Source organism: Centruroides vittatus, unplaced genomic scaffold, assembly GCF_030686945.1.
Source record: "Centruroides vittatus isolate TY-2023 unplaced genomic scaffold, ASM3068694v2 contig_794, whole genome shotgun sequence".
NCBI classification, from domain to species: domain Eukaryota; kingdom Metazoa; phylum Arthropoda; class Arachnida; order Scorpiones; family Buthidae; genus Centruroides; species Centruroides vittatus.
In genome coordinates this window covers 137,514-209,602 of record NW_027122512.1, presented here as the reverse complement: position 1 = coordinate 209,602, position 72,089 = coordinate 137,514, and the positions used below count along the sequence as shown (strand labels likewise).

General features: G+C 31.3%; 1 protein-coding gene and 2 long non-coding RNA genes across 3 annotated transcripts in view; all 3 read left to right on the top strand.

The window, feature by feature from the left end:
• Positions 1–401, top strand: part of LOC136981796 (uncharacterized) — an 801-nt gene extending 400 nt beyond the window's left edge. Inside the window, exons 2-3 of the long non-coding RNA XR_010881770.1 lie at positions 1–2; positions 256–401. The exon at positions 1–2 is cut by the window's left edge and continues 90 nt beyond it. This is a non-coding gene — a long non-coding RNA (uncharacterized lncRNA). The remainder of the gene's footprint in view (positions 3–255) is intronic.
• A 66-nt stretch (positions 402–467) lies between these two features.
• On the top strand, positions 468–3,953 carry LOC136981795 (bone morphogenetic protein 1-like). Its single transcript, XM_067278168.1, has 9 exons — positions 468–513; positions 579–791; positions 1,222–1,437; positions 1,930–2,046; positions 2,130–2,269; positions 2,345–2,543; positions 3,058–3,183; positions 3,247–3,410; positions 3,614–3,953. The coding sequence occupies exons 1-9, from the start codon at positions 492–494 to the stop codon at positions 3,785–3,787; spliced, it is 1,371 nt and encodes a 456-aa protein (XP_067134269.1). The 5' UTR covers positions 468–491; the 3' UTR covers positions 3,788–3,953.
• Positions 3,954–35,806: 31,853 nt separating this feature from the next.
• LOC136981808 (uncharacterized) lies at positions 35,807–37,143 on the top strand. Its single transcript, XR_010881773.1, has 3 exons — positions 35,807–35,877; positions 36,362–36,451; positions 37,040–37,143. It is a non-coding gene; the product is annotated as an uncharacterized lncRNA (long non-coding RNA).
• Positions 37,144–72,089: the final 34,946 nt, after the last annotated feature.

The following is a 72,089-nucleotide window of genomic DNA, read 5'->3' as shown; positions in this document are numbered from 1 at the left end:
TGGTGAGTTTTTAAGATTTTTAAGATTTCAGTGCAGATTTAAATAAATAAAATTGTTTATTGAATAAAAACAAACATAGAAGTTTAATTAAATAATTTTTCTGATATTCTGTGAGTAGTAAAACATGGGCGTGATTATGTAAAGAACGAGAGTAAAAGGGTGTTCAATCCGTCCGTTTTTCTGACCGAAAAGAATCTTAGTAACTGAGTTAATGTCATTTCATGTTATGTATATTTAATTTTCTATATCTTGCAGATAATTATATAAAACTTATCCTATACGCAATGGATATATGGGAATCGAATTCGTGTATAAAATTTGTGCCAGCTGAACCCATTCATAAATTTCGAGTAACATTTACAAACGTCGGCAACTGTGGGTAAGAAATTGTCAATTTTTAATTTTCAAACAATAAGACACAGATCAAGTTTTATGAAATCTCAATTTTTTTGTTGGTAGTGTCTCTGGATCGTGATAATTTTATCAAAGTTATGTATGAAAATATAGACAAAGGTAACTTTATTTATGGTACATAAAAGTTGGAGGAATGCTTTTGCTTATTTACATTTTCCTTGCAGAAAGAGCACCTCAGTATAGAAAAGTAAGTAGTGATGATGCGGATACTCTAGGATTTTCCTACGATTTCAACAGCATTATGCATTACACGTCACACACGAGTTCTGGAAAGGAAAGTATGCAAGCGTTAAATAAAAGTATATCATTAAAAAAACGCAACAAGAAACTAAGTAAAACAGATATCGCTGCTGCAAATAAACTGTATAAATGTCCAGGTAAATACACTACTTTAATGTTTATTCTCTTAAAAAGGTAAAAATTACCTGTTGATGTAGCTCAAATTCGGCTGATTGCACAGACTTTCCCACCTTATAGGTAAAGTGATGAAACGAAGTCAGAGACGAAGTTTAAAATACACGCTTTGATACAACGTAATATGCAATAACACAGAAGTAAAAACTTAATTGTACACAATGAATTTATCTATACTTAGAGTTTCCACTGATCGGGAACTACGGGTCCAGAATTTTCAGTACGAACAAAGCGTGTATTTTTGAATTCTTTTCTGACTCAGTTTCATCATTTAACCTAAAAGCTGTGATAAGTCTGTGCAATCAACCAAACTTGAGCTGTATCAGAAAGCATTACCACAGTCAACAAGCGATAATATTCAAAAAAATGACTAAAATTTAATTTTATTAACAGATTTTTACGTTAAACTGAAGAGGAAAATCGATAAAATAGACACGTCTGCTAATAGTCTGACATCACGTAAAGGCTCTTGTCAATGGTTTATAAAAAGAGATCCGAGTGAATTTATAGAATTTTATGTCGAGAAGGTTGACATACCCGAAAGCAATGGATGTTCCTCTGGCTATTTGCAATTTCAAGATGGATACACGTCCAAATCACCTGTAATAGGTAACTTTATATGTGTATATACGAGTGTTTAAGGCTTGATGCATTTAAATATTCAAAATAATAACGTTTTTCAAAAGATTAAAAATATTATGTCGAAATGCTCTATAACAAGACCTCTTTTTACACATCCTAATTAATATTAATATTAACGTGTATTAATTAATATACAAATCTTATTAAGACGAAGTATTTAAATGTAATTGTAGTATAATATAAATTATGATGTCGCCAACGTATAAAGATAATATTAGTCTTAATTATAATATTTAAAAAATTTAACAACATATGGAGGTAAAATGTTTTCACAGTTCTGCTATGTTCAATCAGCCGGCTCCTGACAATTAAACTTGGCAGAAATATGAAAATATTTTAGTTTTTTCGTGTGTTTTTATAGATGTAAAATACTATCAGTTATCTGTTACATCATGTTACTCAGCATTACTTACTGCACATTCAAAATTAAGTAACTTGTCTTATGCTATTTAATATTAGATCGTGTTTGTGGAAAAAGAAAAAACAGAACTTATTATAAAACGGGAAGAAACAATCTCTTGATTACGTACAAGTCTTCAAACTCCGGACCTGAAGAGTTCTCTCTAACGTACAGAGGTAGACGTATATCGTGATTTACTATTTCACTGCAAATGATTTAATGCAATTTTTAATAAATTCATAACTCATTTTACTTTTAGTTGTTTGCAACGGAACCCTTAAAGATTACGGCAGATTGCAAAATCCAAACTACGACAATCCTTATCCATACGATTCAATATGTCAATGGGTGCTGGAGGTTCCCATAGGCCAAGTCGTCTTAAGTTTTGAGACATTTTACGTGAGAAAAATATAACTTAGAAATCGATCTCCCGTGTACATTCAAGAGGATTTAACATGAAATTCTTCTTAACAGATTAATGACGATGAAGATTGCCAGTCTGACTACATCGAAGTTATCGATGGCGACATCGATTCCGGTAGAGTAATCTTGGATAAAGTGTGTGGTAATAAAGCGCCCGGTGTTATCGTATCAACCGACAACAAACTAACTGTCACTTACGTATCGAAAAACAGAAATAAGAAAAATAAATTTTCAGCCAATTTTGTAAAAGGTAAAAATAATTTAATCTTCTAGCGTTAATTTTATTGGGAAGATGAAATTAGAGATTTGTCATTTTTAATTAGATTTCACTAAATAAAAGCTAAATTTATTTTATATTATTTTTATGAAAAAATATTTGACAATTGTCTAAGTTTTGTGATATATTCCGGCTGTAAACAATATTCTAAGTTTTAGAGAAGTTATTAGTGTTAATCTATAATTTATGCAGCTACAACCACTAAAAAGAAATTAAGTCTGTTTGTTATAATTTGCACTAAACCTTCCTGCAGAAGATGAAAGTACAATAGACACATTGTTTACTACATATTTAAAATTTTATCTATTCATACGTGCCTTGTTTGCAATGGCGTATAAGACCTAAACCTTCAATAGATGTGATCAAATCTTAAGAGTGGAATGTTTGGAAGTTGCAAGGATGACCTGTTTGAAAATATATATTATACCTGCTAGAATATTTAGTATTTTATGGATTTTTTTTTAAAATTAAAACTGAAACTTTGCAGAAATCGACGAATGCCAGTTGCCAGATCGAGGAGGATGTAACGATATTTGTGTAAATACAATAGGAAGTTACCGCTGCGAATGTTTACCGAATCGCATTTGGGTTAACCGTACAAATCAGTGTGAAAGTATGCCAATTTTTATGCGCAAAAAATTTTTAAAAGTACTTTTAACGATACTTTACTTTTCAGATTTCATTCATTCTTGTGGAGGAACCGTACAGAAGGGCGAGAGGGTCGTGATTGAGAGTCCTTCGTATCCAAATCCTTATCCAAGTAACACAGACTGCACTTGGAATATTCTCGAGAATAACTTTCGTATGACCATCTTTAATGTCGATATTAATGGATCACAGGTATGAACTAATATAAAATATACTTTTATGATTTTGCTGTACCGATGAAACCATGGCCCAATACCTAAAAGGTTCATTGGGTTTTACTGTACGCAATGGATTTTTTTTTAATGCTAACAACATAGATTGCAATGGTTCTAATATGTGCATTATTTTACAATACGTACCCAAACATTTCATAATAAATGTCTTTAAATTAACAGGATAATTGCTTGGATCAAATAATTGTTCAAAAAGCAAATGGAAAAAGAGTAATTTGTGGTTCGTCAGGAATTCAAATCGCACAATTCAGGGGTGCATCTAATATGCAAATCCGATTTCTTTCGAAGGAAAACACCGAGAGAAAGGGATTTCAAATACTACTGGAACCACTCTAAGAGATTTGTTTTTCTAATATTGTTATATATATAGAAGCTTCAATCTTATATCCATTTTGTAATATTTTAATAATAATTATTTGCTATAATTCTTGTTTTATGTTATTTTAGTTTTAATTGTTAAGCTATAATTAAAATGATAGTTTTGTTTGCTTTATGCCAATTTTAAATAATTGTAAATTGAGATTTTTTAAATAAATGATTTCAGCATGAATATTTGTCTTGTTTTTAACTGTTAGATAAATTACATATTTTGTTTATTAACTAGAAAAGTAAGTAAACGTGATTTGAATTATAAAGTTTTGGCTATGCTTTATTTCTTTTGTTGGTAGATATTTTAACAGGTTACTCAATAGCAAGACGAATTAATTGCTGTGTAAAGTAGACTTTTTAATAATCTTGTATGACAATTTACTATACAGTTTGTTATTTTTTATCATTCACTACAACTAGCTCACGACATTCTTTAATTTTAATTAAAATCCCTCCTATAAATCAATGGAATACTAGCGTACTCACATCTTTTCGAAATTTATTATGTTTGTATAATGTAATGACTTAATTAACAATGCCTTCATTTTATTTAATAAGATACCAAACTTTTAGATGATGCTTTAACTGAAATACAGAGAAATGTTTGTATACTTAAGAATTGCAACAATAAAATTCGAAGGATGCAGTGCGTGAATCCAGAGAAAAAAAAAAAAAAAAAAAAAAATTAGTCTATAATAAATAGAAGACAAGCGTATAACTATTGATGGGTCTTAATTCGTCAACTTTTTAAAATATTATTAAAATAAAACGGATATAACAATGAGTAAAAGTTCTTCTAAAAGCGAGATTTTGTCACATTTATAACCATCAATAAACAGAGACCAAGATTAAAACAACACACTTTATTCTTCTATTTAATAATGCATTTCAAATTGATATTATCCAATCCCTTTTCAGGCTAGAAATTTTCAATTTAAAGAACAATTTTAAGAATATATATATATATTAATTTACACAAGAAACGAAAATTAAGTTTTAAATATAAATGTATCTGGAGTCCAAGGTTGTTGTGTCTCTCCACCCAACTTCACATTAGCGACACCTTTTATGGTTCTTAATGACATCATGCCATATTCCCATGTAATTATTTACGTTAATGCGATATTAAGAACAGATAATAAAAAGTATAATAACTGTGTGATATTTAAACCAGATTATTTATGAAGAACTTTCTCGTGTGTAATTTGAAAAAAACAGATACAGCAGAAAGCCGTTTATCCGAACGCCGGTTATCCGAACGATTTCCAGTCGGTCTGTGTCGTGCTGAATCGAACTTTTTTGATTCAGCACGACTTATAAGGTATAATTTTTATGTTTTTATATTTTTCAATATATTTATTTTGTTTGTACAAAATAAAGAAATAATTTCTAACGATACAATAGCCTCGATTATTATTATAAAAATTTTCGTTAGGCTTAAAATCGACGAAAATTCAACACGAAGCGACAGGCAACGGAGAAAAATTTCAACATCGGACAGGTTAATACATTTTTTCGTACATAATCAGTTATCCGAATAACCCCAGTCCCCAATTGATTCGGATAAACGACTCTCTACTGTACATCTTTACAGAACCGAGGAAAAATGCAATTAGTCCTTCGTTCCTTGTCTTACTTTCTCTTATTATAATCGGTACTTATCTAGAATCTGATTGCAGACTTTTCTGAAAAAAATGATTTATTATAAAACGTCAATTAACAATGAGAAGCAATCAGTTTTAAAAAGAGCAATTTCTTAGCAGCTTTAATTCTTTGTGGATTTCTACTAACCTGAGAGAAACCCAGACAGAAATTGTCAAATTTGAATTTTATGAGGAACAATATGAAAAACGCGACAACAATGAAATGTCAAATGATCCCGAAACACCAAAACAGCCCCGGGAATTTTGCAGGCGGTGATACGTGTCTCACCACCCGGTCGCCCTACTGTGAGCCGGGACGAACCCATAATGGGCTTCATAAGTGGTCTTGTTAATGCCCACAGGGCAGAAAGAGTAAAAAAAGAAAGACCTTTCTCTTCTGCTTTTATAACTTTTATTGAAATTATTTTAAAATTAGATCCCAACCAGCATTCGGTTTTTTCCTATAGTCGCTATTATTCAAACAATCTCAATTTCAATACACATAGACTAATTATAGGTTTTTTGATATGAAAATTTAAGTTTGTAAATTTTCGTGAATTTTGTGAAGAAAAACTGTTTTTTGACAGAAATAATGCTGATCCGTCAGGAATTAATAACTTTGATTTTTACAACTTATTGCTTCCTTTATGAATATTATCAGTTCCTTTAAACATAGCCATTGAAGAAACGTCACTTCCTGTATAATTATCGAAGTTACGTTCATTGAGATATATGACACTTTACTCCACGTAACGTAATGGCATCAATGAACACTCTTAATGTAACAAGATGATGTTAATGCATTTATTGGGCTGCAATTTGAAAAAAATTGTACATTTGTAAAAAATCCACTGTTGTTCCTTGTCAGACTGTCTTTCCTTAATTTCGTAAATGGAGTTAGACAGGTAAATTTCCAGACGAGATATGTAAGCACAAGTGGCTAGAAGCCCCGACTAACTATATATATGAACGTCCGATGCAAACCGGAAGTCACTTTATTTTAATTCAAAACTTTCTTCGTGGGAAGGAATTAATAAATGACCGGCACGACTCTATCTTTAACAAAAAAGTATGATATATTGGGGCAATCCACTGCTAATTTGAAGTTGTAGCGTATGTTTTAAATTAAATAAATAAAAAATATAAGTAAAAATTTCAGCCAGGCATTGTGACAATGTCACAGTAAATAATTGCTCGTATGCTATAAAATGTTTTCGAAATAACTACGGTATTCAGTTAATATAAAGAAATTAATTATACCAAGGGCAAAAAGCAAACTAATTATTAGAACAATGATGGTAGAGCAATGGTAACTATGAAAATAGTTATTGCTTACTATATTATATCCGTGATAGTAAAAAAAAAGTTATATAATGTCAATAAAACTGTGAATAAAACAAATACTATGCGTTTTTATATGTGATTAGCACAGACAAGTTATAATACAATAGATCTGTTACAGGCAGCGACGTCCGCAAATTGTAGAAAAAGGAAGGGGGCACAAGCTGTAAAAAGGGCATCATACGTCATTCGATAAAGCTTTAAATTATGATTTATCATCAAATTAACGCTTTCGCAATGCGGCACTGGTTGCAATTGGTGCTAACTTGGCCTTGAAAATAATATTCGTTTTTTGGATAAATACTACTCAAATTTACAGGATGAATAAACGTTACTTAACACCCTCATAAAATTGAGCTGTGTTACCAAGGGGAGATTTTAGCATAGAAATAATTGACATAAAACGTTTTTCCATATCATGTACTTATTTTTAGAAGCATAACACATTTTATACACTAGGAATAAGATATTTTATCATACCAAATAACATGTCTATTTGCAAGAACTTTCTCCATACTATTATATATATTTGACATGCAAATATTCACTCATCCTGTGTATTAAGTTTAAATTTAATTTATTGGACAATGAGCTTTTTTGAACTATTTAACATTAAAGATTTTAGTGTATGAAGAAACTAAAATGAAAAAATTACCTACAATTTCAACAAAGAATAATGTATAAAAATATGAGAAATGATTCGTCTAACTTCACTCAGACTATTAAATCATAAGACAAAAAAACACCTTGATGCTGAGAACGTTTAAATTTAAATAGGTTAGGTTAGGTTAGTACGTAGCTGTTCTATAGAAACTAATGAACTATTTAATATTTTCAAACTGTAATGAAATTAGCTTCTACTGTATATATAAATCATCGCTTCATTATTCGAAACTGCAGATTAAATAAAACTCTTATAGCCTGTAGCATTGTACACAGAGTAGAGTATAATAATCTGACAAAACTCTTCACGTAATGCGAAATCACTGTCATATGTCAAATTGTAGAGCCGCAGAACTAGATCATATACATCACAGTTTACTCGAAATCGGAAGTAAACTTACATTCATACACAATTTCATTGCAATATTTATAGTTCATAAACTTCAAATGCAGTGTTAATGTCATACCGAAAACTCAAAATCTCATTTTTTGTTTTATTTCAGTCTTGAACACATCAAACTTTGTACAACTGAGTTTATACGGTAATTAATTAGATAAAAACATTTAAAGTCAATATATATATTTAGCTACTTTGCATATTCATTTTTAAATACATGTCGTTTTGGTTGGTCATCTTCTACATTCATCTTTCAACCTTTCATAATGGTATGTCCATTCATGTTTATAAATGAATTGGTTACATTTTTTTACTATTACAGGGTGATTATAAAGACAGTTTATTTTCGAGAAAATGGGACAGTCATTTTTTTTACATGTCGTGTAAAGAATGCTGAGCCGAGAATGTAAAGAATCGGTATAATTTGTTCTTGTTGTATGGATTTACATACACAAGTACCATGAAATCTTTCTGATCCATAGCAATCATGAGAGGAAACGACTAGAAATTGAACAAACGTACCCACGTCAGTGTTTCTGGGTGTATCGTCTCAAGTTAGTAAGCTAAAAAAACAGCTATTTTGCAATGAATACATTTCTTCATTAATATAGTTATTCAGTTCTACGTTCAGCAATAAAACATTTGATCGTTACATTTTTAAAATGTCATACGTAATCCTTGCAAGAACGAATGGTCTAGCAAAACTAAACTAATTTACACTAAAAAAACCTCTTTTAAAGCAATTACTATAAAAACATTTTATTTTGCAAGCTAAAACATGCCATTAAAAGTCTTACAAAACCTAAAAATACAATGTTTAATTTTCGTCATAACTGATACAGGCATTTATTCAGGAAGCTTCCGGTATGCAACGTCAGAAAAACACTGCCTATACACTAAGCGAGTTTATACCTAAAGAATAAATAAAAAAGTTCTCTTAAACAGTTACTTATTTAATTGCAATTAGAAACTTACCAGGTCAGTAATAAGATTTTGTAGCAATTTATGCCATTAAAAGCTAAAAATAAATGTTTAAGTCGTTAAAAAATTTAAGATTAAGAGAATAAAAACAATAAGGTGGAAAAATTATTAAAGTCCTTACATTCAAAATGCAGCATTTCAATTTATTAGTTCTATCATTTTCGATTCTATTTCACTTAACATAGCCGCAATCATAGACAATTCATTCGTCTCGTCTTCATTAAACTGGATACTGATGTCTATCACAAAAATTCTCATATATAATCTAATAAAATGTTTAAAATTTCGAGAATCTTACCACTTTCAAATATTAATTTCAATTTTATGGCATTAAATGCTTCTCTATAATCGCAATACTGCCGCAGTTTCAGTGTCAGCCTTAAAATATCACTCATTAATTCCGTGATGTGGTCTTTGTCATATTTGAAAGGATTCCAGTAGAAACTCCTGAATTTGAGCACCATGTGCGCATCCAGGGATTGGTCGACTAACTGCATTACGATTCCTTTATGTTTACATCTTTCTTTTAAGCTATCCTAAAAAAGTAGAGAACAAATCAAGCAAAGTGGCAAAGAATGTATTAAGAAAGATCGTTGGTGCACAGCACAAAAAAAGAAAGTATATTAAAACACCTTCTCTGGTTAAGTTTCACAGAAAGAAAAGGTTAAAAAATTAAGACACAACTAGAAATTAATGTCCTTTCTCCTTAAATAACGATTTCAGTTTACCATTATAAAATAAGAATTTGAGAATAAGTACAGAAAGATATGGTTAAGCCAAACTTCATTACAGAACTTACTCTGTACTCTTCGCCTAATTCTTGAAATTCTTGAATTTCAGAAAACAAGATGCAAAAATCATTTTTTAGGAGGGGAAATTCGTAATATTTCGCTCGTTCCCATTTTACATCCTTATCATCATCAGCAGCTGTTCCCTGGGAAAAAATATTACGTAAAAAGAAAAAAAAGATTCGCTGCACGAGATGAAAAAAAAATCAATCATTTTAAAATATATTCTTAGACGATGTAGTTAATTAATAAAATGAAATCTAATTCTTTAGTGTATTAGGTTTGGTATAACATGGCAACAAAACACGAAAAGTTGTCTTTTTGGAAGATCAACCGAATGGGAAAAACGACCGTATTTATGTGTTATAAGTGATGAAAACGCGAAAAATTTCAACTGTCCAGTCAGGCTGAAACTTATTAATTACTCGTGAAGTAGGATGCCGTAGTTAAATTCTAGTCTGGAATAAAACAAACATTTTACCTCGAACTCTTCGTTTAATCTCAATTGAATCGTTTCATTATAATCCATCAAGTTTCCTGTAAAAATACAGCCGAAGGTATAATAATATAATAGAAGAAATATTTCACAAATTTTACATACCATAAACTTTTTTCACTTTCATTTTAGCCTTGTAGCAATTGCTCATTCGACAACAGTCACAATAAAAAATATCCTCTTCACAGTTACCTCTACTCGAGAAACAAATCGGATCTTCGAAGTTTCTTACAGATTCTTCGAAAAAAGCTTCACAGCCGGAACATATCTTTCCTTTAAATTCAGGTAACCATTCTGAACACACTACACATCTCTTTAAGATATCTTCATCCGAGTGCAACCTACCACTTTCTTCTTTGGCTGAATAAAGTGAAGTTTAAGTGTTTGCTTAATTTTAGACGTGAATAAATTAATTATACTTACAAACGTTAATTATTTCAAAGCTGCTGCCTGATTCTTCTTCCATAATTTTAAAACAAGGTCAAGACCTAAAAGCAAACAGCTGAAGAAAGAAATGAAATATATAACATTCGTGAAACAAACAATCTTCCATTAAAATATAGCATTATTCAATAGTTATAATTGAGAACTTACTAAATAATTTAAAACAGATGAAAACTCGAGTAGCTCTGCCACTTATAGAAGTACTCTTAAGGATCGTCGTGCCACTCGTATGCAAATTTTCGTCGACTTCAACATTTTGTAAACAACTTATTTATAAACATTTTATTTTATTAGTTTAAATATTTCTACATAACTTAATTTATAAAATATACGCGTTTCTATACTGAAATATTTCATAATCCAGCTCGACAAATACTTGAAACACGGGCATGTATAAAGATTTTAATAATATTTAATGCAATTAAATACGATCAAGTTTTAGAAAATTGTGGATATAAACTTGTGGATAAGCTGCCAATCCTGGCAACAAAGTTCACGCGTTGTCCGTCCATAACTACACTCGGCTCCCTACCAAAAACGATAATAACCGAATATGGCGTGCCAATGTGTGGCGAATCGCAAACTAAGACGAAATTCCATTTGCTCTACAATAAGCTGGACGAACACGACATAATTTTGATGGTTTTTGTACTGGCAAAAAGGTTTGTTGCCCGATAACGTTTCACGAGAAAATCAACACTCGGCAACGTTTTTTTCCAGCGACAAGTCACATAATAAAGCATTTGCAAACGAAATTCTGCCTCCTTCTGCCGTTACTGTTTCAGTGGCTCTCGGAAAAGAAAAAGATGAGAAGTAATATGACAGGGAACGTTATTGTGCTTTATGCTCGAATTTTGTTAGTGAATTAGATCATAAATGCAAGAATATGAAATACATTTTCCACCATTCTTCCATTTGTATAACATACTCTTTATCGGTTTTCTCTTGACCACCCCAACCTGACGAGCCATCTCCTGGAGGTATTCTAGCTCTCTTATCCCTTCTTGCATATTACTTCGATGAGTATACACTCGTTTTATGAGAGCTCTAAATGCTGCTAATCTATAGCTGACTGGATCGTGTGAGGCCCACATTGTAATGTTAGGTTCCTTCTTCCATACTATTTAAAATTATACTCAAGCCACCATAATGTTGTTATGATCATTAACGAAGTCAAAAATGCGAGAATACGGATTATAGTTAAAACAGTGAGTTACATTATATTAAGACTTAAAAGGAAAAAAAATTATAAAAATTTATATACATTTACGCCGATAATTCCGCGTTAAAACAGTTGACAATAATTTAATAAAATTTATATATATTAGATATCAAACATTAATATTGTTAATATCTCTACATAATTTTTCGTTACCATAATTAAAATTTAGACAACAATAAGTTATGTAAACGTAATATGAATTTTAATTTAGCAACATTCAGTATGACTTTCTTTTAGTTTTAAAAGCTGTATTTTATTAATTGATACCGTTTTGAAACAATGCAGATATGCTAAATATTTTCTACAACACTAATAATAGTTTAAGAGTTTAGAAATAGGTCGCCACACGTCATTAAAGTTAATCTTCTTCAATCTCATTGCGACATATTTGCTGAAAACTTCAGCCAGCGATAAAAGCGAGAAACGGTGCCATCGGCACATTTCTGAAATGGAATTCCGTTACCAGGAACGATGGGACAAGCCATGTTGAGACTATGCAACAGTGATCATAAGCAGAGTCCGTATACTAATTATACACATTTGTCTACTTATTAACAACTAAACCGTGCTGACAAAGCATTTTCATGGTCATTCTCGAATTCAGTCCGCGAGATAATTTCTTTCCGAAGTCGAGAAAAAGTTTTGGTTGAAATGTTTTTCTTTTTGTAGTGCATACCAGTGGCAAATATCTGCTATTTGTGATGAAATTTGTAAACAGTTCAACACCGGTTTAAATACAGTGTTTATGTCCGTATAAGCTGCCTCCTCCATTTATAGACGATTAAACAATAGCGTAACACAGTCTTTAAACTCAAGACACACTTCCTTAGTTCTCTTAAATATTTTTTTTTGCAAAAAATTTCACTTTGTAAAAATAATGTACAATTACAACAGAAGAACAAGAATTGTCTATTGTAAAATATGTGAGCTGATTTCTTGTCAGGAATGATTTTTATTATTTTAGTTTGAACCTTTTTGCAATAAAGTCGATCAGTTTTAAAATTCGAATACGTAAATTAAAAAATTTAAAAATTTAAGTGGCTTTTTATCCGCCATTTCCGATCAGACATTTTATTAAAATTGTGTATATTATTTTTATTTACGTAATATATTAATATTTATCATGTTAGTTTGAAATTTGCGTTTCAAAGTTGGTTTATGTGTATCCAGTCACATATCCGGACATACAATTGATAAGCATTTAATAAGTGAATATCGAATAAATAACATTCTTTTCATTTGCAAACATTGGAGTTTCGTGAAGTACATCTTGTCTAACAATAAAAACGACAGTTAAAGTATGTAAATTCTATTCGAAGTGGAAAATAAATTTACAAGAGACAGAAGGAAAGTCTATATCCATTGAAAGATTGAAACACACAACTCAGTGTAGAAAAAACAATTACTATGGTTTATACTTTATTTTACACCCTGTCTTTATTTAACAATTTTATTTATATTTCCAGAGTTTTCCTCGCAATTTTCTTAAAGAATGGTTTTAGGAAAACCGATACATTTTTAAACAACTCGAATAAAAATACATTTAGACCATTCTTCTACATAAGTGTACATTTCCTATTATTATCAATTTGTAGTGCGAGTGCAATTTTCTAAAAAACAATATAAACACATAAATAAAAGCAATTAGTAGTGAATGCAACAGGTTTTTTCTTATTGTAAATAACAATCAAAATAAACAATTTTTGATGACGAAAGCGGAGAACAATTGTGGGGGTCAGCACGCCAGTGGTCTAAGCCATTTCTAAAAGACTTTTCATGAATAGATAGCTTCAATACTGTAATGAAGCTGACGGGATTCAGATACTCGATGAATTTACTATTAACATTCTCTATATTTTCGTGACACAAAAGCCCATTACTACAAGCATCTTTGGCCATCTGTGTTGTTACGCGTGTTGGTTTCTTGGTACTGGTAATGGATCTGAGAATTGGATTAATGTTGCACTCTAGCAATAAAAAAATTCGTTTCAGAAATAATATTACTGGTTCCAGAAAGGTATAGAATGTCAGTCTAATGCATTTCGTAAAAGAATACTTGACATCAAAACGGACAGAATGGCACCACTATAATTGAGAATTGATGGTTAGACCACTGTTGCGCTAATTTACTCAACGGAACATAGCAATATTTTTACATTTTTGCAAATGTTGCTTTCTTTACATTCATTTTGACATTTCGGTAAATCTAATTATACAAATTTTCAAATAGTGTTCTATTGCAAATGGACGAAAGATATTCATCAGACATCAGATTTCTGAATTGCATCAGCGATGATAATGCACTCCATATCGAATTTAATAACTATAAAAAATATTTTAAAATTATAAAATAACAGTAAAATACAATTATTATATAAATTTCGGTTAACTTAAGCATTAATTTATTAAATTATCGAAATTTATTTAATATTTATATTGACTGTATAGTAAGAACTAATATAACTACTATTGCGTGTATAATCTAGCTATCGTAATCAATACACAGGAATGGAATAGACAAAATTGTTGGGGCAAGTTAACTCCTTTCTAACCAGGCTTTCCATAACTGGTCTCCATTTTTATCTACCTGACACCGTTGTTTTCGAGATTATAGACGGACAGTGAGACAGTGGAAATTTATAAGTCTACAATGTTCTCAAATTGAAGCCAAAATGTTTCGAGCAAAATTACCAAGTCAGTGTAAAAAATTGTGAAGAAACATTATTCAAACTGATGTAAATAAAAAGAACAGAACATACAGACAGAGAGAAAATAAGGGCATCTGCTCTTGTATCCAGCAACCAAATAAGTGTATAAAGTTTCTGAAAATAATTGAAATCTGATATGGTATAAAAATTTGATTTTATTTTATAGAATTACCTCAATGACGTAGGGTTTAGTGATGAGAATCGTTCCAAAGTAATGAAAACCGATGCATTCTCCATTGATCCATTTTATGAATGTGACCACCTGAAAGACAAGGTAAAAATGTGTTGAAAAATCTGGTTATTGTTACCTATGGTTTCAAGATGGCGGCTCGTCTCTGATTTCAGCAAATAGAAGAAGGTAAACAGTGGGGACGTACGTTCTAACCTAACCTAACCTATTCTAATAAATTACCATAATTATTACCAACAAAATTATTAGAATAGGTTAGGTTAGGTTAGATTAGACCGTCCGTCCCCACTGTTTCCTTGCTGGAATTAGACGAGCCGCCATCTTGAAACCATAGGTAACATTACCCAAAAATCTTATAATATATTTATAAATGCGTGTTAAAAAGGAAATTTTCTGTGTAGTTTTAGATATTGCATTTCTGGCGTACATTTTATCGAAAGGCTGGAGTAAATTGTGTTTAATCATTACAGATTACAACAATTAATATATTAAGAAAGACGAATAATTTATTTATTTCATTTAAACTGATTATGTTAAATCCTGTCTTAAAAAATCTGGAAACGAATATTCCATTGTTTATTTATTCTAATGATCAACGATTAAGACTAATTTTTATATTAACAAACATTTTAATTCATTAAATTCTTTCTATAAAGTTGTATAAAATATCATGATGAAAATTTGTACAGTAAAACATTTTAACACAACTTTACTTTTAACTTGTCCGTAACGTCCAATTCGCAAACACTTAAAATACGTAACTGTTCAATGCACGCTGTTGCCTAAAAATATTGAAAAAATTTATTTCATTTTCATATAATTATATAAAATATTTAAAAATTAATTTTCATAAATATATGTTGCTATTTTGCACATATTTCTGATAAATCGTTTAAATTATTGTTTTGTAGGAACAGACTGTCGTCACAGCTCTGATTTTTCGCTTCCTTATGACTGCATACATATCAATCTATGTTTAACCAGTTAACTGCTTACATTAAAATATTTTTCAGCGTATATAGTTTTCAAAATTGTATTTATCAAACGTACAAAAGCTAAATGCATTTGTGTACATCGTCCTTTATTTAACAAGAGGCATTTCCTCTGTTAGCAATACAATGGCTAACGTGTGTATTGAAATACAAGACTAAAAAGGATGTGTTTTGTTAGTACTTATCACAGAAAAATCGCACGTAAAGTGATCCGAATAAGCTGTGTATAAACAATGTCTTACGTATATTTTGTACAACAAACTATATTCTTTCATAAAACAATAATATTATACAAGATTATAACTAATAATTACTACTATTTCTAAAAAAGACATTAAAAATATTCACTCACCTTCATCGGAACATCAGCAACAGCAAGACCAAATACTACGAATAATATTGTGAAGATTAGTGCTCTTGATCCAAACATGAGTTTATCGATAAAAGAAGCAAAAATGACAAAATACAAACAGCAAGCAATCGAATTTGTGATGGAAAAACATGTAACTGTAAAGTAGTAAGAAAATTTATGATCTGCTTTTCTGGTGATATTGCATAATTCAACGAATTTCTCTTCTTCCATTCGTAAAGCAACTTTTGTACTTTCTGCAGTGCTTCTGCAATCTGACAAAGCTTGAGTAATGTTGGAAAATTTTAATTTTATGAAATACAATACGAGAAATCCTATTGGAATAGAATGTGATAAGACCCCGAAGCACCAAAACGTAAGGAACTGATAAAAAACTGAGCAAATTATCAATCGATTTTCGGGAATCGGAACAGAACGAATTCCAATATTCGACCCAAGTGATATTATTGCGCATCCACAAACAAATGTAAATAACACAAATTTTCGAACCGATTTCCTGACCTTCAACAACTTTTCTATCTCGCCTGTATAATTGTATTCGAATGTTTGAATTTTTACATATTTGTTAAAATGACTTTTAACTGAGCAAACGAGCACCGAAGAAAGAATACCCAAGAGGAAAAATTTACCGAAAATGATCGTACTATAGCTATCTTTTATTTTGTAAAGAAAACCCCCGCAATACTGGATACTTCTTTCTTCGTCAACCACAGAAATAAAAATTCCCCAAAAGTAAATCAAAACCCAAATTACGAGTAGAAAGGCATAATACAGCCGTTCACAATTGCTAACGCCATCTTTCACTTCCTGGCATGTTGGTAAAATACTTATGCCAAACCTCTTCAATATATACGTGAAGGGCTGTAGATAACAATTGATGCAAAATGCAGGTTGTTTGGAATTTCTTGATAAACTTCCTGAATTCATCTGGAAAATATAATATATTTAAACTGATAACTTATTATAAAATGTTTTATAGTGTGAACCCAAATTTAGTGTACCTTGTTACTTAAATTCATATTTAGACGAAATATTTCTTTATTTTTTACACTCGGTATGTTATCCTCGTTCTGGTTGAACCCATTTATCTTATTCATTTTCTTCAAACAAACATTGAAATGACGGAAATTGCTTCTTCCTTTACTTATCGTATAAAAATCTGAGAAAAATAAAACAGAATAACAGTATATTTTACCTTATTAATGACTGATGTGTATAACGAAACATGGGCAAAATAGTGCTCAATGTGAATAAACTGCCGATTGTTTTAATTACTATAGACAAAAACTTTCTTTTCGGTTAGAAGTGGGTGAAATGACAATGTACCGTGAAATAATAAAGAACTTGTTTTAAATGTAAAAATTTTCCTTTTTGAATGCAGGTTGCATGCTTGGATGAAATAGCATGATATAAAATTTCATCAGGAAGTGGTTGGTGTACTTTCACGATGAGGCCCACACTAAAGAAAAATGCATTTGGAAAATGTTTTAAAGGTTTAAATAAATTTATTTATTATGAATTTTTTAAAGTTGCAGTGTTTTGTCCACAAAGTTGGTAAAGATCGAATGTTTTAATTAAAAAAATTTTTTAATATTTTAAAAAGATTATTCTTTTTATACCCCTTTGAGAATGTGTACAATATTGTAACGTTATTTCGAACGAGCAAATTGAAAGCTTAATAACTTCAAAAATCTTAATAAAATTATCAAACAAAGATTTCGATCAAGATACCTGATTGACACGGAAACGTAATAAACAATAATTTTAATTGTTGCAAAAGAGCAGGTGTAAGAGACTAAATTTTCTCTCGCGTTTTTTCTATAGCCTTTTATACAGAGAAAATGTTATAAATTAAGTTTAGGACAAAGCTATTAACGTTTAAAATTTATATTAAGCACAAGGCTAGTTGTTTCAGACAGAAAATTTTTATAAGAAAAAAATGTTTTTCCCCCACACTTAATAAAAGATGAAAGGATGTGATAGTGTTTTCCACCAGATTTACTTCTTTCACAAGGTGACATATCTTCCAAATGTGTCACCCGGAACCTCCACCTAAATTCATCTATTGGCTACGACCTATAACATTTTCAAAAAAGGGAAGGAGGAAAAACGAAGTGGACCCCCCCAATAAAAGGGAAAGTCGGATGACGATCGTCGTCGTGACCACGAGTTCGTCCTCGCCTTGCTCCTCGAGCGGATTCTTCCATAACCCTCCTCGGCCTAGAGTGAACATCTATAGAAAATAACTTCTTGGAAAAGTGGACGCCTCTTAATCTTTTTGTATAATTAGTTAAATAAACGGATGATTGCTATTGTTTTAATGGGTGTTTGGTGCACTACCCTAACAGCGTTGTCTCTCGTGTCTTTCACTCATCTCCATCCGGATCCGGCCGCTCGCACAAGAACGAGATCGTCATCACGATCGTATGTCTACTCTGACATACTTGTGTCATCATGACGTGGTGTCCACCCTATAGTCACAGAAATATTAAATTTTTTTATCATGCCTATATTGCGAGTAATCTTTACAACAATACCAAAGATAATCGCGTTGTTAAAAATAAACGCAATGCTCCTTTTGGAATGAATTAGAATTGGTCCACAGATTAAAAGACGCATAAACAGTAACGCTAAAGCTGTATGAGAATTCTACATTGATATTTTATTGAATCGCTCTGATTACTTCAGACAATTGGAAGTTCAGTGCCCTGGCAATTTATTAGAATACACTGCTCGCAGTTTTAATATGCCGGTGTGTTAAAAGTCAGCATTTAGTAAAAGATGTGAAAAAGAAAATCACATGGTGAAAAAAGTCACCTAACACCGTTGTAACAAAATATACAATGTACCCAAAAAATGTACTATGAGAACATCATGTAACGTGCATAACTCTGTAACCGTTCGGGATTAGTCAATAAAATCTCTTAAGCAATCAATTTCATATGAAATTCTGACCCTAAATAATGTGTTTCACACGACCCTCTTTTCATTTACAGTATCGGAGTTGCATTCAAGATGGCGGCAGTGCGTGTGACACGCATCAATCAGTTTCCCGCCTTGGAGTAATGTGTTCCTGGCATGAGCGGAATAACTTTGGGTACATTCTTTATTCTGTAGCAAGGGTGTTAAGTGACTTTTTCCTCCTCACCCTATATATATGTATTGTTAAAATATCAGCGCGCAATGGAAAATCCATATATTGAATTTTATGGAACTCAGATAATTTAAAAGGTATTGATTTTACAGGTTTTTTTTCAAACTTTTACAAAAAATTGACTGTTAAAACTACGAATTAACGTCGGATCAGCGTTCTCACAGGATGGCACTGGTTGCAATCAAGGACAAGTTTTGGTTAACATATAACGAAGATGCATGACAGAATAGACGAGTAGCATTCATTAATTTTTTTTAAATTTGTAAAATAGTCTAGAAGTCACGAATTTTCTATTGTTTGTAGAAAATGGTATTTATAGTTTCTGTTGGGGATCAGAAAAAAGGCAATGCAGATGAAAAGGGTACACGTGTCCGAAGTACCCATAACATCTATGATACGCCATGAAAGTTCGTTTCAAAAGTCGATTTTTCGTAAAAATTTTGAACAATCTGAAAATATCAATATCTTTCTGTCTTACAGAAAATGCAATGCATTGATTTTACTTACTCTTAAGACTTCATTTATGTTCAAATTTGAATTTCAGTATGTTGTGGATTAAACAGAAAAATTTCTAGTAATTCTGAGAAGCGACTGATCACTAACCACGTTTACTTTCGTTACATAAATATAATTACTCCTGTCTGTCATTTATGATTTTAAAATCATAAAGTTTGGCATAGAATAATTAAGGTACATGCATTAACAATTATATTGCATTCACTTCAATTAGTTAATCAATCAATAATCTTTAAAAATTCTCGTGTTTAAGTGCGTGCAGTGCATCACAATACGCAGTACAATTATTTTAATTAGTGAATTCTTCAGTAATTATTCACTTTTCCTCTGTCGAATTTATTAGTACAGGTCTCATTTAATTTTATATGGTCACTTTATCGAATAAATTAAAACTACTGCTATGTATTTTCAGGTGTTTTGTATAAAATCAATAATCCATATTCTTTATTATTATTAGAGTTTATATTATGGTATACGAAAAGTCATTGGGAAATTTTATTGAAATGCCTAAATATTTGGAACTTGTCGTATACCAATGTTAATTAAGGCATATTGGTATATGAAAAATTGCAACCTGGCTTATGAAAATTATTGTGATATTTTCATAAACCAGGGTGAAATTTTTAATCATATTTTAATTTATTTAATTTTTTAAAAATATATTCTCTTGTTCTCTAATTAGCAGTTGCTTAGCTCTGTACATTATACTTTTCCTGATAACAACAGAGTCATACTGATTACCTATATAACTCGATTCTGGAGAAACTTTTTGAATTGGACTGAATGAATGAATAGGTCTATACCTGATTGAACTTCAGGTATAGACCTATTTTTAAATGGTTTGTCAATGTCTCCAATCCCTAAGCTCTCCACATCTTGAATGGTTAGACTTAGTAAAGATTTTACTTATTGTTAGCATTTAAAACTTTTTTATAAACCATTCTATACTCACAATTAAGTCTTTTTGCTATTTTAACATAATTAATAATATGAAAAGCTTTTTAATAAGAAAATCTCGTAATAGATGGCGCCACACACAATTTTCTTTATTATGATTAATAATATAAAATGATATTCTAAATAATAGGTTATAAGAGCTTAGAGAGTTTTGCAATTCGATGCTGGATTTTTAAATGTGTTATTAAAGGCGTTAGATGATATTGTATCAATTCACAAATATGTAAAATGTCGTAATGTCAAAATGTGATTAGCTTTTATTCTAATAATTCCTTATTACACATAGAAACATACTTTCAAGATGTATATTAACAAAATCAAAATACCAAAAGAAAAAATACCTGACATAATTAATAATTATTTCTTAAGCGATTATAGAAATAATTAAGGTAATTAATGGCTCTTTTGGTGAATCAACAGTCCAAATCATTAGAATTCTCTGATTATGTGCTTTTTCTATTATACACTGTCAGATGCATTTCGGGTTATGTTAATATTTCGTAATGCCTTTCAGTAACACTATATATTATAAAATACTTATAATTATAAAACCTCTAAATTATTTAAATATTACAATAAATGTATGACACTTTTGTGCTTAATACAAATCAGACATCTCAATTACATGTATACTAAATATGAACTAACAAGTTAAACACCAAGTATTGTCAACAACAGCGTATTATATTGTCTTTCTACTTCAATTGGGAATTAATTTCCAAAAATAGAATGCACAAACTCAAACATTGTTCCGAATTTCACTCGTAATCTGCGGTACCGTTACAACTTTACCCTTACTCTCAAATTTTTCATGGTTAACTGGAATCCAATTACTTAATTGTAAATTTTTAAAACCAATCTGTATATAAGGTATATGAGTCGGATAAAGGTTTTTATCCGTTTATCGTATCCTTATCAAATACGGCATTATATGCCACCCTAGAAAGAACAGTGTGGTGTTTCCACAACACACCTTAATGTCTACTCATTCATAACTTACGCCCCAGCAATTTCTCGTGTTTTGAAGTTTCATTATTGCAAATAATCAATTCAATAAATGTACATTTTACTTACTAAGACCATTCATTCTATCACTCTCACCAATCCCCCACCCCCACAAAAGTCCCAGCAACGCCACACACACGCTGCTTCTTTCATATTAAGTAACTTGTATTGATGTTTCGTGAAAACATAGATGTTTGCCATTTTAGACAATATTAAATATATGTATATTGCAGTCACTGTAAATTGTCTTTAAAATACGCATATACTATACAGTTATGTATGTGATATTCCTCGTACAGAGGAAGTAAGAAAGATAATAAGATTTTAGTATTTTTAACTTGTAATTATGATAATGTGGAGATTAGTACCTATTATTATGTAATATTAATGTAATTTTAAATTATAAAAATATATCTGGAATTATATAGTTATTGGTAAAAACAAGAATGTTTACATGAATACAGGGTGAGAAAGAAAGTCACTTAACACCCCTATTAACACCCCTGCTACACAATATAGAATGTACCCAAATTTAATTCGCTCATGTCAGAAACACACTAGATTGATGACACATTAGGGAGGAAACTGATGCACGGCCGCCATCTTAGTGGCAACCATATTGAATGAAACTTCGAAACTGTAAATGGGAAGAAGGTCATGTGACACATCATTTAGGGTGAGAATTTCACAAGGAATTAATTACCGAAAAATTTTATTGACCTACCTCGAACGGTTACGGAGTTATGCACGTTACATTACGTGCTCAATGTACTGTAATGTACATTTTTTGGGTACATCCTGTATTCTGTAGCAGGGGTATTAAGTGACTATCTTTACCACCACGTACATGAATATAAAGTTGACTATTTGAATTTCAAAAATTCCTATTATTATTTTGCAACTTTTCTGTTTATTACTGTTGTCACTTGTCCAATGAATTTACTGTTGTCTACTGCAAATTTTTTCTGGTGTGACTTAACAATTATGATTTCCACATACCAATAAGAGAAAACATTTTTTAACTTATATGAAGTGTTAAATACATAATTATTTATATTTTATTATTTAGATACTTTGAAAATTGTGTTTTAACCTTTAAATAACAGAACAATATTAAATAGTTCACTTTTCATTTATAATTAATAACGAATTGAAAGGCTATTTTTATGTATATATAGAAATACTGTGAGGATGAGCCATCAGATTATTCTATACGTTTATTTATTTTTATGTTCACAAACCGTTTCATTTATTTCATTATTTTCTGAAACGTTGTCGAATGATTTTTATTTCATAAAACTTTATGATGTATACTTGTTAGTGCTTTTTAAATTACCATTTCTAGAAATAATTCTGTATAATTATGACAGAAAGGTAAACTGCGCTTGCATGGTAACATGAATGTGATGAATCACACCCGCCGAAAAACTATTTAATCGGAAATTTCGATATTAATTAAACTGATGCTTAATGTCACCAGGAAAGTCGTGCTAAAATTCCGTTATTTTTTATACGCTTAATTTAACACAAAATCAATTGAACATTTGTGAAATTACGGGGAAATTCTGGCGAATCTTTATCGCCAAAAGTGTTTGAATTTATAAATATAACCATACATTATTTTTATTATTGCAAGCGAAGACTCAAACCAACAGGTCCACTTATTTAAAAACAATAATCTCATTGTCTAAGAGAAGTGTATCTTAGATCTCAGATAAACATTCTCGTTTTATCTGTCCGACTTCGTTGAATACAAGAGAAATTTTTACCATTTTCTGCGCTATAAATGCCTTAACGTGGTACAAGGAATCTGTAGTGGTTCGATGCATTTCCTGTGGAGTGCTATCGCAAAAGGCTTGAAAGCATCAAAAGTTAAACTTTTTTAGACATGTAGCCCGTTGCCCGGCTGTAACGGCGGTCAAACTTTTCCATTGATACGAATGTAAAAGTGGACGATTTGCTTACATTAGCAGATGCAATGGCAGCAATTCAAAGGTTTCTCCTATCGTCTGACGGAAAAATCAATGGTTAATTGAAGGAGTTTCATTTAGTCGTATTATATCTTGATTTATTACCGTAATAACCGATTGGATACAGTTTGGAACAATTTAAAAGGTAATAATTTTATGTGACTTGGAAATAATTTGATGCCAAATTGAGCCAAAAACTTTATTACAGAGACAATTCTTTACAATTACACTTATATTCAACCTGATGAAGGCCTATGGAATGGGTCGAAAACGTTTGGTTTAAATTAAACTTTTTCGGCAACGATAAAGGTGTTTATTGTTTAATATTTTGCTGAGCACGTTCTATATAATACACTTAAATCATTCAACAAACTATCTTCGTACAAATTCTAGAACTGAATCGCGACCAAAGCATTGCAGAGAAAGCCTTCTTGTATGACTTTAATTGAATGAAATTATTTCGCAACTGTCTGAGATTTTTGAGTTCTCAAAATTCTTTTTTATCATAAAACTTCACGATTCTGGAAGTGACGAACAATACTTTACGACATTTATTCAAATTTGTAATTTTCTATTAATAGTTCCACTTACGGTTTCGTTCAAAGCAATTTATATCTGGAAACTTTCGTTCTTCTCAAAGAATTTTAAAAAGATTTCTTCTGTTTTGTGTATCAAAACTTCGTTTTTTTCGTTCATCGGACTTTCGTTGAATTTAGACGACGTCACAAGCAATGGCCACAATTTGAGAAAATTCAAATTCGAGTAAAACTTCAATTTCGGTGAGTCGAACAATCAGGGATGACACGAATTGGGAGACAAATTTCAGCACAGACACAAGCCGGGAGAGTCCAAATTCGAGTACAGTCACGATTTAGGAGTCAAATTCGAGGGTAGACGTAATTCGAAAGTCAAAATTCGAGTAGTCCAATTTGGAAAAATGAAAATTTACTAAAAGACAATAATAAGGAGACACAGCCGGGACGAAGTCAAAATCGGAAAATCATAATCGAAAATAAAGATGACGCCATCGGGATGTCAAAATCAGGAGGATTCAAGTCATCAATGATTGTCACAAAGAACAATATCAAAGTGTTAAATGAAAAAAATAAATAAATAAAAAAGAAATAAAACGACAAGAACTATGTACAGAACGTAGAGATGACAATCTCTAAATTTCTTCCGAATTCTGTGAAAATAAAAAAACATAATCAAGATTTTCCTATAAAATATTCAATTATTTCATTCATTTTTATATCAATAACTTTATTTCCTTCTAAAATACACTTACATGCCAACAAGCAAAAATGATATTGCTTACGGCTATTAATTGCATACTGCCACGTGTCGTGCATGTATCAAATATGTCGTTGTTAATTCCATTATTTTAGCATGATTATCACGTAAGATTATCTTGTAATCTTACGTGACATTTGAATAGTATAAATGAATTTCTACATTCACTTATACTATTGCTTTCGCTGTGTCACGAGACCAGCAACTTACACTCGAGGATGTATTATTGTGAGTACTCAACAAGAATATAGAGGCTATGTATGCCCGATACCCTAAATGCGTGGGTTTTCTGTAATTACCATCTCAATCGAATCAAAATATAATGCATTTCCACGCTAACACCGTACATAAATATTTCCCGCTCTCCTCTCGTCCGGCGATTAATTGCGTATTGTACGTAAAATCATGGCCATAAATTGTGTTAATTTATAAACTGAGACCGTAAAATATCTTAAGTGTTTGGTGTAAAATACAATAAATTTGCCGTAGACACTTACTCAAGCAAACTCGGCCCAAATCCGGCAAATTATTTACATTAAATTATGCAGCAGATGTCATTCTCGATGGAAAGATGGAAACCAAGAGATCCTCACTCGAACTGAACGTACTCGCATTCTCCGCCTTTGGCCATTTTACACACTCTCTGCACGGATCTAAATATAGAAAATCAAGTATAATTATTCATGGAAAACGTCTGAGTAGATTTGAATTTCATTAAAAGATATTGCGGCGCTATATCGAGGTTCCGCCGTATTTCTATCGAAAAAAAAAAAAAAAAAAAAAAAAAAAAAAAAAATAATAAAAAAAAAAAAAAAAAAAAAAAAAAAAAAAAAAAAAAAAAAAAAAAAATAAAAAAATACAAAAACAAAAACAAAAAAAAAAAAAAAATATAAAAAAAAAAAAACATAAAAAAAAAAAAAAAAAAAAAAAAAAAAACAAAATTAAAAAAAAATAACACAATAAAAACAAAAAAACAAACAAAAAAACTTCTCTCCTGTTATTATTTTCTTTCTTTCAGTTTTGGTAGTTTTCTATGGTTTTATTTAATTTTGTCTGCATTACTTATCATAACTAATCTTGCGTATCTGATTTTCTTGTACAGTTATAGCTTGGCATAACTTGTTATCTATTTTTACTTTAATCTTGTTATTCTGTCGTTCTACTTTATATTCTGTCTTTCATTTTAATCGTGTCCATTGTATTACGTTTTCTATTCGCTTTATTGTGTTTTATTTATTTCTTTTGTTCTGTCCTTTTTTAATTTTTCTGTTTCTGTTATCATATTTTCTTTGGGCTGCTTCTGTCTCCGATTATTTTATTAGGATCCTTCTTTACTTATGTAAACATTTGCACGGATCTAAATATAGAAAATCAAGTATAATTATTCATGGAAAACGTCTGAGTAGATTTGAATTTCATTAAAAGATATTGCGGCGCTATATCGAGGTTCCGCCGTATTTCTATCGATTAGCCTACAACGAGTGAAACTAAGATAATGAAATCTTCTACTAATTCCTTGGTTCGGTGATGTTTAGAATTCAATTTTTCAATTTTATAATAACTTTTCATTGCATTAGTAATGACACGGGCGTGGCAGGCGAATACGCCGCCAATTCTCAATACAGCACGGGAAAGTAACGCGATTCTCAAACATTTCTAACTCGAATTTCAGATTCGTATTTTAATACTATAAATACTATATAAAATTTTTGGTGTAATCGAAACTTGGGTGAACACCACACTCGATTTACTGCCAATTTCAGAGCCGAGGCTAAATCGCGTACAAAATCTTACCTCTTAACGGGTTTCCACACGCTCTTAAAGAACGACCCGACCTTCTTCAATGTATTTCTATCCCGATATTCACGGGTGTTGTAATGGCCAGGATTATCTTGCACGCAATCTTCGTGCTCTACCGGGTCTTCGTTTCGTGGAGGAACCGCGCTCTCTCTATTGTACACTTCTTCATCCTCCACATCCTCGACCAATCTCTCACTAAACAAGAAAAGAAAGAATTTGTAATAAAATAAATATATAATCTTGAAATTGAATTACGACGCTTCAACCAAGAATATTTAAACAATGTTAACGAGAAATTGGAAATATTTTAATGTAATTTCCCACGCAGGTAAGCAAACAAACGCTTGGAGAGTCACGTTATTAAATTCGTTACTATTTGTTGAAGAGGTCACATTACTGCAAATACATATGCCGAACCTATTTGTATTGGAGTAATTCTTGTCCATTGAAGTACTTCGTTTTAGTGCCTCTCTCGATTTTCTGCCATTCACACAAAGTAACAAACACTGGCACTACATAGAAGTTCGATTACATATACGAGTATGTCTCGCATAAATACGAATCAAATAAGATCATGATGGATGACCCATAAGATTACAACGGAACCAAAACGTTTGCAGCATTTCTACGTTTAGATATGAGTAGATGCACAACTACTTATTATCACTGTGTTAAATAAAGTCTAAAAGCCCCTTAACAAATGGAACCAAGTAAAGTTTGCTTAACCATACTCTACGAAGATCTCTTACCGACGAATTTCTCAGAATAACCTCAATCGTTAAACAGCTCAGACTCTTTATGTATATATAATATACATAAGTTTATTATATACAAACAGTAATGTAACTTACCTGTTAAAACGTTGGCAGGCCGTCTGACAGATCGGTCGAACTTTTATCAAAACTTATGTATAAGCGGGCTCGATGTTATTTTCAAAAACGTCCAAACCTTCGAAAGCACCGGTCGACGGTTCGAACTGCTTCGAGAGGCCTTTCTTCATCTCGCTGCCTCGAAATTTAATATCATCCAAATTGTGTGGGCTGACGAATCTTCGCACGTCCACGTGTTTATCCGATCCCTCCCTAAATGTGCAAAGACAGTAACTATTTAATTCTACTCTCAATGCTTTTCAATTTATTCGCCACAGGGGATAAGCCTTTTACGAATTGTAGCTAAACACTCGACTAGTCTAAATCTTCTTCCGTTCTTTTAAAACAACGCGTATTAAAATTTAAAAAGTTATAGTTTATATTTATTAAACGAAATTCCGATTAAAATGTCGGTAAATTTCGTCATATTGACGACTCTTCCGTACCAGAGTTAGACACGAATCTGTAACAAGTAATATAAAAAAAAAATTTTAAGTCAATTCCTACTTAGGTCGACAAAGAAAAATTTTATTTTAGTTACTTTTTATTAAATAATTACAATTAATATAAATATGTACATACATATAACAGAATCACAATATTAAGTGACAAAATAGAAAGAGAAATCGGAATTTCTTCAATTTTACTTTTTCAGAAAAATCCTTCATTCTAACCACTAAGCCACAACTGCTATGTCACTCTCGAAAATCATTTGGATAAAACGTCTACTTAAAGCAAAAATTTTCAAAAATTTATTGATTTTCGCAAGAATTGAACCCGCATTCTTCACTTTCGCGTGAAAAATACTGAAATCCTTGCATTTTACCGATTGGGCTACTGCCTGTTGATTCCAATTTTCATTACAAACTGCTAAACTCTATTTAAAGTATTAATAACTAGGTTAATGTTTCCCGTGGTATCAAAGATGGCGACGGGGAAATTTTTTTCTAGATACTAGACGGCGACGGAGAAATTTATTAATTTGCGTAATGCGACGGATCGTACGGATACGCCCCCTACCGTATAGATCACTCGGCATTCTACTTCGAGATTATCCATTGTTAATTTGCTTCCAGATTATCACTCGATAATCTGATTCGAGATTACCGGGAACGCGTCCATGTCGAACGTAGGGGAAAAAAATTTCCCCGTCGCAGTCTAGTATCTAGGGAAAAAATTCCCCGTCGCCATCTTCGATACCACAGGTAATATTAACCAATAATTAAATTTAATTAATGAATTAATATTTGAAAAAACTGTATTAACATCAAGTGTCATCCACTACAAGTTTAAAAAAAATGTATTTGAGCTTGAGTGGATGAATAAAAAGTATTTTATAAACGATTGAAAATTTGAACAAGATATATATATAGGGAGAGTGTGAACTAATAGTAAGAATTTAATAAAACAGAGGCCCAATTACTCGTTTAAATAACTGTCTTATAAAGCCCCGTATTACAGGAAGACACAAAAATCGTAAAGTCTGCTTCGGATATAAGCCAGAGTCAAAATCTTTACATTTCATTTAATTAGGCCTAATTATATATTGTAGATGGAGTTTTTCTATAAAGCCTTTAATCTCTAAAACGAATTTCTTATCCGAATAAATAATAATAAAATGTAAAACGTCTCATACCCAGGGGGATGGGGCAGGGGTCGATACTCTCCACCATCAAAAAACATCTTCGAATCGCTTTCCAAATCGCACTCTTCCTAACAAGAGCAAAACGCAACAACAACTTCAATTGTTGAATTCGATTGTTACGCGTTAAACCGAGAAGAAGAGAATTTTTGATTTTTTTTAAAATTATAATTTCAGAATCTGACGCTTGTATAATGACGATTAAAAAGACACACAGGTGTGGGGCTACGAGTTAGAATAGGGCCGGTTCGATAAATTCACGTGCTGGTGCTGACGTGAAATACGAATGTGTAAATGTAAACATTTCGCGTTAACCAAGACCGTACACGGAAATATAAAACGAAATTAAATTGGCGAAAATACAAGAACAACTCGATATTTTTACCGTAATATCGGGAGAGATGATTATTTAATGGCACTTAATTAGGCTATATATTTACTATGTATATATATAGACAAATCTATGTCTAAAAGTGCAGAAGTTTTTGTTAAAATTGTAGTGTAATATACTGATTACTAAAAGTATTTTGTATACACATATTTTTTGTCATTCTTTGTAGCTGGTAACACCTCAATCTTAATATCAAGCATTTTTTAGGTTAATGTAACCCTTGGTGCCAAGATGGTGGCTTGTCTCTGATTCCAGCAAGGAAACAGTAGGACACATGTTCTAACCTTACCTAACCCAACCTATTCTAATAAATTACCATAATTATTAGCAACCAAATTATTAGAATACGTTAGGTAGAACGTGCGTCCCACTGTTTCCTTTCTGGAATCAAAGACGAGCCGCTATCTTGGCACCAAGAGTAACATTAACCATTTTTTATTATATATATTTTTGCATTACTCGATAGTTATTTTATAAGTATATATTATTTATTAATTAGGCTACAGGTTTCTTGTATTATCCAAAAGCTGTGAAAGCGTCAGTGTAATACTTTAAGCTTGTTAAGTTGTAAATGTTCTGCCATTGTTCTTGTTGTTTTGCCAGGCGAATCATGAGAGCCTAAGCAGAGGGAGTCTAGTGGAATTAGAAACAGCACGTTATGTATACTACAAATTAATTAAGAAAATCCTTACATTTTAAATGTAGAGAGATTAAACCCCGTTAAATCCCATTATTTAATTTTTTTGGCATGTTATTAGTCATTCGAAGTAGCAGAAAAGCATTGTTCTTTTATTAGTTATTGACGAAAGACAGTGGCTATACATAAAGTGTTTAGCCGGGAGAAGAAAGTGAGAGAAGGGAGAAGGGGAAGGAAGGAAAGAGGATGAGGCGATTTATTTAAGAAATAAGGAAAGCAATGATTCCTCTGAGTGGCACACTCCCTCTACGATTAATGCCGTCATGCATGTTTTAGGTTTCGAGGACATGGGTCTTAAAGAAAGTCCGAGTTGTGGCATACGCGAATAAGTAGTGCACCTACAAATGAGCTAGACAGAGTAAAGTTTAAGGCTTTAAACTATTACTATTGATAGAATTAATACAGAATGTATGTAAGCAGCCCTATAAGAAGCATAATAGCCTAACTGAAAGACCTAAGGTGAAATCTGAACCGGATGAAACAATCTGAAGGAATTTTTACGATGACGGTTATGTTGATTTCCTGTCCTCTCCTCTATTGTGGACCTTACCGAAAATTTTGACTGCAGAAAATTTCTTATTTAATTCTAATATTTATATTTCACAAATTCGTTCAATTTTGTTGATATATTTTACGATAGATACGGTATTTATTGTTTTCCTTGATTTAAACGCATTTTTTATCAAAGGACTATATAATAAAAACTGGCCAACGATTAAGTAATAAATGAATGATAAAAATCCCACAAAATTGAATGTGGACACCTGAAGGAACTGGCACAAACCCATACTTAAATCAATTCTTTTGATCTGGTAACCCACTGAGGGACTTAAAAACATCTTGGAGACTAAAACAATTATTGTTTGGGTTTTCATTATGAATTATTGCTAATTTATGAATTTATGGTCTTTAATTGAGTTTGCTTTCAGAACATTTACTAATTAGGTTTATTGATTTTATTGAATATTTCTTAAAATAGACAGGAAACATTTTTATTTATTCAATACAGTACAGCAATAAACTGTCTACAGTAATAAATGAGTGAAATAAAGCAGGATAGATTAGTAATTTCCCAAAGAGCCACTTTAATTTGCTGCACTAAGCAAACTAATCACGAAAATTTTGAAATTAAAATTCTTTAGAAGATAGATCAATTAATTGATGCAAATATCATTTTCTTGTAAAAACACTATTAAACTTTAATTTTATATCGTAATCAATTGTTTATAATCAATGTCTATAATTATAATTCAAGGACAATAACAATTATATTACGTAAGAGCCCTCGATTGTCAGAAATAGAAGATTATTTTTCGTGCATTAGCCACTTGATATGTAACCTCTACTAATTTCGAATATTCTCGCATTCAATCAGTAAGTAAAATAAATATATATCATTATATGTGTGTATATTTATTTATTTTCTAGACGAATCGAATTTTAGTATTATGTAACCGAAAAGTGCAAGCCACAGTTTGCAAATGTCCTCTTATATCCTGTGTTGAAAGTACAAGAAATCAAAAAGTAACAAACACCAATTGTTTCCAAACAATTACAGCTAGAAAAAATGTGAAATATGGAGAAAAAAACATACACCTTTTGGCTATATTCCAACAGAAATACAGTGTCCATGCATAGAATTCACCCACTTTGTGCCAGTTTTAGTATATTTTGTCTTTGTTTCCTAAGCATTTAGCCAACGGCTTACAATCCATTGCTGTTCCACATCCAATTCCAAGTGTTTTCCGTCCAAAAATTTCTTTATGAGAAGAAGCATATGAAAGTCCAATAAAGAGTTTTCTAAATTGAATGCTGGATGCTGAAACACATTTCAGCCAATTGAGAAATGTAAACACGGATGTCAAGCGAAACATCAGCAAGTGTTGTTGTCAACGGATCTAACAATTGCAGTGTTTGTCAAAAAACAAAGAAAGCAGCATAGATGTGTTGTTGTAGTTGCATACATATTTCAAAAGATTGTTGCTAACTTTTTATTTGTTATATGGCATTGTGGATTTTTAGTGGTGAGATGACACACAGGTGCTTCCACACCTTACGGGTGTGAAGTTGTACAAAAAAGGCATTGTCTAATAGATCTATTTCCACAAAGGCATTGTCTAATAGATATATCTACTTCCTGGTAATGCTATAAAGCGGGGCCAGAGTATGTGTATTTGCACCTTAAAATAAATAATTGAAAAATAATAATTGAGATCTATTTCCAATGGATACGACCACGCAATTTTCTCAATGTCGACAGAAAACAAAACTATGCTAAAACTGGTGGCAAACTGGAAGAAATGCCTTGAATCACATAGTCTCTATGCTGGAAATAGTTAAGAGGTGTATCTACTTTCTGCATATTTCAGACATTTTGCCTAGTCATTACATTTATTGTAGATTTTTCATGCAAAAATAATATACAGACTTCTGCCTGTATATTTTACATGTATATCTAATAAGATTAAATAATTTAATCTAATATAATTGAATAGAATGTAATAAGATAAATTTTTAAATTAACAACACATTTTATGTAATAATTTTCTGTAATAAGCATTTTAAAAATTAAACTATTATCGTATGTTAAACTGGAATAATAATAAACTATACTGAAAAATTAATTATATGTATTTGATATGACATCATACTACGCAATTAAGTGTTTATTATTATTGTAATAGTAATTTATAAGGGACCAATTTCAAAATGATATAAGGTTAAATTAGTTAATTAATACATAAACTGCCCGTCTGACTCTTCCCATACTTTTTATTTTTAAGCTGAGATCCGAGAATTTATGCTGGTTTTTTTTTCTGTAAAGTTTTTCATACACAGGAGGAAAATGTATATCAAATTGATAAGTGCAATAGCTTTATTAGTTGTTCGTTCGCTTACGTTTTTACTTCCGTATTCAGCTTGCATACATATAGGAATACATACGCCTAAACTATGCTGTTTTTATTTTCAGGGAATTTTTAAGTGTATTTCTTTCAAAAAATCAGCTCAGACAATACAGTTATAGATAATTGCTCTTAATGTAAAAGTACAGTAGAATGTGTTTCAGCATTTTGTACAATTATGCTAAGTACCATAAAACAAACAATAGTTAATGTATTGACAATCTCTGCACTGTTTCTATTTCATATTTCATATTTTTAGATGTGTTTAGCAAATATTTTTGATAGCTGTCAAATAAACCACGTACCATTAAACCGTTACTTCAAACACAGACATTGGCAAACATTTCCACAATACAGAATTAATTGGTGCATTTGAGCCATCCATTTTCTCAGGTCAAATTTATTATTTTCATTTGTTCTATATATTCTTTTATATCGAGAATAAACCAAGATATAATTTTTGTTCTGTTTTATTAAGATTTGTGTATTGTAACGTAAGTGCTTTCCGGAAAGTGCTTAAAGCATCTTAATCTTTATCTAGAAGGAAAGGTAAATGAGATGTGACAGAACGAAGTGACAAATTTAAATTTAATGACAATGAAAATAGACGTGCAGCAAAAGACAAGATATTTCTAGTATAGTAAATCTGAGTTACATTTAGAAACGTTGTATCATAAGACTATTTCATATTTTTCAGATTAATTCAGAAGATTCACCAAAAACCATGAAAGATCCCACATTTTGTATCAATTGTTATGTACAGCCATTCACGTATATATTAAAGTGGTTTGGTATAAATATTATACCTTCATGCCAGGAATTAGACGGTGGCACTAGCAATTGCCAACGACTGTATTATTCCTTTCTTCTCGTAATTTGGGTTTTACTTTACTTTTGGGGAATTTTTATTTCTCTGGTTGACGAACAAACAAGTATCCAATATTGCGGGGGTATTGTCTATAATATAAAAGAAAGTTATAGTACAATCATTTTGAGTAAATGTTTACTCTTAGAGATTCTTTCGTCACTGCTAATTTGCTTAGTTAAAATTTATTTTCAAAAATACTCAAAAAGTCAGACATTCGAATATAATTATAAAGGCGAGAAAGAAAAGTTGTTGGAAATAAGAAAATTGGTTCGAAGATTCGTAGCAATGTTCTTTGTTTCTGGATACATAATGATATTAATTATAATTGTTGTTATAACTCGATACGTTCCCATTCCCAAAAATCGCTTAGTCATTTGTTCAGTTTTGTATAATTTTCTTTATACATGGGTTTTTGGGGTCTTGTTACATACTATTGCTGTCATATTTCTCATAATATATTTTATAAAATTAAAATTTGAGAACATCTGCCAAGCTTGTTCGGAGTTTAGAAACAATCCAGAAAGAATTGAAAATGTCTTAATAATCGAAGAAAGGAAATTTGTTGAATTATGCGAAGTTATCAAGGAATTAGATAATGAATTTTCGTACTTACTTTCGATTGTAGGTTTTTGCATGATAAATTTTGTAGCTAGTTGTTTGTATTATGTCATGTTTGCTCCACCCGTTGATAAAATCATCTTTGCATTTCTTGCAATGATAATTACAATATCATATGTGACTGTTGGTATGGCTGTCGCTGATATTCCAGTAAAGGTAAGCAAAAGTTTTAGTGTCTTATTATAATTGGTTAAAATTGTATTAAACAATAATTTTGATTTTTGTATAATCTTTTTCTTATATTAATTTCCGTATATTGTTATAATATTCTGTTTTTTGTGTAATCTGTGCTCATCTTCTTAATCTTCTTGTCATGTGATTCCTATACAGGAATAAAGTTTTCGTATAGATGTATTTATCACAACACACTTGACGTAATTTAGTAAATGTTAGATGCAGGAGAACCCAATTTTGAAAAGTATTAAAATATTTACTTTACTTTATACAACAAGCAATTATTTGTTGTGTCATCGTCACAATTCCGAGCTGTAATTTTTAATCATATTTTTCAGTTATTTAATTTAGAATATATGATCTCCACCTCAAAGTAGTAGTGGTTTGCCCCTGTATATCATACGTTACCAATGAGCAATAGAGTTATGCTTGTCATCAATTTGACTCCTTTCAGGTCATAACATTTGAATTAAAATGACGTAACTTTCAGTGCAAATCAGAAGTTGATATATAATTAATCTGGGTGTTCTGCTCCGAGTCTTTCCACATTTTATCTCGCCATTCATCAGTCTTGCTCCGTTCTCAAGATTGAGTAAGGACAAAAGTGGAACGACAGTGGGAATTTATAAGTCTAAAATTTTTTCAAACTGCAGTCCCGTAATAATGCTGTAGATACATTTCGAAAAATTTTGAACGGGCCTTCATATTTGTTGGATGAACATATGAAATAATAAAACATTTATTTATCAAACGGCAACAGGCATGTAGCACATATTCACACGAAACAATGTTATTCTCCTGTTCTAAACACAACATATAATATAAAAAGCTATTTTCGTAATATATTATTTAATTATTTAAATTAATAAAACAAAATATTTAAATTTTATTTTCAGGCTTCATCTTCTATAGAACACTTACGCATTTTAAGTATTTACGAACTGGATGTCATTCACAAGTGGAAGGTAAAGTATCTGTTAATTTAGGATGTCTTCATTGTAGAAATTCAGATAATGATTAGACAGATAGTCTAGATCAAATAGACATATATCCTTTAACTACTTTATAGATATAAAATATACAAAAATAAAAAGTTATTCACACCACAAACGACTAAATTACTTCTATTAATTAATCCTATTTTTAGTATAAAAGTTCCTAATAAGCATGACTACAGTTTCCATCTTTAATGTTAACTTACGTTGAAGAAGTTCACTCGAGTCAATCATGTAATTTTATTGGGAATCGTTTAAATAATACGTTTCGCTTAACACATCAAATGAGATAATCTGCATTAATCGAACATACTTCATTCTACGCTTTCAATGAAGTGTTGGCCATAATCGAGAAGTCATTAGAAAACTGATTAACAATTTATCATTTCGAATATTCACTTATAAATATTTGATTAAGAAAACTTTTGCAATTTATTTTGTTTTTGTCTTACAGGTTGTAACATTCATGAAATGGATGGATGTAGATCGCGTGGGCATTCATTATTTTGGAACAATTCTCTATACCAAATTCTATGTTATTGAGGTAATGTCACATTAATAACAAAATAATTCGATATTTCAGCCTAAAAATCTCACCCTGCACTACAGTAAGCATTAACTGAATTCTATTGAATTCATTAATCATCAAGCCACAATAGATACGGTAGATCATCACATATATAATATCAGTAATTAGAATTATACGTGAAGATCGTACTCATTTCCATGTATGAAATTGGTCTGAACTTAGGTGTTGATCAATCCATACATAAACATGGGTACAAACTTCATCTGTATTTCTGATTACTGGCATTATAACCTGTCAATGTCTACCATTGATTACAGGAAATATTACACAGAAACATGACGTATAAGTGATGATATAATGTAGCTATTATATACGTGTATTGTATTGATGTGTTATTATAGATATTTGCGTGTAGTAAAGTGTTACCTTCATCTTTGCAAAATTACGAATTATTTGATAAAGAAATGAGTGCACAAGCATTACCACTTTTGTCAGCTTTTAAATATTTTAATATTTAACAAATTACAGCATTAAAATACAAGTAAATCAAAAACTCTTATTAATATGTACATTTTTAAAATTATTTTCATTGCTTTTTAATAGTCAATATGCTCGATATGGAGTGCACTGTCATCGCTGATGCAATTCAGAGATCTGATGTCGGAAGAATACGTTTCTTCGATCTGCAATAAAACATTATTTAAAAATTTATATAATTAAAGAATAATAAATTCAAAACGAAAAAAATAAAGAAAGAAATAATTGTAATAAATTAAAAACACAGGCAAATGCCAATGTTTTCCTATCTATCATTATAAATTGCTATTCTGATTGTAATTTCGAAAAAAAAAAATAAACTACTCTTATGTATTTACTGTTACTGACTGTTAATAACTCTGTTTTGTTTGATTCTTTTTATATTTGATTATATTGAAACGAAATTTATAAATTAAAACTTTAACAGAGAACTTACCCTTTTCTTTTTTTATATTTAGTGTTTATTGTAAACTTTGAAAAATCCAACAATTAGTTGCTTAACGATACCAGCAATATTTGGTATATTTTATTTTAAAACTTTATATTTTTAATTATTAAAAAATGGCAAAAAACTTAATTTTGAGGGTAGGGATGGGTTTTATAAAAAACGTAAATGTAAACAAAGCTCTCTGCAAAGCTTCAGAGGTTTTTGTTTGCATTTCTCGAAGTTTTAAGTCATCCGTGTTCAAAAATGTAAAATCTTGGGTGATCATATGATGTCCGGTTGCCATACTTTACCAATGTTATCGACTTTAGTCCCTAGCCCGAGTATACTTGGGCAAGAATCAAAAATCTCTCGTAAACGTTCTATGCACTACATTACTCGGGAAAAGCTTATTTTGTATTCTATTGGATGACTTTTATGACCTCAATTAATTTTAAAATTAAACGTCCAGTAAAGTCGTCTTTTTTACCATTTACTTGGTCCCCTCCTATCGAAACAAACGACCGATACAAATGACCGATAATTTCGTGACATATTTGAGTGTTTACGGTAACTGATGAACATCTGTCTATAAACCTTACTTCCACTGAGACTTACATGGGAATAACCTGCCAACGTCGAAAAACAGCTGATCTCAAAGACATTTAGCTCTGTACACCGAACTGCAGCGCGTGTCACGTAATCCGTCGCGATTTTTTTGTTATGTGAAAGATAATTCGCTGTTAAATAATACGTAGTGATGAAAATAAAATTTTATGTTAAAATTTTTTAGAAATGTATTTCAGAAAATGGTGTATTATTGATTATTTTAATTTTTGTGGGGGTTTTTACTGTAAAGCTCAAAAAACAGGAAGTTAGGCTACTAAGGTTCAGCTTACCATATAATGTATAATAACAAGAAACGAATAAAAATATTATTAGAAAATAACGTAATACATTCAAGTATTTACAATAAATAGTACAGAGGTGTGTAAAATCTACTTCCTGTCGTAGCTATAATTTGGCTATGGGAGGGCGGCGGATACATCTCTGCTGAGAGGGCGTCATTGTATTTTTGGAGCACGAAGTGGTGCTTTCCTTCCTTGTAGAGATTGTGAGACCTTTGTAGTTAACAATAAAGTTGTTATGATGTTATAGCCTTAGATTAATTGGGAATACAGATATCCTAGCGTGCGAGAATAACGCATCACTTCCCCCTCAGGCACTATTGAGAACAACCCGCGAAAGTGGACAACCAGCTGATTTTAAGGAAATCCAGCTGTGTATCATTACTACAGATTGTACAGTGTCTTCTTGTCAGTTTTGTGTTAAATGGAAGATAACAAGTTTCTAAATAACACATAATAAAATAAATGACGTTTTATACTAAAATTTTAGAAATGTATTTTATTATTGTTTTCTGTATTCAGTACATATAAACAGTACATTCAGGTTTGATTTTATAACATTGTGTTTTATAATTATTTTTCATTCTTTTTATTACTTTTAATAATATAAAATGCTTTTGTCAATAAATTTATTTTCATTTTATGTTTTGTCATGTTTCATTTTTTAAATTATTTTTACCTACTCTATCTACGAATGGCAGCTTCCCAGCAAATAACGAACCTATACGCAGAAGCCGACATGGCAGGGATGGGATGCCCCTGTAAAGTTGGCTATCATGATGGAAAGAAGCCATTTGGGAATCATGCAAGGCACAAACACAAAAACTGTTTAAAACTTCTTTTTAATTAAAATAAACTTTTTTCTTTAATATTTAATAACAACATACTTTTCCGAGCGTTTTTTCCCGAAACAGGAAACTAAAAGAGATTTATAAAAGAGCTGAGAAAGTAAAAATCACCACAAACCTTAGAAGAAAAAACACAATTTATTTTTTTATTTTTAAGACATCTTTCAGAGTGTTTTCATATATATTCAGTGTTCAATATGCGCACTGTTTTTAAGTGCTACAGATACGAGAGTCCAATTTGTCTCACATCTGCTGCAACACGTCTGTGTCAACACTTTCAATGGAGACTCTGACGCGCACCTGCTGTTTCACAATACCGTAGAAAGAGGAAGGACATACTATTGATCTTTTAGATACACCAAAAAAAAGAAATCACAAAGGGGACCTGTATTCTTTCATTGTCTGTGCTGCCACGTCTGATCCACCGCTTTGGTGAATAATTGTTCAGAAAAGCCCTGACTTCACGACGATACTGAAGGCTCTCCATCCTAAAGCAAAATAAAGTCGTCACTGTAGCAGCCGTTCGATAATCATATCCAAATACGATATTTTTATTATGGTGTTTTCAATGAAGTAAAATGGGATGTATATCTTCAGATTGGAAATTGCACAGAACACATTCAATTTGGTGAGTCATATTTGTGTTTATTGTAAACATGAGGATTTTAATTCTCCAGATTCGGATTTTACGTCGATTCATTTTCCCACACAAATGGATTGAGACTTGATCACTAAACATTAGTTTATCAAAATTACGTTGCATTGCCATAAGTTCTTCCAGCTCACTGCATAATGTCAATTGTGGTAGGTTGGTTTCTAAGCTTTTTCTCACTACACTTTCTAGAACTTCGTTGGATCGTCTCTCTAATTATGTCCATTGTTGTTTCTGTAACACGATGAATGGCCACTGCGTTTTCTCTTGCACAGATATCCTGTCTCATGAAATTGACCGTACACCAGCAAATTGTTACATGGCAAATCCTTCTGGAATTTCAAGCAGAATTGTCATGGACATCGGTAGTGGAGTGTTTTATGAAATTCAAGACTCAAAGTGCTGTATATCTTACACCTATAAATTGCCACTGTAGGCTGTCTGTCATTGCTCAATCTCGAAAACAGTATTAGATACAAAGCATAGGGCAGCAGACAAGAATTAACTATATACGCAGGACTGATGAATAATGAAGTCATGTTATTTCAATTTAAATCTTTCCCTCGAAAAGAGTTAGATACCGGCACAAATCTATTGTTAAAGGAAAACTATGATTTCAGATGAAAAACATGTACTTCAAATTATGTAAATTAAAAATAGAATTAAAAATTGCAGCCGGGATTGTGAAGATGTTACAATAAATAATTGTTTGTGGCTTTTCTCTTTATAAAATAATGAAACAGAAACATATTTTTATTTGATATAATTTTATAAATTTTAAATACTTTTAATATTTACTAAGTACAATATGGAGTGCATTGTCAACACTGATGGAATTCAGAAAACCGATGTCTGCTGAATACCATTCTTCGATCTGCAATCAAATATTCGGAAATTTATATAAATAAATAATATTTATTTATATAATTTTCAGTTAAAAAATGCAATAGAAGCATAAAGACAATCTGTTGTGTGCCCAGGTTGTCTCTAGCTCTCGTGTGACCCTCGTATGTGTTCGATGCCCTTAGCTTTATTCTTGGTATGTTCGGTTATATATATTATGTGTTATTCATCGAGTTTAAACAATATTTTTTCCCGTACTCTTTGGGCACCACACACATTTTTTATCTTTTAGTTCCAAAATTCCTACACAAACTTTTGAAACTACATTTCACATGTTTGAAGTTATGTATTATCTTCACTATATAGAAAGATTTTTTTCTGTTTGTGTGGCGTTATATCCTTTCGAAACTTATAAAGCATAAAATGCGTGATATGCTTTTTGTCTGAAAATATTTAAACAATTTGAGCAAAATGTGAAGTATAAAGTTTAAAATAAGCTTTTACACAAATAGTACAATTTTAATTAATAATAATATGTTAAATTTTGCAACAGTTACAATTAAATCAAACACATATGATAAGTAAATGCATTTGTTAAAAATGCGAAATAATTTTTAATATGTACATATTAACCATGGCATACGAAAAGTCTGTGATAGAAAAAAGTCTAAGAGGCACGTTAAAATATTGACAATCGAGATAAAAGAACTGCCACACGTATACCGATGCAAAGCATGCAATCTGTATCCGTGTGGCAGTTCTGTCAGCCATGTTTAAAATGCAGAAGTTATAATTAGGACATTTAATTGTGATATTTTTACTTTAGATTATATGTGTTTAATGTTTTAAGTTAATCGAAATGAATATATTTGTTAAGACCTGGAAATGGCTTAATTTCTTCTTCATTTTTCTAAATGAGAAAATTGATTCGGTCTTCGAATATCTCGGAGTTCGAACCATGTAGATCATCTGAACCATGTACTCATGTTTCGCAAAACATCCTTTTTTATGCTTACTTCATTGTATGATACAAAAACGAATAATGATAAATATATCAAATTTCAACTCGGTTTAAATTGTCACAAGTTACACTAATTGACATCATGCTCGTTTGTAAATACTTTCTAATTCAGATTAACAAAATGTTATTACTTTCTGGGCAGATAATGAATAGACCTGGACTTTCCCCCTTTTGATAATGTCCCTAAATCAATGACTGTTTTTTATCTCTCTGTTTACAAAACCTCCCTTCTCTGTTAGAAGTGTGTCAAATATCGATTTAATTTCGTTATTGTACTTGAAAGTATCTTTTTTACAACATTCAATAAATAATATTATTACTAGTTAAACAGAAATATTTTTTATATGAGAAGTGAACTGATGACAGAAATATAATGCATGGACCCCCAAAAATTTGTTTAGATATAGAACAAAGAAATGCTTTTATTTTAAATATTCATTGTATGTTTATATTCTGATGAATCGCCGTATCTACATGCTACAGGTAAAAATATAGAGCTGTCGCAATTTCAACACATTTTACAGAATGCAGTTGCTTGCATGGCATCTAGGAATTCCAGCAATGTTTTTTAAGTATCGGCGCGCAATAAACATGTACAGTACGTATCACACTCTCTAGAGTCAAGCATCTACCAAGAATAGAAGGAAGGTATTGGATTTGTAAGAATTTTTAAAAAATTTTACAATAAGTCGACATTTGAAACAGGTGCATGGATTTCAAAACATGTCACGCAAGCAACATTGGGGTAATTGTGGCGAGACTGGTCTTATCTTAGTAACTTGTTGCCAGTAAAATCTAACTGTCTGTTTTATTTTAGCATATTAGAAATGAACTTATTCCAATACTTATAGCCCACCAGTAGCATACGGATAAGATCATTTTAGGTTGTCATAGGTTTGCATATAACCAACAGATAGGCTACGTGGAGTTTGCTGGTTGTTTTTCATGTTCGTAATGGGTAAACAGAACACAATTTTTACATACATTATAATCGTGGGAGGTATTGCTGTCGGTAGATCACTCGTATGTTTTCACATGAAACTACAAAACAAAACTAAACGACGGATTACAAATATATATGCCAAGTTGGTTAAAGTTTACCTAGGGAACCCCAATGGCCGCGCTTCCGGTAATCTCGACGGCAGGTGATGTTAGAAATTCGGTGTAGGTGGCCTCGTATGCAAATTTTTTGTTTTTCGTGACGGCTCGACTGCTGCGATTGGTTTTTTTTCACCAGTTAAACAATTTTGAAGAGAAAATGCTACTTTCTGCTATTTTTAATAGTGAAGGTAAGTTTTTATTCCGTCTACTTTTCGTGATGCAACGTGCAGCAAATTTAATAATTCTATCGTATTCGTAATTGTTGTAAGAAGTTTTTTTTTTTGGTGACAAAATGGAAACTGCATACATTAATTCTGAAAATTTTTCGATTAATTGCACCTCCGGTCGTTTCTTTAGATTAATGTACTCTGGTTTCGATGATTTGGCAATAGATAAGAAAATACCTAGTGTTGTGAAATTTGCAATATTCTCGAATTTGCAACATGTAGAAGAGGTATGCGACAAATGTGGGAAACGTCGTAAATTAATGTATAGAGCAGATATAAACTCTGTATCGATGCGATGTAATGTTTGCAAGACGAATTATTCAGCTTTCCAAGGAACCTTTAAAGAGAAATGTGGTCGTTTGTCGTGGGAGAGTATTTTGTCATTTATCTGGCACCTACTGTGTTTAGAGTGTTCGCTAACTGTTGCTGCTGGAGCTTCGGGAATCTCCAAAAAAACACCAGTCGACTGGGCAAACTTTTTACGTTTTGTTATGATGGTTTCCATTAATAACCTATGTACTTTTAAGATTGGCGGGATAAATGAAGTTGTGGAAATAGACGAAACAGCAATTGCAAAAAGAAAATACGAGAAAGGTAGAAAATTGAAGGGGGCGAGGTGGGTTGTAGGAGGTGTGTGCAGAGAAGAGTCCGGAATCGAGCCGAAATGAAAAGAACCGGAGTCCGTTCCAGCTGCTACACAAAGCGACGAGTGTAAGAAGGGGAAAAAAAGTAAGGCACATTCGTGTGGTAAAACTAAAAAACGTGTAAAAATATCAAGTAAAAAGAGAAACATCAGCGATAGGGATCGCAAATCAAGGAAAAGCGAGAAGAAACGGAAAGGAAATGTATGACAGAGCGTCAAACACGTGAGTAACAGTTTGTTTTATATTTCATAGCTAGCTGAACTTGCAAAATAATCTTAAAACATTTATTTTTTACTAATGTAATTATTATTTTTTCAAAAAATTATACATACTAACTAATTTGCATAATTTTTTGAACGTAGTACGCGTGCGTAGTACAGCAATCAAAATGGCGACCGGAAGTGCGGCCATTGGGGTTCCCTAGGTAAACTTGAACCGCCAAGTTATATATGTTTTATGTTTTACAAATATTTATACTTCGCTTATAGAATGCATGTACAGAAAAACGCTTCGACAAAAACAGAAATGTTTGAAGAATGTTAAAAGTATAAAATTTTAAATTAATAAAACTAATCATAGCATAGTATTTTGGGGATCACTGTGCAACAAATACTCACGCAATACGAAATATAAAATATAATTTGCTCTTTGCAATTTTATTATTATCATTTTACCATTAGATTTTGGAATAAGAAATAATTTTTAAAATACAAATTGAGAATTGCATTCACATTGCATTCTATTGTAAATTAAGAGAAAGAAGCCTTTTTCTATTTTTGTGAAAACTCTCTTTTGTGTTAGAAGTGGAACAAATGACAAGTGATTGATTAATTGGCTTTTCAAGGTTTTGGTTGGGGTACTTACTTATACTTTTCTTATCTACTATAATCGACAATAAACTCAGAATACTCATCCATAATTTTGTGTTTTTACACTTTATTTACAGATCGTTTTTGATACACTTATTTATAATACGTAAGTTTATTAATTTATCGAACTTATAATTATTTTATAAAACAAATACATTAAAATATTGTATCTGTTTGAATAAATTGCAAAAATAACAATTTGAAATTTTATTTATATTGCAACATTCTACCTAAAATCTCACATTACACTTCCTATAGTGATTCCCATGAAAAGTAATATAACTAAACACAGTTTACATTCAATCAATCTAAAGTTTCACGAAAAACAAACAAATATAATATTAGTTATCGCATGTTTGTTTACAATATGCTTAGATATAATATACTATATTTTACTGTTGTGCATAACATATATATATATACATTTATTAAGTATGATATTGAAAAAAACAATTTAGTAAATGTTGTTTCTTATCCACTTTTACAGTGTGGTTCTTGTATAAATTTGCGATCACGAAACAGAAAAATACTTGTATTTCACGATACTTCCAAGTGTTTAAAATTGCTGATTTCTTCATTCTTTTATTTTGAAAACCAATTCAATTTTAAATATGTTTAACTTTCGAATAAAGTTCTATTGCAGATCGAAAAACGGTATTCGTCCGACATCACTTTTCTGAATTGCATCAGCGATGACAATCCACTCCAAATTGTACTTAATGACTGTAAAAAAGTAATTAAATATTATAACTGATTAATACACAATAACTTATTATTTTACTAGTTCACGAGTTTTAGAAATATGTGTAAAAGTTACCTGTTTCTAAATTCTGAAAATTAATTGAAAATTCAAAGAATTCAAAATTTTTTAAGCATTGTCGAAAAACCGAATTTATGTTATAAATTGAAATGTAATTTATTAAATGTCCAAAAAATTTTAAAAAAACCACAACATTGATTCACTATATAATAAGTTTAATAAGTTCAGTGCATATTTACTCATTCCTTTTATCAAGTAACTCTTCTCTACTGTTAATGATATGTAATACATAGTTGTGTAGAAGTTAGTACATCTGAAAACTGCTTATAAGTTGTAAAGTTTGCATAGTTTTAAATAGACATTGAAAAGAGTTTTATGAAATGACTCTTCCTTTCTAATGTTCAATGAAATTTGTAGACATCCTCGTAATACCAAGTGCACAATGCTGCCACAGGAAACACGTAAAATGAAGCCAACTCTGATCGTTGCGTTTTTACGTTTCCGGCTGTTATATACAATAGAGAGAATGTATAGCAATCGGTCATACAATGACCCTCACCCAAGATTTTTATATTTTGGACTCAGGTCGCTTTGATACGTCGAAAAATGCAAAAAAAATTCAGAGGTATTTTTCTGTATGTATTGGTTTTTGTGGGGGCAAGATTTAATTTTTCCTCTTTAAAGCTTAATAACTCCTGTGCTTTCTCGCCGAAATTTTTTGAAACTTTGCTGTTAGGAAGAATTGATGATATTACATTTTGGTGATTAAAAGTCGAAAGAATGGGTGATAAAGGGGGTCGTGTAAGGCCGCAAATAAAAACAATTTTATTTGTTATTAACATTTAAAACTTTTTACGAAACCTATCCCTACCCTCAAAATTAAGCTTTACGCCATTTTATAATAGTTAAAAAATATATAAGTTTTATAAATAAAATATGATAACAGATGGCGCCACCAAAATTTCAAATGTTGCTGGGAATGTTGAGCAACTCCTTGCTGGATTTTTAAATTAGAATCAGAAAATGTAGTAAAAATGAGAGATACCATTAACAAAATAAATTTGATCCACTTTCAACGATTCTAGCCCCACTCTATGACGAAACCGCTAGTGTCCTCTTGGGCCTCTTTTGTGAACTAACATTTTTTTAAAATAATTTCTTTTATCAAATACAACTTTTGTAATTACCTCAACGACGTAGAGTTTAGTGAACAGAATTGTTCCAAAGTAATGAAATCCCACGCATCCTCCATTTATCCATTTCATGAATAGTACCACCTGTAAGAGAAGAGCATACTAAATGAAAAAGTTTTTATAAATGGTTATAGGCAAGTATTTAAAATTATAAATTGCTAATTAGTTTAGTGAGAATATGCCCATTATCAAGAACATTTAGTTGAAACCCTAGAATAAAGTATATCTAATTACTAGACATATAAGTAACATGTCACGCTTAACACATTTAATAATTGCATCATTTAATGTGTTAAGCGTGACATGTTACTTATATTAATTAATCTAAATCACGTTTAAAAAACTAAAATAACTGTTTGCTCATTATTCCACATAATTACAGATTTCACATAGTGGTCATCCACATTTGAAGGCCGTTTTATAAAGTCATAGTATGTTATAAAGGCTCAAGTGAATTCATGATATTGTTTTACAAATGAAAATTTTCAAACCTTTTGAAAAAATGTTTTACCTTCCATTTGTCAATAACGTCTAATTCGTAATTACTTAAAATGCGTAACTCTTCGATAGACGCTGCAGCCTGAAAATAATATTTAAATAGTTATTTTTCATATAATTGAATAATATTTCATACTAATCTTCACTTTAAACAAACACGCATCTGAACTATAATATTTCAGGGCACGTTTGGGCAATTTTCAGCACATTTATTCGCCTTTAATGAATACATGTGAGAAGGTCACACAGGTTTAAAAGGGTGTGTCAAACTATGAAAACTATATAAATATTTGATTTTCTGCACCTAACAATTCGAATATTCTTATTTTTGAATATCACTTTCTTAATTCTAGTAATGTTCAGGATATACATTGTCACAGGAATTAAATTAATATAATATTCGTTTTTTAAATGATATCCTTTTTCGTATGAATTTACATATTTTTAATTTCTTTTCAACAGAGAGCGATAAATGTACTGGCAGCAAGTCGAATGTAGAGTGAAAGTATTTTCATTTAATTATAATTTTACACAAGAAAACATTTAATATTTAATTCTATGTCTAGTAATTATAAACGATTATTAGAAATATTGGCTTACCTTTATTGGCACATCAGCAACAATCAAACCAACCACCATATATGATAATGTGATAACCAATGCCATAAATGCGAAAAAAAGTTTATCAAGGGGAGAGGCAAATATGACAAAGTACAAACAACAAGCTATTGAATTTGTCATGCAGCAGTACATAATCGAAAATATGTCAGAAAATTTATAATCTATTACTTTAGTAATTTCGCATAACTCAACAAATTTTCTTTCTTCTATTCGAAGAGCAATGTTTATTCTTTCCAAACTGCTTCTACACCCTGACAAAGCCTGATAAATACTGACAAATTTTAATTTTACGAAGTACATTACGAGAAATCCTATAGCAATGGAATGTAAAATGACTCCAAAACACCAAATATAGAGAAAATTATAGAAAACTGAGCAAATTATTAATCGATTCTCCGGAATAGGAATGAAAAGCATTTGAATATCTGATAAAAATGATACTATTACGCATCAAGAAACAAGTGAGAATAATACGAATATTCGAACCCATTTCCTCACCTTGAACAACCTTTCTACCTCGCCTTTATAATTATATTCGAATGTTTGAATTTTTGGATGTTTTTGAAAATAATTTTTTATCAAGCAAATCAGCACTGACGAAAATATCCCTATCATGAAACATTTACTGAAAATTACTGTAGTATAACTATCTTTTATGTTGTAGAGAATACCCCCGCAATATTTGATAGATGTTTGCTCGTCAACAAAAGAAACAAACATTCCCCAGAAGTAAATCAGAACCCAAATTACAACATAAAAAGCGTAATACAACCGATCAAAATTGCTAGTGTCACCCTCGAATTCCTCGCATGAAGGTAAAACATTTACGCCAAATTTTTTTAATGTATACGTGAAAGACTGTAAATAGCAATTGATACAAAATGTTGGTTCTTTGATAATTCTTGATGAGCTTCCTAAATTCATCTGAAAAATATTATGATGTATTTAAATCGATATAATCTTATTGCAGAATGATTTATATTGTAACCCTGACTTGCTTGCATACCTCGATATTTTAATGCCTTATCTGACGAAAATTTTTCTCTAATTAATATAGTTTGGATTTTATCCGTTCTGGCATAATCCATTTGCTTCATCCAACTCCCTGAAACAAACATTAAAATGATAGAAACTATTTTCCCATTTATATATCATACTGAAATCTGAACAAAATAAAATGGAAACCAGACAACTTTTTTCTGCTTTATATAAAAGGAATCTGTGACAAAAAAATGCGAATAAAAAACTTTGTGGTTTGACTACACCTATAACACTATACTTCTGAATCTCAAAATCATGACTAAACAGTGTTTGAGGCACCCGTGTCATAAAGCCGTACCACAAAAATTTTATGGCACGAGTGCCTCAAAACTGTGTTTATATATGATTTTGAGTTCAATAATTATAGTGTTATAGGTGTAGTCTAACCAGAAAATTCCGTATGACAATTCGTTTATAATTAGTGATTAAAGCATTTATGAAAATTAGCCCACTCGCTCTGCTTATGTGCCTAACATTTATTCATGCCATAATCGCCGATATTATAAACTAATTGCATAATATACTATTATCTAAGCAAACATATGGACCTTACTACAACAGACATTCAATCAGGTTTTACCAAGTCTAGCCTTATTGTCAATATAAATTTTTGAAATATTTTGTATTTCAATTGTTAGAGTCAATTTTTCATTCCACACTGTTCTACTTCACAATTCCTCATTCTACTAGTAGAAAGTTTTCTTTTCTGTTACAATAAGATGGAATGTAAAAATCAGTTTACATCCTATCAGTAAGTCTGCTTCATAAAACTTATATAATTTTTATGAAGCGTCATAAAGCTGGCAACCAAAATTGCTGATATACCTAAAGATTGCCCATTGCATCTACAACATCTTTGTAACTAACGATAATGTTTTCTGAGGTTAAAGAACTTATAGATTATGGTATTGTACATTTATTTTATTATTTGTCACAGGTTCGATGAAATCGAATGGCTGAGATTACAGAAAAATGCTTGTACACCTACAATATGTTAGTAGTAAGCGTATCATTGCATGAAAATCCTAAAATCTAAACAGTATAGTAAAAATTCAGTGCATATACAGTTTAGAAATGCCTCAAAAGTTAAGTATTATGAATGACAGTAAGATCTTAACTGGTTTGTGTTACAACCATTCAAAATATTTACTAAGCATGTCTGATAATGACACGGAGTCAGTTACCTATTGTCAATATATTAGGTTTGGAATGTTTTTCAGTTTGAATATCAACTAAGGTCGTAAGACAAATCTTAACCTTAATCACCTCCAGCTATTAATTCAGTTTGTTTGACAGCTGTTATCAATTTTATGAGGCAGAATAAGTAATAATACCGGATAGACAAAAGTAATAAATTTGACGAAATGTTCGATTTCTGACAATTCGTATAAATAGGCTTACCAGACGTCCCGTTTTGACCGGGATTGTCCCGGTTTGACGATGTTGTCCCGGCCAGTTTGTCATTTTGTCCCGGTTATTTCGTAAAATTTTAAAATTGCCAAATATACATGAAGTAAAAATAGTACAGCTTTGAGTAATATGGCGATTTAGCATTACACCTCTATTACACTCACTATTGCCAATCTAAATATTTCGTATCTAGATGTAAGTACTTTTATTGTTGACTAGATGTATTCCTCAAAATTTTAGCATATGGCCTAATGATTTTAGATGTCTTATTTTCTCACAGAATTTATAATAGCACGTAGCCTATGAGATTTAGATATTTTTATTTTTATTCCATTTTGTTTTAGATATTTTGTTTCAATTAAAGTTGTCAATACTGATACTTACACTGATCACGTCATTGCTGAGCATGTCATATCTTAGTCGAGTTCAAATTGCTGGTCGGCATTTGCGATTATTTCGTACTGTACATTAAATTCATTTAACCTCTAAAATGCCAAAAAGAAACCATGTTTTTACTGATGATTGAAAAAAGGCTGTGATCATATTGACCAAGTGAAATATGAACTGTGCTTTTCAGAATTTTCGGTAACTCATGGTGAAAATTCAAACATTAAAAATCATTTGAAATGTGCGAAACATAAGGCAAGCAATGGGAACTTCCTCAAATGTATTGCCGTATTTTAAATGTACCGATTTAAGTGACAAAGAATTTTTTAAAAAGTTCACACTAGTGATAAATATTAATAACTTATTATAGGTACTTATCCTAGTAGGTTTAGTTTTCTGTTGCGAGTATTTTCTCAAAATTGTCCCAGTTTGAGAAAAAATATTATGGTAAGCCTACGTATAAACAACCTCTAAACACAAATTGGACTTAAGTCACCTTGCATCAGAAGCCCCCCGAAACGGGTATAAAAAGGGGTTGAACACGGTCCTCTGGGAAAACAACACAACGGACATAGGACCCGTCCCGCCATCATCCACAGCGGTCATCTCCGCCCGAAGCCGCCATAATCTTCGCCAATTTTTCGACGATCTACCTCCGATACCCCGCTTGATCAACTAATGTCTCCAGGACAACACATAATCCAGGATCCATGCACAGCGAGTAATCATCATGAGGTATTAACTTAGTTTGTTTATAAACTCTCTCTCGCTCTGTCGAATAGTTTATTATAAGTTAGACTAGTATTACCGAACACTAACGTGCGAACGGTCATGCACTAATTAGAACTGTAGTGTTGATGAAAGTATTTACTGTTAATTTGGTATGTTATATTTGTACTCTAAAATAATTGTAATAAGAATTGTATCTATGTGTCTATTAAATGTGTCGTTTAATAGTTTACTGTTATCTTTGAGTACGCTTGAAACCTCTCACTACTCTAATCGCCCTCCTATGACTATACAGACAAAGAAGCCGATAAGTAGGGTCAAGTTTTCCGCTTAATCCCCTCTGTTCTCACATTTATATTTGTGTGAAGTTTGTAATGTATCTGCCCCACTATTTTGCAGGATTTCTCACAGGATCTATCAGTCATTTAATACTGCATTAACACCTAGTGCCTATTCTCGAGATATGATGTAAAAACGCGAGTTTGTAGAAAGATTCACGTACACATTTTCTAATTGGTATCATTGACGAATTACTACGTAGTAGGCGCCAAACGTTTTCGTCCTAACTATGTTTTAGGAATAAAATAATAATAGAATCAGATAGCACCATCTGTATGTGAACTAATAAAACAGTCTTTCAAGCGCAATTTCTATAAATAGCTTGAAAACATAAATTTTAGTTAGATTTTTTGCATTAATTTGCATAATATTTACCCCTTGCAAGACAATGTGCTAGTACAAACGGCAGTTGTGAAAGAGTGTATGTTTGAGGAACTTGACCATCCACTCTACAGCCTGGCTCCTAGTAATTATTATCAGTTTCCAAAACTCGTTTTGTTGTCTAGCTCATCTTTGTTTTTGTCGGTTTGACTCTCGCTATCCTATGGTGATATTTCAGACAGGGTTTTGACTTCTTTTAACAATTCTCGAGAAGAAGATGAGCAAAGCTTTTTTCCAATGATCTATTTCGAAACAGAATTTGGTTTGCGACAATGTTCCTTGTAGTGCCAGCTCGTTATATCATTTATTTTTGTCAAGAATAAAGATGGTCTTTAACTTCCAATCTTAGAATTACGATGGATAGCAGAGAAACGATGGATAGCCAAGAGAAAGGTGGCAGCCTACCTCTTTGGAAAATTCCAGGATCGAATCCAGACAGGTCAAAAAATTCCCAAGAATTTTTCCGGGGTGGTTTGTCCGAATATGTCGGGTTCTGTTTCTTGCATACCGGCTGACCGCATTGTGGGTTTGTCCGAGTCATCATAGGCTTCTTTCTTGCTAGAAAAAGCCCTCTTAGTGCACACAGGGCATAAAGAATTAATCTCGCAAGGATGAATGCGAACGAATAATTGATTGTTTGGCAGTCCCGATTTCGGAAATACAGTATAGCAAATTTCGAGAATCGTATATACACGTTTTATGAGATAGACAGGAAGAGACACAACATTAAAATTTTACTCCATATTAGAATTTATGATTTCTAACAAACTTAAATATATAATTTTTTATAAAAATTTACCATAATTATATATAATATATGCATATAGTCTGTACAAATACAAAAGTTAAAATATAAAAGTTTAACGCAAAACTTATAAATAACGCATTCATTTCAAGAGGTATATACCATGATATATAATTCGATATGATTATTATATCGTATAAATGTAACATACACTCACAAATGCAAATAGAGTGCAAGGTATTTACAATTACAATAAAAAAACCATGAAATATTTTAGAATATATCAAATTTGGTTACCGTCAGGATTTCATTTCTGTCAGAATTAGTTGAATTTTACGGAGCAGATAGATAAAGCAGGATAATTTTTTCTACTTCTAAGCTTCTGACAAGCGATTGCCTCGTAAAGATGTTTGCTTTCATTACATAAATATATTTGCTAATGTTCTTAATTTTCCATTGTGCAGATAAATCAGTCTTTTAATAAAGAAGGGAAATTGAGATCTTTGCAATTTCTGGCAATTATATGATATCTGTTCAATTAAATAATCAATATTCTAAAAATATTCTGCATATTATTTGTGTGTATAGCTTACAAGTACTTAATAAAATTACTTTAAGAGGCAAATTCTTGAAAAATTACTCATTTCTGCTTTCAATTCATTTGATTAGCGCTCGTTAAATTTTATAGCTGTAGTTTATTAAATGGAATGAAAGTTTTCTGTTCTATTTTAAGATACGTAGGATAAAATATGTAGGCCATTAAAAGGATGAATTAAAATTTATAGGTAAGCTATTAAAATCATAAACTAAAAAATTGATTGGAGAAATTGAAAGAATATTAATTATGAGTGCAACACATGTACCCAAAACACTTCAATTCAGAACCACTGTTTGTGTATTATCAATTGTTCGTAGTGTTATGGTGTTTCAAACTGTTGTTGACAAATTTTAATGTACAATAATTATTGTGCAACTATCTGTATCGAATCGATGACAATTATACGAAAAATAAAATATCAAATTTCCTTTATGTTTGTTCTGTGTACAACTCTTTATACTATTATATAGTTTAAAAAGTTTTCGAATTATGGATTTTTGTGCAGGACTGAACGCGTCTTCTGTCTTGTACAATAATGATTACTTATATATGTTACCGGCAAAACCCCATTTTACGCCAAACTAGTTTGGCCTAGGCAAAACTAGTTTGGCGTAAAATCGGGTTTGACGGATCGGGATATATATTTTCGAAAAGTACAGGCAAAGATTAACTATAATATATTAATTAAAATAATAAGTACTTTGTAAACAGTCATCTTTATAATATACAGCAGTGTAATTGAATAATTGGTTAACGTTACCTATGGTGCCAAAATGGCGGCTCGTCTCTGATTCAAGGAAACAGAAAAAAGAAAACAGTGGTGATGCCCGTTCTAATCTAAGCTAACCTATTCTAATAATTTGGTTGCTAATAATTATGGTAATTTATTAGAATAGGTTAGGTTAGATTAGAACGTGCATCCCCACTGTTTTTTTTTTTCTGTTTTATTGAATCCGAGATGAGCCACCATTTTGGCACCATAGGTAATATTAACCAAATAATTATTTCTAAGTACGTATATTTTAGCGACAATTTTCCAGAACGTTTTTGAAACCTGCCACTAGAAAGTGCTTAAGACATACGCCTTAAGTTACTGCTAGTTCTCAGGCAGCCATTAAGTTACTGCTAGTTCTTAGTATAAGCTTAAATTGAGAATTGTAGGTTCCTACGAAAAAGTGCGATACGTTGATTAATAATGCTTCGATTTGGATAACTTACTCCATTTGGTTCCTCTTCACAAAAGGAATCTACTGATGTGCTACGAAAAAGTGCGATACGTTTCCTCTTAAAAAAAGGAATCTACTGATGTGCTATATTTGATGTCCATCCAAAATTAACCAAGATTCCGTGATTCAGATATTTTCAACTTTTACAGCAGTGAAGGTGCAGTCATTTGACCGTTATAACGGCAATTGAACTCCATAACGATCGTTCTTAACGCCGTTACGTTCTTCTTGTTAAATATTCGTTCTCCTAAACTTCCAGCGAGTTTTCTTAAAATTTGCGACCCGCATTTGTATCATTGTGATTAGTGTTATAGTGTTTTGTACTCTTTGGATTTCACAAACTGCAAGACTGCGATCCCTAGTAGTTTTGTGGAATGCAAGTGTGGGTGCGCCGGGAGGTAGACAGAGACGCACCTCTTTTTTCTCGGCTAACAGGTCGGCGAAACCTGCCCACGGTCAAGATCGCGGTTCGGATTGATTATGTGTCACGCGTTACGCGAGTGAGAGTGCGGAAGTGAATGGGTCCGACGATAGAGCGGCGGCGCTTCTCGAATAAAAGACATTAACAATTTGTAAAAACAACAACAATTTATTAGAATTAAAAGCTACAGCTACAAATGAAGGCGAGATCCTCACGCTGAGAGTTAGCGTACCCGGAGGGAGAGTTCACACGAATTCGAGTAGGTCATAACTCTTGTTCCGAGTGGGTCCTGTCGCAAGTTCAAGGTATCCTTGGCTCGGGTATCCTTTCGTCTGTCGGCGATTTCCTGCAGGACGCACACACTGTTTTACAGACCTTACGTAACCGACCCCCTTTTCTTCACGCGTCGCCTTTTTATCATCTCGGTCACGTTCCTTTCTTTCACCAACCAGAACTATTCTAATTTTGTTCCTCATGATTCATGGGCTCTCCGTGGGAACCAAGCAATAAAAAGACTTTTATTGCTAGTATTTGGTTCCGGTGGGTTCGAATTTTCACACAAGTCTGGAACGACAAGGGACAGGATTTAGAGCTGTTCCTGAGTGATTGCAGTTATTCCAACGTCATCTGCGCGTGCATCTTTTGGCCACATGTCTTGTGATGGTGGTGACTCGTTTGCGAAAACGTGACTAGCGGCACTTGCGATTTTAGATGAGTTAGACAATCTGACTGACAACGATACCGAATGGCATCAATCTCTGAGAGACAGCTATTTCCTCCAAGTAGATACTCCAGATGCTTTTGATTTCTTTGCCATGAGGTGGATGAAGCCTTTAGAAATCTTAGAAAAGAAAAGGTATCTGGAATGGATAATGTCAGCGCTGAAATTGTGCAGGAAATTTGGACAATCATCCCTGACAAACTCCTTCACATGTATGAAATCTGCCTTAGGTATGGAATCTTTCCGGAGCAACGGAAGGAAGCAAGAATCGTGGCTATTTCAAAGTCTTTAAACTCCAATAACTTTCTTCCGATTTGTCTTCTGCTCATATTTGGGAAAGTGTCAGAAAAGATTTTAGCTACCAGACTCACCTGGAAAATTGAATGCAGTCAGCGGTTCAGCAATTTTCAATATGGGTTTCATCACAAATGTTCTTCGGAGGATGCTATTCAGGCCACTGTCTGTAGCATTAGGGATCTTTCAATTTAAACAAATATGTTCTTGGCATTTCCTTAGACATAAGGAAAACTTTTGACAGCACGTGGTGGCTTTTAATCTTCCAGCAGCTGCAGGCTGCCCAGCAATTATTTTCTACCTCCTCAGAGATTTTCTGAATAACAGCAGGCTCACGTACAAACTGGTGACATCATTACCTGCAAAGTGGTGGTTCGTGGTTGCCCCCAGGGCTCTGTGCTGGGCTTACTTTTGTAGATTATACTCTTTGAAAGGTTTTTACAACATAGCTTCAGACAAGATTTTATCGCTGCTTACGTGGATGACGTGCTCTTACTCAGAGGTGGGTGCTCGTGTTAGTGCTCGAAAAAAGGGGGAACAAAACTAGAGAAAATTTATAGATGGGGTATTCAAAACAAGCTTTCATTTAATTCTGCTAAGACGAAAGCTATTGTATTTAATAGAAAAGGTGAGGGTAATCTTTACACGAGGTTCCTACTTTGAAAATGAATAGTGAATCCATTAACCCCGACCTTAACCCGAGATATCTCGGGCTGCGCGTGCAAATACGCAGAACTTAACTCGAGATAACGCGGGCATAGGCCTTAAAGGGCCTCAAAAAGGGCCCTGACATAACTTTTTTATAAATGTATGGATCAGCATATATACATCGTTATCTATGATCTCTGCAAATTTCATAAATTAATTTTGCTGCGAAAATATTTTATGACGATTTTTTAATCAGATAATTAATCGCACTATTATTTTTATGGGAGATTTTTTAAAATCAAATTAATTAAATCTTTGTAAACTTCTATTTGACCGATTTAACTTCTGTAAAATTTTTTAAAACGCTATTGGATGTTTTTTATGACATCAGCAGGTTAAGAAATATTTCTGCAAATCACACAATTGGATGTGTTTTCTCTACCCACGTACAAAATGTGGTTCTGTTACCTCTGGTTTTTGCCTGATAATGCATAATCAGGATCAGGTTATGTATGTTTAATACATTAAGAAAGATAAAGAGTTGAATTGAGTTGTAGGCTTAAATTATACTCTTTTTTTTATTAGAAACATATCTTATGAAACCAGTTAAGGAAGATATCGTAGTAGTGGTTAAATGCCATTATAGAAATAATGTTCTTTATGAGTGGTTCGAAGCTGTATATGATGTATACGAAAACACAGTGTATGGAGATTATTTCTGTATTTAGCTGTTTCAGTTACATTCGTTATGCAAATTTCAGAAAATAATGGGTAACGAAATTCAGCGGAAAAGACTATACACCTGACAAACAATCAGTAGAAAGTGTTCAGTTGTTAATGTGTAACAGTTTGTTCATACAAAGACTATAAATTGTCAGAATAGTACAACCAACATTTTTCGAACAAAATCTGACGAAAGAAAAGACGTATATCTATATGAAAGTTTGTAGATAACATCATAGAAGTACTGACTACTTTTTCAAGATCATTGGTGAACATTCAAGAATTGTTTCACCTGTAATTACAGATGAAACCATCCTTGAGCCATGCCATTTTGCAAGTTGTATCCGATCGGATGTAAAATGATGCTACGAAGAAACATAAGTACTTGTCATAATTTGGTTAATGGCTTGACAAGAATTGTTCGTAAAATTATTTATAAACCCGGAGAGAACACCAACAGCGTGACTAATGACAGTGCGTATAATTCGAAAATTATAGTGCACAGACATTGTTTTATAATGTTGTACTATTAGTAAGTCTAGTAGTAATAAAGCTGAAAACATTTCAGGTCAGAGTGCTCAGTAAAACAGTTACCAATTTCAACAACGCCAACAAATCTCTAGAAATGACACTAAAAACGCGATAATTAATAAAGATAAAAAGGAATTTCCCATCTGTGGCCGAGTGGTTCGGTCGTTGATTCGTGCCTAGCTAGGACAGGCTGCCACGTGGAATTTTCCGGTTTTCTCCATGTCTGTAACCCCTGAATAGGTGTCAGTTACTCTCGAAAGTCCTCCCAAAAAGCATTTCTCCCTCTCGTAACATTTCGTATTTAGAGAAGGCAATGGGGGAAGTACGCTGGTACTAACTTCCCTAGGACATCACTTGGCTCTCAAACTAATCCTTACTAACCTGCGCCGGGTGTTCGCTGACATCAGGGTGATCTGATAAGGCACAGAAGAAAAAGAAGAAGGAAAAAAACAATCAGTTGGACTGAGTTACGTTGGATTTAACTGTGTAATAAATCTTGAAGATGTGATCATAAATCCATTATTCTCTCTCAGTCGAATTATATCAATCCAAGAGACATAAGCATTTCAATCGAAAAATCGATTTTTAGAGCAGTCACGAAACGTAAGATAGGATAGTCGTTGAAATTTTTCGGATTTTTCTACGTGTCTAACACCAAAATAAAATTAGCTTAGAATATCATACACCGTAATAGATTCAAGTTTTCTATTAAAAAAGGGCCTCCCACTCCATTCTTTCTTGGCACATTATTCATGTTGGCATAGATCTCTCTCATCGAAACCCATAAAAATATCAAACCAAATGTTCAAATGTTAATGGTGTAATTAAGTATAATAAAATGCTATTCTTCAATATACATAACTGTAACAACGAAGAAGAGAAAACGCACAATATTCTTTCGCATGCAAAAAGCAATCTGTAATTCTTTATCATTTAGGCATCCTTCCGATCAGATGGAAGTTCTTAGTGCACTGGCATACGAAAGTAATAGGGTGTGGAGAATTCCTCCGTTTTCTGTATATGAATCGACATCACTATTACAGCTTTATATATTCATATCGAAAGTCCATACTTCAGTTATAAGCAGTCAAATGTAAAAGAAAATTCAGAAAATGTTAATATAGAAATAGTGCCCTTAAAAAGCATATTAAAGGCAGGTACAATGTTAACTGCAAGTAATTTGTCTTTAGTGTGTTTGGCAGTTGTTTAGTGCTTTAAAACTAAACAACAAATACACAAAATCAGAAAAAAAGTAAAATTAATAGAAGAATAAATTTATTTATTATTAATATACAGTTTATTACATAGCTTATCATGTACAGTATATTAGAACATTTTTGACTCAGTCACAAACATGTCATCAAAAACCAATTTCTACAATTTAATATTGGCAATTAATATCAGGCTTAAAACTGGAAGAATTTTTGCCTTAATCATGTCGATGACTAAAAAATATTTTTCTCAAAGGGAGGTTTTATAATAAGGACAAAGAAAAGTTCAACTGATCGTTTTGTACTAATATACCAATGTTACCCGGAATTTTGGTAATTCCAATGCATATTTAATTTTCAATTTAAATTTAACTTAAACAACAATCAACAATCATAAATACGAATCGTGCATTATTTATTGTGATGTCGTCACAATGCCGAGCTGCAATCTTTAATCATATTTTTAATTTACAATATTTAATTTAAAATATATGCTCTCCACTTTAAATTAGTAAAGATTGCCTGTGTACATCAGACTTTTTCTTTAACAATGGAGTAGTCGATCGTCTATCTAACTCTGTTCTGAAGATTAATGAAAGACAGGTAACAGATGAATGACAGTGAGACTATCATTTTTTCAGTTATTGCCAGGGACCTTCGAAACCACTGGTTCGAACGTCTTTATACAATGATGTAAACTCTGTGTTTACATTATTACATAAGTCACAGAACATTATACATACCAGCACTATTTAATTGAAGGCATTATATTTATGTTTAATTCAAAAATTTTGAGTCACTCTGAAATAGGAACCGAATATCTTCTATCTAAAGATATTTCCCGAATAGTCTGCATATCACTAAATTTACATAAGTGAGATTTAAATAGCATTTCTGTATCGATAATTTTCATTTATTGATTAAAAGACATATCAAGGTCACAATCAGATTTGTTTGCACGATTGCGTCACAAATAACTGGAGACAAAAGTCTTATATCTTATAAATTCGTGAATTGGACAGCTATTCCGAGTTTTTCAAAAAAATTTATGTAGTTAAAAGTAAGCTAATTTATTTATTTTGAAATGTTTTAGATCTTTCGAATTGTTCAAAGAGTTAAAATATTGCATTATTATTGCATTATTGTTTATAATACTTCGAATTCAATTGTTTTGAAAACCACTCAATACCGGTACTGGGAAACGGGTTTTCTTCTGAAAAATAGGCTAGTTTTGAGTACGTTTTGTGATATTTTCACATGTGTAACTCATTATATTCATCAATTAACCCTTATATACAATCAGCTTCTAATTTAAAGTCTTTCTGGGATGCAATTTCTTTGACAGATAGCCTGTGTGTTGCGTTGCTTTATTGCATCAACCTACTCAGATTTCAATTCTTGTAGAAAATTACAATTTTTATAACATTTTCTAATTTATTTATCGAACGATATAAGCAAAAATGAAAAATTTCATAAATTATGAGGTGTGGGGCTGATTCGAATTCACAAATAACAGAGCTACAATAGAGAACATCACACAGGGAACACTTTCTGAGAAAAAGGTCACACCAATAAACCAACCTTTTCCTCTGAAAGTGTTTCCTGTGTGATATGTTCTCAACGGCAACATTGTGCTAAGAAAGTACATATAATAGAAAACAACAAGGAACCAAGTTTTAAGAACTACAATAGAGTTCTGTGTTCCAACTTGAGATATGTATTGCAGAGAAAGAAAGTGTTAGAATCGAAGCACCTCTTTCAATTGTACCAGAAAATCCAAAATACAGAAAAGTTTCGTGTTTAAAGTAAAAACATCAATTGAAAAAATTTATATATCCGAATTGGACGGTATGTTAGTTTTTGGTTGTAACACAAATTAAATACAAATAGTGCACAGTCATTGTATTAATTAACTGGGGGATTTCAATAACGTGATGTTTACAGCACCTGCTATAAAGAAATTAGCAACATTCATGGAAGTAATTGAAAATAAAAGGAATAAAGGAAAAATGTGAATGTAACTAAAAAAAGTAACGTAAAAAAGATTAATAAACATTTCATAAGTGCTTTTTATTACTATCAAAAATATTACTGATTACGATTGAAAAGGATGATTAAGTATTACGTGCATATTTCACTGGTTATTTTTGTTAATTATAACATTTATTATTTCAACTGAAATATCATATTTGGTTAATGTACAGGTTGTTAGCATTGAAATTATGATAGTATAGTGCTATAATGTAGTTTACATTAAAACAATAAATTAAGCTATTATTTGATATTAAAACAAGAAAATCTATTTATATTTTGTAGCTAAACGCCCACTCTGTATGGAGACGACCGTGAAGCATGTCAAATTTTACACGAATTTTAACTGTTTTTCTGCCTTTTCATAAAAATTAATACGTACAGCATTTAGCCATGATAATGTCCCAAAATTCAAATCACCTTTTCTGAAATATGTGACATACTTTATAAACGTTCCTTACACTAATGCAGCCCGAATTATCGTAGAAAATCATCATATTAGCTTTAAAAAACTGTATTTAATCATAATTCTCATGCTTCCCAGCTGTTATATAACAGAGAAAAAGAATGGCGATGAGTCAAAAATTACCAGGATTTTTACAATTTTGGAGGCAGGATACTTTGAAAAGTCGTGAAATGAAAAAAATTATGGGGTAATTTCAGTATGTATAGGTGTTAGTGCGTGTGTCGAAAATCTCTGAAATTTTACAGAGAGGTTTAGTTATTAGAGAAACTGATGCTATTAAATTTTGCTGGTTAATTAAAGGTCGAGAGGGTGAAGAGATAATTCGAGTCGTGTGTTTTTCTAACAAGAAGATAAGACCTAATGATCTTATCTATTATTAGCATTTACAACTCTTTATAAACTCATCACTACTCTCATAATTAAGTTTTTCTTTATTTTATAATATTTAGAAATCTGGATAAATTTTACGTAAACTATAATATGCTAAAAATCAAGTGTTTCTAGTTAGCATACCTTCTGCAAAATAAATATTTGTAATAGGAATATAAATTTATGAAGACTTCGTACACTTAATTTTGGTATAATCATGACCTGTAACTATTATTTAATTTTCATTTAATTTAAAAAATTACGTTATTAGCATATACTTAAGTGATTAAAGTCTGTAATTTGATCGAAACATTTGAAACAAATTTATTCACGAAGATTTCATTATCTGTAATCAGTTAAAAATGTATTTGTAAATATACAAATAATGTGATATATTTTACTGTTAAAATTAAATTATAAATTCGGTAAAGATAAATAAATATAATAACTTTTGAAGCCAAATAATAGTTTTAAATTAATAATTATTTTAATTAGGAATTATTTATAATCGAAAATGTAAAGCGAAATTAATGATGACTTTAAATATAAAGGCTGTTATATCACACTACTAATTTACAAATTCAAGCAGTATGTGCAATAAATTATTTACTCATGCAGTATTTATCTTTTAATAAATTTGCTTCGGATTGTTTCCATAGCAAATTATAACAATAAATATTTATTCAGTACTGAATAATTTACTGATTATTGAAAATGAAAGCTGTTCTTCGTATGATGTAACATTTACCGGAAGTGTCCTTACTTAATGATCACTTCCATCGAGATTATGTACTATTTATATAAAGAATTGTTAATATTAGTTAACAAATTAAATGAAAATATATAAATTTAAGAAATAATTTCATAAAGTTTCACGGAATGTCTAAAGGAGAAACTCCTGTTAATATTTTCATAATATGCATACAAGTTTTGGTTGTTTTGTCGACTACCTTACACTGGTGCCAGGAATTGGATGAAAAAATCGAGGGTCGCAAAGGGTCGTATGTGGGCGATCGGCGCTGCTGTTGAGACAACTTCACGGTTATAACAAACCGTTGATTTCACACAAAGAAAGCTTTCAAGATTTCCGCTATCTTAAAAGTCAAAGTCAACAATAGCTTATCTGTCTTCCTCTCCTTTTCAAGATAGTCTCAAAAAGAATATCCGTGATATGCAAATGAAAGTTCCTTCGACGTCTCCATGTTCTAGGGCGAGGCGGTTGACTTCCAGTGATCGAACGATGTCGATCCGTGAAAAGGAGACATAGATGCATATGGGCACGAGACTCAAATACAACAAATGGTTTGACACTTGGAACTTTCAGGAAAAAAAGCCATCGCACCCTTGAATTCCCGGGTTATTTTTAATTTCTATTCTACCCATTTAGATTGGTTGCTTTTCCTCACTCTCGTTTTCTAAGTGTTGAACACTAATTACTAAGTGTAATGAGATCTCAACGCAGATCGCAGGAGACATAAGACACAAAATCAGCAAAGTGGAAAATTTGCTTCGCGTATGGATGTTTTTATGCCTTCGATAGAATCTCCTGTTGCCGAAGAGCCCGTGGTTACAGATAATTTGGAAGACCATTTGAAATTTAAGAAGAGACACAACACTTATAAAACTATTTACAACTCATCTTTATCAGATGACGAAGATTTAATGGCAATTTCTGTTCGTCAGAAAATTAAAGAAAAATACATTGGTGTTGAAGCAAGTTGTACATCTTATGGTCGAGATAAAATACAACCAAATTTGATATCCCCCGGGACATTCTTGTTAATTAAAGTCCTTACTCAAAAGACAAATACCTATTATAGATACGTTGCTACCTGCCAGACATATGTCGATGACGATGACAGGGAAATTTCAGTAAATTTCATATCATTCGCATAGTATAATATCATTATCGTCATCCTGGAAACGCCTGATCACTTCCGAGAACGTTACTAAAATTGAATAAAACATTTACAATTTTAGTTATCGTCACAAAAAAGATTGTAGTTATATTAAAAATCATTACTTCTATGCATGCAATGTGAATTTAATTATAAAAATTACTGATGTTTTTATATTTCTTAAATTGTATGCATGGAAATAGCAACTAATCTTCGTTTTTGATGTATTTTGCTTTAAAAAGATTTTATGCGTATTATTATTGTCATTTTTTTTAGATAAAATTGATAAATATATACCTACGCCATTGAATAAAGCAAAAAAAAAAATATATATATATATATATATATACTTTTGTATTTTTTCAACATTTCATTAATTCGATCCATCCAGATTCAATTTCAACTTTACAAAACCGTTCCCGAAATGACTGTTTTTAGCGAAGGCTCTGTTACAAAGCGGTATTATAAAAAAAGTAACGGATTCTATGCGCTGCCCTATCAAGTATTGTTTAAACAGAAATTTAGTAATAATATTAAATAATTGTCATCATTATAGCTTGTAATATTTTTCGCCATAAAAGTAATGTGTAAATTTGCGACCTTGGCGATTTTGAGCCATAAACATCAAAGTTTACTTCGATCCCAATCGAATATGGTCGGTCTTAAGACTTACCGGTACATTCTTCTATTGTTGATAAGTTCGCTTTGTATTTTTATACAAAAAAATAATTTCTAGCTTCTTTTTCAAAACATAATTTTAACGCGAATTTTAGTGAAGGTTTGGACCTCTCCAGAGCCCCACAAACATTCCTTTGAATTATTCGATCCATCCAGATTCAATTCCAGACTTACAGAATGGTAGACTGAGAACTTAACTGCTGGGCAATCTGTCAATCAAAACAATAGATTATGTTACATTGTAATTCTCAGTTCACATCTTAACAACGGTCATTCTTTACGTATCAGTCAATGGCCGTTGACCAAATGTTTCACTGCTTACAATAAACAGTAAATTTTGAGATAACAATTGTTGTAATAAAAATATTATAATAAACTTTATATTGTTTTTACTATACAACTTTATCACAAATTTACGTTGAGAAAAAGTTATCAAGTGACTTCTAAACCAAAAGAGATATAAATTGAATATTCTAACTCAAATTATAAGTTTAAAATAACCAATGTTTATCTAAAGCAGAAAATTCATCATTTTCACAAATATCACAAAAGATTTTAATTTAGATTTTCCAATCCTATTACTAAAAATCGGATTGGAAAATTATAATATTTAAGCAAAATTTAAAATTCTAATTTCATATTTAAACAACCCACTATGTGTATATTGAACAACAGACAGAATGCTAACATGTGCACTCATTACAATAAATACTATAGATGGAGCCACTTATGTATGCTTGCATACATAATTTTTATGGTAATTATCCTGGATACAAAAGTCCATCTCTCACCCACTTGATCACTTCCATTGTTGTTCTGGGGAATGCATGACGTATATGAGGAAAACTGGCCGATTTGTGCAAGAGAAAACATTCGGAACAGAGAAAGAAACACCCGGTAGTGTATACCTTTAACTAAAATTAAATAAAACAAAATTTTAAATATTCTAATAGTGACAATCAATAAATATTTAACGCCTTTCAGTCAGAAAAGCATTAAGAGTTGCTAAGCTATTAGTTTTTCTAATGTAAAATAATAACAATTAATAATAAATTACCGGAATTGATTGTCTAAAAACTCACCTCTCTCACAGATCGTCTAAATGTGCATTTTCTTATTACAATCAATTTGTAATAAGAAAATGCCACACCTGGATGATCTGTCGAATAGGGATGCCTCAGAGAAAGGCTTTTTATCCCCGCATGGCAGATAGCACGAATGAAACTCTACAAGGGTCTACGTAAACTGGCCGTATTTTGATTATAGGCATACGACGAAAAACTCGGGAAACTATATGTGGACCGTTAAACAATCGCGTACCCGTGATTAAAAACTTTTTTCAGTTGTTTCTTCCAATTTGGCCTTGATGTGCAAACTTAACACAAAATATCAAATATTTTTCAGTTTTAGCATTTCGAATTACATAACTCGTAATTTTTTTCAGATTTGTTTACAGGAACTCGGCAAAAATCATGAAAGAGCCTACATTCTGTTTCAATTGCTATATCCATCATTTTACGTATGTAATGAAGATGTTTGGCCTGAAGATCATGCCCTGGTGCCAAGAATTAAATAACGGCAGTAGCATGATTTTTCGAATTTATTACGCATTCATTGTCTTAATTTGGGTTGTAGTTTTCTTGTGGGGAATTTATGTTTCCGTGGTTGACGAAGAAACAAGCATCCAATATTGCGGAGGTGTCCTCTACAAAATAAAAGATAGTAACATAACAATCATTTTCAGTAAAATATTGTTGTTAGGGTTTTCCTGCTCAGTGGTGATTGTCATCATTCAAAATTATTTTAAAAAATATGCAAAAATTCAATCATTCGAATATAATTATAAAGGCGAGGTACAAAAATTGCTAATAGTCAGAGAACAGGTTCGAAGATTCGTATTATTTATAAATGTTAGTGGAAGCATACTGCTATCGTTAGGTATATCTGTTGCCGTCTTGTTTATTCCCATTCCCAAAAATCGATTAGTTGTTTGCTCAGTACTTTATCAGTTGCTGATTATCTGGGGCTTTTCAGTTGGTCTACATGTTGCTGCAATCTCATTTCTCGGCTTGTATTTGATAAATTTGAAATTTGACAACATCCACAGGGGTTTGATTGAGTGTAGACGTAATCCGGAAATTACAAGATTTGCTTTAAGAATCGAAGAAAAAAAATTTGCCGAATTATGCGAAATAACAGAGTACATTGATCGTGAATTTGCTTACATTTTTTCCGTTGCCGGGTTTTGTGTGTTGAATTTTATAGCTTGTTCTCTGTATTTTGTCATGTTTGCCGGTCTTACTGATAAATTATTCCTCGGGGGTCGAGCATTCATTGTCACATTGTTATTCATCGTTTTTAGTCTGACCGCTGCTGATGTTCCTGCAAAGGTAAGCTGATATTTTCAATGTTTTTCTGAATTAATTATGATTTTTCACTTTGTAAGACGTTTTGCTTTTACCATTTGAATGCATGAATATAGTGTATAACTCATGATACACACATATACATATTAAAAATTAAAATAAACAGTGTCATGTTAGTTGTATTTATCTCGAGAAATAATTAAATAAGAATTAAAATTTTATAAATAAATAGTTGTATTCATACCTTTTTACAAAATATTCACAAATTAAAAAGACCTTAATTCTAAAGACATAATCAAATTTAATTTTTCAATTACGATCATAAAATAATTATAACAGTAATTGTATTAAATGATGTTATCTAATCTTCGTGTAGCATTCGAAATAGTTATTTCACAAAACATGAAGTTAATTATCTGACAGAAACTTTACAATTCTTACAGCAATGCTTAATAAAAACAATATTAATAACACAACACCATGTGTCAAAGAAACGATGGTTACTGCGTAAATAATTATCTGTTGAAAAGATAATTTTATGTGTTTTTTTTATTTTCGAAGTAATATGCTACAGTAATAATGTATGTATTGACAACTAATATTTTCCTAAATGAGACAAATGGCTGAAAGTGGAAAAATAGTTGTGAAATTAGTTAAACTGAATAAACATAATCGAATGATTTGAAAGACAACAAACAAGCAAAAGTTTTTTAACTTATATCACAAGCATTATATATAAGAGAATTAATTAAAAGTTTCATTGCATTCGATTCTTCTAGCGCAGAAAGACATCTATGTCCCATATTACCACATCAGCCATCGTTTCTTCTAACACGCTCATATTGGGTATTTTTGATATGTACGTACTGAAATATTAATTTTCTTGTATTGTTCAGCAGAAAAGTACTAATTTATGCATCTATTTAACAATAGGTAACATGTGAGGTAACTACTTAACAATTTATAATGTACGTAACAAAAAATAGCTTGATTTCTTATTGATGTCGTCAGTTGAAAACCGTAATAATTTTTATTAACTTATACATATTCTGGCTGAAAAATGATCAATGAAGAGACATACTTGTTGCGAATAATCTTTTGAAGGACAATAATATTGCTATTATAATTTATTAAACGATAGGTTTTGATAGAATTGCAGACTTTGGTGGTTTAAATAAATCATATCAGACGTTTGTTGATTTACAAATATTCATAATTTGATATGCATTATTAAATGAATACATGTTTCGTTGTATAGATATAAATGAAGTTTACTCCAAGTTTATAAATTATTCAACAATAATGTTTCTAAAATAATTTTATATACGTTTTATACTATATTTTTTATATTGAAGTATATATTATTTAATAAATATTTTAATTATTTAAATAAATTTATGAAACGGTGTAAATGTGATTTACATGCCGAAGCTGCCCTTGAAGATTTACACATGTTTAGTATTTGCGACTTGCAACATATCGATAAGTGGAAGGTAAAATATTAATCTATACGTTGTGATATTTCAAGTAAGATTTCGAAGAAGTTATAAACTTTTAGCCGAAAACAATTAAAGTTAAACTAAAACTAGCAAAATGTATAAATTTAAATACAGATAAATATTTGTTTAAGTGTAAGGATTTCAGTAAATTTAAATTTCTCTCATTTGAGATACTACGATACTATGAAAATCGATAAAATGGGCACGTCCTACAGAAACACTCGCAGCTGCATGAGGCTCATAAATATTTATAGGAATTTCGAATAGTCCAAAAATATAAACTGAGTAATTTTTAAACTATAAATTAGATAAACGTCAAATTATATATAAAACTCGAAACATTACGGCTCTTTATTTAAAAAATAACTTTTGTATCATTACTCATAATTTTAATAAATAAATTCCGCGCGACACTATGCATTATAAGATTTTTATTATAAAAATCCTTTCATATTATTAACTATTAGAAAACTAGCAGATGAGCTTGGCGTTACCCGGACAAAAAATAATGATAGCGAAGATCAAGATCATTAGAATATAGCCAATCTTACGTGTCTTCACAAGGTGCAAGAGATAGGTCCACACTTTTCTGAGAGTAATTACAGCATTTTTAGATAAGTCTAAAAATATGTTCGAATTCTCGCAAAAACGCAATAAACCGCGCATAAAATACCGGTACAGTAGAAGCCGAGTTATTCAAGATAATTTTTAACTGTCTCCCTTTCCCCACGGAGAAAATTACCAAAAATTGTTTCCTAATGTCCATTCTCATGAGGTACTCTACTAAAACGCAATAAAAAACAAAGAAACTGCTCCTGAAATATTATAGAATAAAATCTATTGTTGTAATAGACAATGAAGATTCTCCGAAATTCTTAAGTTATCTTATTACAAGGGATCAATTTCCTGAAATTCTATTATCGAGTTACTATCATCATTTAGACTTTCCGAAAATTTCAGTTAATTTTTAAAATTTTTTACGTTCATTGTAAGAATTTTCTGAAAATCTTAGCATCGAATTGTCTAGAATACTTACTATAGAATTACTAATGTTATTTCAAAGATAATAATGAAAACTTTACTGATTTCCAGTTTCCACGTTAGTAATAGTTTTATAAATTTTTGAAAAACCACACCATTTAATTACCACGTTCTATCTGAATGAGTGATTACAATTTCAAGCAATTTTAATGTTATAAATTTTACTGGAATTCTTACTTTTGAAGTCGGAGGTGATGAGAAGAATTAATAAAATATTTCAGAAGAATTGATAATAAATTCTCACAAATACTGTCGTGTTTAGTTACTAACAGATTCTCTACTTTGCTTAATATAATCAAATACATTAAAATTAATAGAAAATATAACTAAAAGTATTTAATTTATATATAAGTATTAGGTAGTTATATTTTAATTTATATAAACTATTACGCATAGTATAAATGATGATATAATCATATGAAATGAGCACGATTTTTATTCTTTTATCAAATTTTAATCATTTTAAACACTCGAAAACTTTCTCAAATGATGACGATTTTCTCTTACATCAGGTATTGACATTCATGAAAAGAATGAACGGAGAACCCGTCGGTTTCCATTATTTTGGAACAATTATAATGACTAAATCATACGCCATTGAGGTAATTCGAATTGTTCTCTAGTATAATTCCATAGTTAAAACGTAGTTGTTAAGAATGAACTTGTTGAACAAATTTCAATAAAATGTAATTAATACACACATTGTTTTGAATATGTTGGTTTCAATTTTTGGGAAAAGATTTTGTTTAATATTCAACAGATACATCGAAATTTGGCGCACCTATTTCGTAATGTATAATATTACATACGCTTTCTAACGAATTTCGGTTGTGAATAGAATCGAATAACGTTCTAAACAAATTTTCAACATTTGAAGTGATCACGGCACTCCATACGTGGTAAACTCGTTTATTCACGAAAAAATATGCCCTCTGTGCACACAACGCGGTACTAGGAGAAAATTCTTTGATACAGTTTGTCAGTACGAATGACCCACAAGCAACAACACTGGTTCTCAGCTTTGCAGCTCGATTTTGTCTCAATTAGGAACTATAAAAAGTTTCGTTAAGATCGGATGACATGACGATTGTCCCACATAATACAGATTATTGTAATAAAGAACTCTCTAAGATAGCTTTTTTCTAGCTTACGATGCTTTGGCCTTTCCATTTTTACAGGCTATATCAGTGGCGTAGCGTGGGCGTTAGCCGCGCGGGGCTGATATAAATTTCGCCGCTCTCTTAAAATATCGCTCCCCTGAAATAAAATACGGTGAATCTTTACTAGTCAGTACAGACGGTGTCGTCAGTGGCTACAATGAACAAGATGTCATTATTTTACATTCATTTAAAGAAAGGGGATTCCCTAGTTTCGTCACAGAATAAGTAATGAAAAATACCGTGCTCATTTCAATCGGTCCGAATCGTAGGTGCGACAAAAATATGAAATGAAATGGTTCAAATTTTTACAAATTATTATTATTATTTATTGTGAAAAAATGCCGCCCCTGCCGCCCACACTACGCTACGCCACTGGGCTACATCTTTATAAAAAGAATTGCATATGGCAGATCACGAATAATTCCTTGCCATATGTGTCCAAACCATTAATTTTACTTTGGTATCAAAACTTAACAATCGATGAAAAACTTACATAAGGAAATATTAAAATAAGATTTGAAAGACTTCAAAAATTTTTACAGTTAAAATTTTGAACTTTTAAATTGATAAAACGTGTTGAACAATAGACTTTCATTGTTGTACAGAATGCAGTAATACGGAGTAACTGTTGTATGAATTTTTAAGTATAATTGAGAATTTATTTTCGTTTAATTTTCGTATTTGTAAATAAGTAAAGATGAAATAATTTATATAATTAGAATCTTCTTTTATCTAAATACATATTTTTACTTTTTTTATAGTTGATAGGTTCAATTTGGAGTGCATTATCATCAATGTTGGAATTCAGGAAAGTGATGTCAGACGAGTACATTTCTTCAATCTGCAACCAGACACTTTTGGATAACATATAAAATTGAACGGACACAATAACATGATAATTAAGTCAAATAATGATTGTTTCCTCTTTCTTACAATCATCAATTGTAATTTTTAGAAATAAGATTACCGAACACACGATTTAACATTGCACACGTCAAGCTAACACTATTAGATGAAAAAGTAAATATAGGAAAAATATAAACTTATTGTTATATTTATCAGTCGAATCACTTAATATCTAGGTAGTATGTTTATTTGTAAACCAGTTTTAGTTGTGTACTACACGTAATATTACTACAAATAGTAAATGTATAGACTAACATGTAACTACAATGAGTTTTACCTAATATCAAATTTTAACGACTTATCTGTTAGATGAGTAAACACTCAAAATTCAGTTAATTTTTATTCTGTAACTAAAATTTTTCTTCTTAACAAACGAATGTAAGTGTTATTGCTATGCATATTCCGTGTGATAAATAAAAATCGTTGTTCAAAATGTAGTATATTCGGTTTTTTGCGTGTCATTTTGATGTTTTCCCATAAGTCAGACTTAATGTGCAGGCTTCTCAAGATAACAAATTTTCCATTCTAGGTACAATAATTAAATGATATAGTCCATTTGAAAGGAAACAAATTAAGTCATTTGGTTATTACCCACTCGTTATAGTAATTTGTATTTGTTAACTTTTTCCTTTTTCTTGAAAGCTTTGTTTATTTTTTTGCAGCAGCAGCCTTAGTATTTCTGAATATA

Bases quoted from the DNA above. Each gene is read 5' to 3' on its own strand.
- LOC136981795 (XM_067278168.1), top strand. From the start codon at position 492: ATGTATGAAAATATAGACAAAG. The intron at 514-578 runs GTAACTTTATTT...TTTTCCTTGCAG, and splicing joins GTATGAAAATATAGACAAAG to AAAGAGCACCTCAGTATAGA. The intron at 2,270-2,344 runs GTGAGAAAAATA...TCTTCTTAACAG, and splicing joins TAAGTTTTGAGACATTTTAC to ATTAATGACGATGAAGATTG.